This window comes from Apodemus sylvaticus, chromosome 1 (assembly GCF_947179515.1).
Source record: "Apodemus sylvaticus chromosome 1, mApoSyl1.1, whole genome shotgun sequence".
Taxonomy (NCBI): Eukaryota; Metazoa; Chordata; class Mammalia; order Rodentia; family Muridae; genus Apodemus; species Apodemus sylvaticus.
Genome location: NC_067472.1, coordinates 201,374,424 through 201,442,750, shown reverse-complemented (window position 1 = coordinate 201,442,750; position 68,327 = coordinate 201,374,424). Strand labels below are relative to the sequence as shown.

General features: G+C 51.1%; 2 protein-coding genes and 2 long non-coding RNA genes across 4 annotated transcripts; 2 read left to right on the top strand and 2 right to left on the bottom strand.

The window, feature by feature from the left end:
* The first annotated feature begins 9,421 nt into the window (after nucleotides 1-9,421).
* Nucleotides 9,422-13,592, top strand: LOC127683750 (uncharacterized). The gene is made up of 3 exons (XR_007977580.1): nucleotides 9,422-9,564; nucleotides 11,434-11,670; nucleotides 13,216-13,592. It is a non-coding gene; the product is annotated as an uncharacterized LOC127683750 (long non-coding RNA).
* A 1,800-nt stretch (nucleotides 13,593-15,392) lies between these two features.
* Ceacam19 (CEA cell adhesion molecule 19) lies at nucleotides 15,393-25,638 on the bottom strand. The gene is made up of 7 exons (XM_052171261.1): nucleotides 25,389-25,638; nucleotides 23,913-24,281; nucleotides 20,959-21,103; nucleotides 20,757-20,800; nucleotides 20,055-20,140; nucleotides 17,641-17,766; nucleotides 15,393-16,681 (listed from the first exon to the last, which is right to left on the bottom strand). Exons 1-7 carry the CDS (start codon nucleotides 25,420-25,422, stop codon nucleotides 16,526-16,528), a joined length of 960 nt encoding a protein of 319 aa, XP_052027221.1. The 5' UTR covers nucleotides 25,423-25,638; the 3' UTR covers nucleotides 15,393-16,525.
* On the top strand, nucleotides 20,613-27,569 carry LOC127675246 (uncharacterized). The gene is made up of 3 exons (XR_007975457.1): nucleotides 20,613-20,806; nucleotides 20,910-21,080; nucleotides 27,094-27,569. It is a non-coding gene; the product is annotated as an uncharacterized LOC127675246 (long non-coding RNA).
* A 15,644-nt stretch (nucleotides 27,570-43,213) lies between these two features.
* Nucleotides 43,214-57,385, bottom strand: LOC127675228 (poliovirus receptor-like). Its single transcript, XM_052171251.1, has 8 exons — nucleotides 57,167-57,385; nucleotides 54,605-54,955; nucleotides 52,374-52,670; nucleotides 50,016-50,133; nucleotides 47,998-48,146; nucleotides 46,683-46,787; nucleotides 44,074-44,108; nucleotides 43,214-43,471 (listed from the first exon to the last, which is right to left on the bottom strand). The coding sequence occupies exons 1-8, from the start codon at nucleotides 57,276-57,278 to the stop codon at nucleotides 43,328-43,330; spliced, it is 1,311 nt and encodes a 436-aa protein (XP_052027211.1). The 5' UTR covers nucleotides 57,279-57,385; the 3' UTR covers nucleotides 43,214-43,327.
* Nucleotides 57,386-68,327: the final 10,942 nt, after the last annotated feature.

The following is a 68,327-nucleotide window of genomic DNA, read 5'->3' as shown; positions in this document are numbered from 1 at the left end:
TTGTCAAAGGGAGAGCACAAGATGCCCCTGCCGTAGTGGGTTTGTGGCGGTCCGAGGGCAACTCGCAGGAGCCAGGACTCTCCCTCCATCCTACGGGCTCCAGCGACTGGACTGCAGCCATCGTGCTAAGTGACAAGTGTCTTTGCCCACTGAACCATCCCTTTAGTCGTTTTCTTACTTCTTCTCTCTGTTTTCCAAGTAAAGTTTTATTGCATGTGCATAGCTGTTTTGTCTGCATGTAAAGTACCTACGGCGGTTGGAAGACGGCATCGACCCCCCAGGACATGGGTCAAGGGCATCTGCTGCCATGTGGGTGCTGGGAATCAAAGCCGGGTCCTCTGGAAAAGCAGTCAATGCTTTAACCACTGAGCGATCTCTCCAGCCCCTTCTCTTCTCTTCCACAAGAATTTGCATAGCATTTGCATAACAGCCGTCTGGGTGACTAGAGGCCCAAAGATTCCCAGAATGTTTTTATATGTATTTGATCCACAAATGATGCCATAGATAGAAAGACACTGGCAGAATTCTGGAAGGCAAGGCTGACTAATCCTTGTGAACAACCATTTCTGGATCACCCGAACTCTTCATCCTCCATTGGTAATTCAAAATCAAAACTACGGGGGCTGGAGAGACCGCTCAGCACTTAAGAGCACTGGCTGCTCTTCCAGAGGTCCTGAGTTCAGTTCCCAGCAACCACACGGTGGCTCACAAACATCCGTAATGGGATCTGATGCCCTCTTCTGGCATGTCTGAAGACAGCTACAGTGTACTCACATACATAACATAAATAAATGATTCTTTAAAAATAAATAAATAAAAACTATGAAGCCAGGGACATGGTTCAGTGGTAGAGCCCCACCTAGAATCCCCCAGTGAGGGGCTGGGGGCGTGGCTCAGTGGTAGAGCCCCACCTAGAATCCCCCAGTGAGGGGCTGGGGGCGTGGCTCAGCAGCAGAGCCCTTGTGCTGAGGTTGTTTAAAACCCTCTGCTGTTTTTAGGAAGACCTGGAGCAACTGTGAATGTTGCTGGGCTCTTGGCGCCAGTACCCACCCCAAGTAATGAAGGGCAGTTGCCTTCCCCACACACGTGGGTCCTGTACCATAACCACGCATGGCACTTACAATCACGCCTGACATACAGTAACTGCTCAGTAAAACACAAACTCATTCCTTCCACAAACATCGAATGAGCACCTACTGTGTGCCAGCCTTGTTATAGATGTTGAGAGAGTTTAGTTACCAAAAATCAGTTAAGTCGCTGTGTTTGTTGAGGATCAATGAGGCAAATGCAGCACCAGCTGGGGCTGGGGGGCTCAGTGGGTAGAGTGCTTGCCCGGCATGCATGAAGCACCCGGGCTCAATACCCAGCACTAAGTAAACTAGGTGTGCTGGACCACACCTATCATCTTAGCACTCGGGAGATGGAGGCGGGGCGTCAGAGGCCATCCTCAGCGACCTAGGGAGTTCCAGGTCAGCCTGAGCTATGTGAGACCCTGTCTCAGAACAACAGAAAAACTTAAGAGTTAGGTTCGATGGTGTCCTGATGCAGGAGGATCACTGTGAGTTCCAGGTCAGTCTAGGGTACATAGTGAGACCCTCTCTGAAAACGAAAACAAAACCCTCACTGCAAATGGAAAAGTATATTCAGAAAGGGGGTCTGCCCCTGCACTGGAGTGTAGGGAGGATGTCCAGGCAGCGAGCGACCTTGGAATCTTTGGTCAGCATGTGACAAACGTCATTGTCGATGGCGGAGTTGGTGGCGGAGTTGTGGGTGCTGACTCCTCTGCCACCCTTCTGCCTACTTCTAGGCAGGGCCCCATACCTGCAGCTCTCCTGCCCCAGTTCCCCCTGAGTGCCACTGTGTCCTGGGCTGCCCTCAGAGAGGCCGGGCTAAGTGGAGGGGGCGGAGGGAGGAGGGTGGAGGAGGCTGGGGGTGGCCGAGGTTGGGCCTGCTGCTTCTTGCCCCTCTTCAACTGTGACCTCACCTCACCCTGCTCTCCCTGTCTGGCCCTGCCCCCACACTGTCGCCTAAGAACTGGGACTCCTTCCCACTGCTGTCCAGCATGGCTCCCCGGTGTCCCTGGTCGCCTCTGACTCAGTCACCTTGTCCCAAATCGACCTTAGTATCTTCCCAGACCTGCTCCATCTCCCTGCTCTCAGCCAGGAGGACGCCACTGCCCCCGGGACTGGCAGAAGGACCTGGGTCTCAGTCCTTCCGTCTCCCTTCCTCCATTAGCTGCTGCTGCCGGGCTGCCCGTGCCCTCTGCCAGACACAGAATCCTCAGTGTGTGCATCCAAGCCTCCCGCCTCCTCCAGCATGCCTTCCGAGGATGACCCCTGCTCCCTCCCCACCCCCACTCCCCATGTGCGCCCTGGACATCTGCAGTTCTCACGGTGGAGGGCTGTGTCTCTCTCCTCCCTGCACTGTGCCCCAACAGCGTCCCCAGCACTGTGTAGTGGCTCAGAAAGCGTGTGGAAGCTGACACCAGGTGTGGATGACACAGCCCAGTCTCCAGGGAGGCCCAGGTTTCTGGGCAGGGCTGCCCTTTGTCCCTAATCTGTGTCATGACTTCAAGTCCCCAAAGCATCACATGAGCGTCCTCTGCCCTGCTCCCTCTTCCCTTCCGACATCCTGCTCTTCTGCTGGTGTGAACAGTTTTTGAGATGTTGTCTGTAGCCCGTGCTAGCCTTGAATTCACCGTGTAGCTGAGGGCCTGCTCCTCCTGTCTTCCTCTCCTGGGTGCTGGCATCACAGGGGGTTTTATACAGGGCTGGGAATCACCCTCACTGCTGCAATGCTGGCCAAGCGCCGTATCAACACAGGCCTGTCCCTGGCCCCTGTGTGAACCCTTCCAGGCTAAGCAAAAGCTGCAGTTGATTGTGTACTTGGTGTGTGCTTGGTGTGTGCTTGATGTGTGCTTGGTGTGTGCTTGATGTGTGCTTGGCCCAGGATTGCACATTCAGCTCTCCTGTTGAAGGGGGCGGTGGGTGGCCACAACCTTGACTCCTGACTTTTCTGGGCTTAGAGGGCTTAGAGCTGCTGTACCTGGGCTGCTCCAGGCTGAGCAGGAAGGTGCGAGGGGGGGGGGAGGAGATGGGGGGGAAGAGAGGGGAGTGGGGGGGCCGGCGTACACTGGCCACTCTCTGATTGACACACCGGCTAAGCACTAACTGTGTGTGAGCGCTGTCCATGTGTGAGCGTTGTCCATGTGTGAGCATTGTCTGTTGTGAGCACTGTCCGTGTGTGAGTGCTGTCCGTGTGTGAGCACTGTCTGTGTGTGAGCGCTGTCTGTGTGTGAGCATTGTTTGTTGTGAGTGCTGTCCGTGTGTGAGCACTGTCTGTGTGTGAGCGCTGTCTGTGTGTGAGCATTGTTTGTTGTGAGTGCTGTCCGTGTGTGAGCACTGTCTGTGTGTGAGCGCTGTCTGTGTGAGTGTTGGGGGTCCCAGCCCAGAAAAGAACAAGCACACAGCTGTGCTTCAGGCTGAGAAGTCAACACCCGCGGATTGCCTAGAAGGTTACGTTAGAAGGAGATCGTGGTTTTCTAAATCTGTTTCTGTTTCTGAAATAAAGCATCATGGGACCCAGGCTGCCCGGACTCCCTGTGTGCTGAGGCTGACCTTGAACTGCCTGGCCTCCCACCTCCTGAGTGCTGGGGTTACAGGTGCACAGTGTTTACTCCACACAGAAGCTCACATGCAGGGTTTTGTGCTAGACAATCACTTTACCAAACTGACCAGAGTTCCTGAACCCTATTTGTCAATTTCACTTTTCCTTAGATGGGGTCTCACCGTGGAGCCAGGCTATTGACCAGGCTAGCCGGGAACTCACAGAGATCCATCCGCCTGCCTCTGCTTCTGGAGTGCTGGCATCAAAGACAAGAGATCTGTGCCACCTCGCTGGCCTATTTCCTTTTTGCTATGTGGGAATCTCGCTACAGAGCCTGCGCTGGCCCCGAACGTGAGACTGTTTCTCTGCATCAGTTTCTAAGGTGCTGGAACTGCAGGTTCCCCCCAATGCCCACCCCTGGCCCTGTGGGAGCCATTTGAACTGGAGCTAACAATAGTGATGCATTCACTGTCCCTTTATCCAGCCTCTGGCCCCACAATCCTATGGGGTTCAGTGACCCGCAGAACCATTGCCTTGGGGTGCTGGGGCAGTCTGCTGCTGAAGCACACACTTAGGGAGGCCACAGCAAGAGGATTGCTGCCAGTTCGAAGCCAGCCTGAGTCACACAGACACTCTGCCTCAAAAACAAAAACAATCAAAACCCCCAAACCCCAGAAACGGGGCCAGTGAGCTGGCACATTGGGCACAGGCCCTGGCTGCCAAGTCTGATGACCTCAGCTGTCGTTGGCCCCACATGGTGAAAGGAGAGAACGGTTGTCCTTTGACCGCCACACCTGTGCCAAGGTACGGGCACCCGCCATCCCCCCTCATAGATAAAATGTAACCAAATTTTAAAATGACAAAATCAACAACAAAATACCCTCAAAACCACATAAAAACAAAACGCATACAAACAAGCCAATCTTTGGCTTGCCCGGGCCATTTGAGGACACAGTGTGTGACCTTGTTTTGCGGGGCTCCCTTCCCAAGCCACCTCTTCTGCCACCTCAGTAGCTCTCCGGGGAGCTCAAGGCTGGGAGCAGAGCGGCCATCTCGCTCCCGTCAAGGCTCCGCCCACTCCCAACCTCTCAGGACTCTGGGACCCTGCGTTGGGTTGGGGAGGCTCTGCAGCCGGACCCTTGTTTCAGTAAAGTGGGAGAAGAGTCCCCTCCCCAATTCCCAGTCATGGGAGATCTGAGGACACAGAGCAGAGCAGTTATGGAAAACCTGGCCTGTGGGGGGCATCTCTCCAAAAAGGGGTAGAAGGCAAAATCCCAGTTTCCAGCTGGGCCGTGGAGGCTGTTAGACTGTTCAAAAGGCCCCGCGTGCCCTTCATTCCCTCCCGTACACAGAGCATCGAGCGAGCAGTCAGGCCTGGTGGCACAGGCCTGTCATCCCAGTTATTTGGGAGACTGAGGCATATATCATACATTCCAGGCCAGTTCGGACAATTAAGTAAAATCCTGTCTCAAAATAAAAAGTAAAAAAGAGGTGTGGAAAAATACCTGTGCTATTTCTAGAGCCCCTGCCTAGAATCCCCCAGTGAGGGGCTGGGGGCGTGGCTCAGTGGTAGAGCCCCGCCTAGAATCCCCCAGTGAGGGGCTGGGGGCGTGGCTCAGTGGTAGAGTCCCTGCCTAGAATCCCCCAGTGAGGGGCTGGGGGCGTGGCTCAGTGGTAGAGCCCCGCCTAGAATCCCCCAGTGAGGGGCTGGGGGCGTGGCTCAGTGGTAGAGCCCCGCCTAGAATCCCCCAGTGAGGGGCTGGGGGCATGGCTCAGTGGTAGAGCCCCGCCTAGAATCCCCCAGTGAGGGGCTGGGGGCGTGGCTCAGTGGTAGAGCCCCGCCTAGAATCCCCCAGTGAGGGGCTGGGGGCGTGGCTCAGTGGTAGAGCCCCTGCCTAGAATCCCCCAGGGAGGGGCTGGGAGCATGGCTCAGTGGTAGAGCCCCGCCTAGAATCCCCCAGGGAGGGGCTGGGGGCGTGACTCAGTGGTAGAGCCCCGCCTAGAATCCCCCAGTGAGGGGCTGGGGGCATGGCTCAGTGGTAGAGCCCCTGCCTAGAATCCCCCAGTGAGGGGCTGGGGGCGTGGCTCAGTGGTAGAGTCCCTGCCTAGAATCCCCCAGTGAGGGGCTGGGGGCGTGGCTCAGTGGTAGAGCCCCGCCTAGAATCCCCCAGTGAGGGGCTGGGGCGTGGCTCAGTGGTAGGCTACTTGGTTATCATGTGCAAAACCTTCGATTTGTTCCACATCAAATTACACACGCGCGCGCGCACACACACACACACGCACACACACACATGCACGCACACACACACACACACGCACACATGCACACACACACATGCACGCATGCACACACACACACACACGCATGCACACACATGAACGCATGCACACACGCACACACGCACGCGCGCGCACACACGCGCGCGCACACACACACGCATGCACACACACAAACACACACACACACACATACACACACACACCCTGCTCTCAGCTAGCTGAGCAGGTGGGTTGGAGAAGCCGGCCTCTGGTCCCCACCCCGTTGGCAGCACTTTCCCGCTCTTCTCCTGGCTCGGGGGTTTCCAAGTCATTTAATCACTTGGCAAATATTTACTGAGCGCTGACTCCACACCAAACTGCCGGGGACACAGACAACAGACAGATTTGTCCCCTTATGTGGCTAAATCTTATTGGAGGACACGAGCGATATTTTTTTAAAAAAACCCACAAACAAACCGTACTCAGCCTGTATGTAGCTCAGAGAAAGATTAGTGTCGTAATGCCTCGAGACGGAAGATAAGCCGGGTGAGGAGAGGGAGGACACAGGTCACTCTCTCAGCTAGGGAGGACAGCGGGTCCCTGAGGACGTAAGCCAGGCTCGACTGAGGTGACCGGGAGCCTGTGGGTATGGGGGGAAGCACTTTCCCGCACAGTACGGTAGACGCAAAGGCCCTGGGTCGGGAAGGGTCTGTGGGGTTCTTCGTCATTATTTTTAGCCATAGTCTTCAGCCCCCGCCCCCCCCCCCCCACCAATGCTGGGCTTACAGCTGTGCACCAGCACCCGAACTCCTGCTCTCACAGAGGACCTGAGTTCAGTTCCCAGCACCCCAGCTCATCAACCGTCTGTCCTCCAGCTCCAGGGGCTCTGACCTGATGCCCTCTTCTGGCCTCCAACGGCACACAAATACATACATCTTAGAAGATGTCATTGGGCTGGAGAGATGGCTCAGCGGTTAAAAGCACTGGCTGCCCTTCCAGAGGTCCCGAGTTCAATTCCCAGCAACCACATGGTAGCTCACAGCCATATGTAATGAGATCTGACGTCCTCTGCGGCCCGCAGGCGTACATGCAGATACTCATGCATTAAATAAAACCCTTTTTTTTTTTCAAAAGAGGGCCGGGCAGTGGTGGCACACGCCTGTAACCCCAGCACTCTGGGAGGTAGGGAGGCAGAGGCAAGAGGATTTCTGAGTTCAAGGCCAGCCTGGTGTACGGAGTGAGCTCCAGGACAGCCAGGGCTACACAGAGAAACCCTGTCTCAAAAAAAAAAAATAAATAAAATAAAAAAAAGAAAGAAAGAAAGAAAGAAAGAACAAAAGAAAGAAAAGAAAAGAAAAAAAGATGTTATTACGAAAATCGAATGTATTTATCCCAAATAGAAGGTGGCATCACTGTGTCCCTATACTCTTGTGCCTGTCGCACTCACAGCCAATCATAGTCCCCACCTGTCCCCATCTGCTGGCAGAAGGTTCTGGGTAGGATCTGGAATCAATTCCTTGGTTACCCAAGCCCAAGATGCTGACAATGTTGATCCATAGTAGCATTGGCCCAAGACCTACCATAGCCTCCTGGGTGCATCCAGACGTCTCTGTACACCCAGCGCACCATAGGCTGTCCGTAAGTTCAGGTGCCTGTCATACTGCCGCTGTAGGCAGCCACACAAGAGAGGCCTGCACATGGCCCTCAGAGACACGGGATTTCATGTGTGTGTGTGTGTGTGTGTGTGTGGGGTCTGTCTGTCTGTCTGTACATAAGTACTTGAGAAGCTAGAGGTGGATGATCTCTGTCCAGTGTCTTCCACAACTGATCTCATCATTATCATTACTGTTATTATTAGCCTTTATTTTTTAGTGTGTGTGTGTGTGTGTGTGTGTGTGTGATATTTAGCTTCCGTGTGTATGTGCTCCACACATATGTAGTGCCTGAACTAGCCCAGAGGGGAGGCTAGAACCCCTAGAACTGGAGTTCCACCTTGCGGGCACGGTCTCCCCGGCCGCACACAGCTGTCGTTGGTTTTGTATGTAGGCGGTAGGAGTTGGACTCAGGCCCCCTGCAGGCTAGGGAAGCCTCGTGCCACAGCTCCATGTTCTGAGGCCCTTTCCCTTTTCTTTTCTTTAAAAAAATTTTTTTTTGAGGCGGGGTTTCACTATGCACCTCCAGATGGCCTGGAACTCTATGTAGATCAGGCTGGCCCCAAACTCACCGAGATCAACCTGTCTCTGTCTCCGAAGGGCTAGAGTCAAAGGTGTGAGTCATCATACCCAGCCTGCTTCCTCTCTGTCTCTCTCTGTGTGTTTGTTTTTCTGAGACAGTGTTTCTCTGTGTAGCCCTGGCTGTCCTGGAACTCACTCTGTAGACCAGGCTGGCCTCGAACTCAGAAATCCGCCTGCCTCTCTGCTTCACAAGTGCTGGGATTACAGGCGTGCACCACCACTGCCAGGCGCTCTCTCTCTCTCTCTCTCTCTCTCTCTCTCTCTCTCTTTCTCTCCCCCCCCCCCCCCGGGGTCTTTCACGGAGCCTGTAGCCCACCATTTCCATGAGGTGGCTGGCTGGTAAACTCCGTTGTCGCCCTGTCACCCTCTCCAGCACCACCACCCCGTCCGCCCCAGTGCTAGGGTTCTTACCTTTTTACCTTGATGCCGCCGGGCTTCTGCATTCAGGCCCTCATTCCTCACAGAGCAAGCGCTTTCTCCACAGTGTGAGTCTCTGTGTGTGTTGTGTGCTGGGTGCGTGTGTGTTTCCTCCCTCCCCCAGTCCCGAAGGAAACGTGGGGTGCCCACATCTCCACCTGTTCCCTGAGGCGGGCTTTCTCTCGGAACCTGGAGCTAGGCCCGCTACCAGCCAGTTGCAGTGATCCTCCTGTCTGTGCCCTTCTCGGCTAGGGTTCTAGGTGCACAGAGGGCCAAGCCAGCTTTTAAGATGCTGTGGAGATCCCAGTTCATCCCCCGTCTCCCAGTCCCTCGTGAATAGATTGGGTATAGTTGGCAGAACTCATGACTTGGGACCTGGGAGTATGGCGGACTCGCTTCAAACAGAGAAGGCCGAGTGTGGCGGTAGAGAGCCACCTAGAATCCTCCTGTGTGACGATTAGTTCTAATTCTCAACCTCACACGCCCTGAAAATCACCTGGGAAGAGTCTCGGTGAGTTGAGGGCAGCTTGGCCTCTGATGTGTCTGTGGGGGATTGTCTGACTGTGTTAACGGCTGTGGGAGGACCCACCTCGCAGTGAGAGGCACCGTTCCCTGGCCTGGGGCCCTGACGACTTTGGTGGTCCATGCCTCTGACCCCCGCACCGGGAGAGAGGCAGGGACAGGAGGATCTCTGTGAGTTCGAGGCCAGTTTGATCTACAGAGTGAGTTCCAGGACAGCCAGGGCTACACAGTGAGCCACTGTAGAGACTGAAGAGCCTGAGATAGAGACAGGCAGACAGACAGACAGGCAGACAGACAGGCAGACAGATAGCAGAAAGTCCCTGAATGCTAACTCTGCGCTAGGTTTTCTCTTCCTGACTGGCGTGCTGTGGACAGCTGCTTTCCCGCTGGCTGCAACACCTTCACTTCCTGCCACCTGCGGCCCCTGCCCTGGCATTGGAAGCTGTGAGCGGATTAGCACTTTCTCCTCAAAGATGCGGTGGCTCAGCGGTGGAGCCCGTAGCCTCTGACAGATGAAGTCTAGCAGGTGGGTTATGGTGGCGCCATGCGCTCCCGCCCAGAGCCACCTCCATCTCAGCTCTTCCCCTCCCACAGAGGCAGGATGAGGTCACCCCTGTGACCCTTCAAAGACCTGCACACTGTCCCTGGTGCCCTTGGGAGTTAGTTCATCGAGATCTGCTGGGAGGTGTTGGGAGCTGGGAGAGGCGTCTACACTTCTGGTCACCGTCGACGCTGGGTAATCCCGTGACCCTGCTGAGCGGTCACAGAACCTTTCGCCCACAGAGGTGGCTTCCGAACAGAAGGTTTTCCCCATGAATCATTTCGACTCTGGGCCAGAGGCCAGCCAGCCCGCTTCCTTCCCCAGACCCACTTCCTCATTTATCAAACAAGGAGCCACTATCTCTTAAAAGCTGGCTGTATCCTGGGAGTGGCAGGGGTCAGTGACAGGGACCCCTGCTGGGAAGACCCTGCTGCTGCCCAGTTCCAACCGAGGATGCCCAGCTCAGGCTAACCGGGCTGAGCCGCGCTGCCCAGAAGCCGGTCCTCACCGAGACCTTTCTGTATTTGTTTGCATTCTTCCCGGGAGGGGGAGAGGAGAACCCCAGGTTGAGTTTTGGAGTGCAGAAGGCATTTCAGTCCTGTGGATCCGAAAGTAGGGATAAGGGGTGCAGAATACTAAAGGGGGGCGAGCAGTCCCCGCTGGGATCACATGTGCGCACCATCATACTGCTACTATGGTTTTTGGGGGTTTTGTTTGCTTGTTTGATTTGGTTTTGGTTTTTGAGACAGGGTCTCTCCATGGAATCTTGGCTGGCACGGAACTCGCTATGTAGATCAGATCGTCTTTGACCTCGGAGAGATCCATCTGCCCCCCTCACCCCCCACCCCGTGCCGGGATTAAAGGGGTGCACGTCACATCCAGCCTGGGTGCAAAGGCTGGTTCTAGACAGGGAGGGGAAGGGTTGATCTCGGAGCGTTCGAAGCCCCTTGGGCTGCTTTGTCGGGGGAGAAAGGCGGACCACGGAGAGGCCGAGGTGGGGAGGAGGGGAGCCGGGTCCAGGTTGGGCTGAGGGACAGGGAAAGCTAAGTTCGGGGTTGATAGCGTTTGTTCTTGCTGCAGGCAGAGGCCGATCAAAGTTCGGTGTTTTGGCCTGAGGCAGTAGAGTGGACTCTGAGTACTGACAAAGTGGGGAAAGTGGGGTGGAGGATGGGCGGGGGTGGGGTGGGGGGATGGGCATCAGGTGGTGGCCGAGTTCGCGCTAGGCGGCCTGCCCTGCGGGTTAGCCTTTGCTGCCCCCTGCTGGCTCAGCGTGCACACCTATTTAAATGAACCGTGTGGGATCTGCAAGGTTCCTGGATTCAAGAAGGACTGCTTTTCACACTGCGCCCCGCCGCTTTTTACATAAAACAAAACAAAACAAAACAAAACAAAAAACCTCCGCAACCCCCCCAAAAAAACCACTTATTTATTATTATGTGTATGTCGGAGCTCACACGGTGGTCTGTGGGAGTCAGTTCCCTCCTTCCACTGTGTGAGCACCAGAGATCAAAGTCAGGCGTGGCAGCAAGGTCCTTTACCCACGGGGCCATCTTGCTGGCTTGGCTTTAGTTTACGGATACTCAAGCACAAATCTTTGAGTGGTCCGAACATCGCTCCCCTTCGCAGTAATGTCGTCTCTGCGGTTTTGTCGGCACCTCTTCCATTGTCTGGTAGGCTCCCTGCAGGGAGCTCAGCTCCGCAGCGGAGAGGTCTCTGCTTCCGTTATAGAGATGCCTCTTGGGACCTAAAACAGTGCTGTATCCAGCAGGTGCTCAATAAATACGCGTGGACTCGTGAATGGATGGGTTTCTCGTCGCCCTTCTTGCTTTCTAACCCTACCTTTTCAATCTACAGCCAGCCCCTCGCTGCATCTATCGGCACTTGCGGGTTGTCGCTGCCTCGATGCTACGGTCCCGCGTGCCTGGAGAAAACAGACGAAGCTGTTTCTGTCCAGGGAGCTGGATCCGGGTCAGTTCCCAGGATGCTCTCTGCGGACGGGGCTCCTGCGCTCCCTCTTTCGGTCAGAGGAGAATTGCACGTCTGCCGTCCTTAGAGACCTCTTACCACGTGACTTGATCCAGCCAATGGAAAGTGAGTGGAAGCCTTATTGCCAGCTTTTTTTTGGGGGTTGCAGGTGGGGCGGGGAGGATGGGGTATAAAAGCCGTTGGGTACACACCCACGTGCCCCGCTTTTCCCTGCTACCACGAGTAGCCTTGTCAGCCTTGTTTCTGAAGATGTCCACATGCAGCCGAGTTCTTCTGACCCCAGTCACACCTATCCACCTGAGAGAAACTTGTAGGAGGGGAAAATATATCTTACAAGCTTTTCAAGCTGGGGGCAACACAGGGCCAGTTGTTCCTGCTGCAAAATCCAGCTCATCTTGACTACAACACCACCCTTTCCAGCATGTTGCCTTGAGACAGCCACATCAACTCTCAAACCCTGGTGTCTCCAGTCACAAGGTGGCAATGTAATAATAGACTAAGACCCTTGAAAATCTGAGGTCAGAGGTCACAGCCTACCCACAAAATATATAATATAGCATACGATAGTATATGATACAGTATATTGTATACATAATATTTAATAAGTTATACAGGATTTCCTCACTGATTTTGTTGATTTTTAAACTGATTTTAAAATTTTATTTCAGTCTATTTGAGACAGGGTTTCTCCATCTCCCAAGTGCTGGGATTAAAAGCGTGTGTCACCAGGCCTGGCTTAGAGATTTATTTTTATGTATAGGTGTGTTCCTTTGGGGTTGGGGGTGGGGGTAGGTTGTACACGAGCGTAGGACCTAAGGCAGACAGAAGAGGGCGCTGGATCATCTGGAGCCGGGGTCACGGGCAGGTGTGAGCTGCCCAGTGTAGGTGCTGGGAATTGAACTAGGCTCCTCGGCAACAGCAGCCGCATACTTAACTACAGAGCCATCCCTCCGGTCCCCCGAAACTCCAAATTTTGTCGTATTTGGTGTAGGACTTTGGTATACCATGGGGAAGCGACACCATTCTGTCAGTAAGGAGGCCAGAGCAGTGTGGTGTTTTCCTAGCATTGTGGGATTGGGGACGGGAGGATCCTGAGTTCAAGGAAATCCCAGACATATATCTAGTTTGAGGCCAGCCTGGGCTATATAAAACCCCTGTCTCAAAGTGGAGTGGGGACAGTGAGGTGACAAGATGTATTGCTCATTAGATTGGCAAATAATCACAAGCTGCTTAAGTTCCCCTCCCCCTCCCCCCTCCCCCCCACAGACCCCAGCATGTTTGTCTCAGTGTCCCCCAAGTCTAGGGAAAGGCTAAACATTTCCACCTCAGTGGCAGGGAGGAAAAGACAGCAAAACAGCCTAGGAGTAAAAAGAAGTATTATGTCTTTGAGAACAGCAGAAGACAAGCCTTTTCCACGGTCATTGTCTTTGTCATCGTCGTTGTCTTCTCCTCCTCCTCTTCTCCTCCTCTCCCCCTCCTCTCCTCCTCTCCTCCTCCCCTCCTCCTCGTGTGAATGTGTCTGTGACTTCAGGAGTTACAGGCAGGTGTGCTGGGAGGGGAACTCCGGTCCTCTAGGAGAAGAAGCACGAGCTATCAGTAGCTGAGACATCTCCAGCCTGAGGCTGTTATCCTTTGTCCTCTGATATAAAGGTGTCTGCAGTGAGAGTGGAGAGAAGCCGAGAGGGGCTGCTGCCGCCTGTCCGTCCGTCTGTCCGTCCGCCCATCTGTCCGTCCGTCCCCAGTAGGTAGTTTCCTGCTGGGCAGTGTAAGCACAGGCTTTGATGATGTTTTGCTATCTACCTTTCACTTGCTATTTATTATTTTTAATTTATTTTAATTTTTACTTTATTTTTGGGGTTTCAAGACATGTTTTTTCTGGGTAACTCTGGCTGTCCTAGAACAGGACAGCTCTGTAGACCAGGCTGGCCTTGAACTCACAGAGATCTGCTTGTCTCTCTTGCCTCCTGAGTATTGGGATTGAAGGCATAAGCCACCGTGCCTGACTTGCTGTTTATTGTTTTTTACTTTGGCTTAATAAATGCATTCATTCAAAAAGGACAGTATGGCTAGTGCAGTTCGTTCTCCAGACCTCCTCGTGAATGTGGAACGGGCTCAGAGGCCTTATCTGGAAAATGCTGCTTGGAAGTGGGTTGAAGGTGTGTTTAGAAAGAGCTGGGAATAATGGACTCCCCAAAGAAGTTGCTTAAGTTAGGGGGCTTTTCTTGCTCGGGTAACTATCTAATTGGCACGGTGAATCTGTCCTCAGCATCCCCAGGACCCCAGCTCTCTCACTTGCTCTGTTTCTTGCAGGGAAGAAGACCTCTCTGTGAACTATTTATAAAACTTCTGTCCATTTTTGATTACACTGAACTTAACCATGTGATAACCAGATAGTTGCAAGGGCATGTGGGAAATGTAGTCTTCTGAAGAGCTGGGTCTCCTCAGACCTGTGGTCAGACCGAGCGGGGCTATGCTATTGTAGTAAGAAGCCCCATTTTACCCACAGCACGGTTCGTCTACTACTCACTCCTGCGACACTTCTGTCTCAGTTAGACAGCTATGAAAAGGGTGAGGAAAAAACCGCTTTACGTGGGCTCATTCAGGAATCATACTGCCAGAGCTAGTCACTGTGACTGGGGTAGGGAGGGAAAGTGTTGATGCACCTGGGCTACTGGGTGCTACGTGATTTCATCTCTGGGTACCATGATTTCATTAATCAGAGCAAGTCACTTTTTGCATTCTAATTAGGGGCTGAAGAAGTGCAATTCCACCTGTGGCCAGAAGAGGGGGGAAAAGCAGTGTGAACATCATCTGACCAAACCCAACCACAAACACACACAAACACACAAACACACACACACCACACACACACACCACACACACACCACACACGCACACACACACCCCACACACACCCCACACACATACACCCCCCACCTCCCCACACACACACACCCACACACCACACATACACACACACACCACACCCCCACACACACATCCCCCCCACACACACCACACACACCACACACACCACACCACACATACACACACACACCACACCCCCCCCCACACACTCCACACACATACACCCCACACCACACACACACTCATACACCCCCACACACACACCACACACACCACACCACACATACACACACACACACACACACCACCACCCCCACACACACCCCACACACATACACACCACACCACACCCACACATACACACACACCCCACACATACACACCACACCCCCCCCCACACACATACACCCCCCACACACACCCCACACACATACACCCCACACCACACACACACTCATACACCCCCACACACACACCACACACACCACACCACACATACACACACACACCACCACCCCCACACACACCCCACACACATACACACCACACCACACCCACACATACACACACACCCCACACATACACACCACACCCCACACACACACATACACCCCACACACACACCCCACACACATACACACCACAGCACACACACACACATATACACACACCACACATACACCCCACACACATACACACCACACCGCACACACATACACACCACACCATACACACCACACCACACACACACACCCCACACACACATACACACCACACCCCCCCACACACATACACCCCACACACACACCCCACACACATACACACCACAGCACACACACACACATATACATACACCACACATACACCCCACACACATACACACCACACCGCACACACATACACACCACACACACACACACACACACGCTCAAATAAAAATAATTTTTTAAAAGACGTAATTAAGCCCTGCTTCATTTATTCATCCCGACTCCTCTGGCCCTTGGGTCACCGGGTGATGTGGGTGGACAGCTTAGTCACGCACGGGTCGCCGGAGATCAAGGCCTGGGGAAGTCCCGCCCCCGCCGAGGGAGGGGCTCATTTGCATACTGCCAATCAGCTGCGGCTGTAACTTCCCCCACCTGAGATCCTTCAGCACCCCCATTTCCTGTTTCCTGGAACCCGCTATTGAAGGAATGGCTTAAAACAACAGGTGTTTATCATCTTACAATCAAATGTCGGAGTCCAAAGTGGACGTCGCTGATCCTGGAGCCCGAGGCCACGGGGCTTCCGCAGACTTCCTCCAGGAGGCTTGTCTGTCTTCCCAGTGGGTGAGGATTGAACCCAGGCCTCTCCGGCTTGGTAGACAGAGCCGTGCCCTGTCCCTCGGGCGACGTCGCATTGAGCCATGTCCCCAGCCCCTGACTGGTGGGTTGGGGCAGGCTCTCTACGTCTGTGCCACAGCCCAGGCCCCTCTCTGCGAGGCTGTTGCTGAAGCCAGGGCGCGGGCAGTTAATTTGCCCAGGGCTGTCACCCTCCGACAGGTGCTGCGTTCCAAGAGCGCATCGTTCTCCACCTTCCTATACCTGAGACCCTTTAATACAGTTGTTGCTCCCGTCGTGGTGACCTCCAACGGTAAAATCATTTCGTTGCTACTTCACAACTGTAATTTTGCTACTGTTAGGAATTGTAGTGAACATATCTGACATCTCTGGTGGTCTTAGCTGGGCCCTATGAAGACACTGACTTCCCAAAGGGGTTGTGGCCCACGGGTCGAGAACTCCTGGCGGCTGCGGGTCTTCCTGGGTGCTTTCTTCCCAAGGAAAGGGCTTCTGGGTAACTGGCTGAGGCAGGATGGAATTTTATGGCCGGGTTCAAGGCCTTCTTCCCATCCCTCAAATACCTGGATGGGCCCCCAGTCCTTGGGTGGGGCAGGGGCCTGGCTTCTTAGAGGCAGGTGGCCCAAGAGGCACAGACTGAAGGTTGTTGGGACATTGGGATCTGGGGCTGTCAGTCTCCTGGCCCGCAGGGCGCTGGCCCCATGTCATGTGGGGTCTGGGGCAGAGCCCATCTTGCCAGTTTTTCCAAATCGTTGTTATGTGGGTGTCACCTGTGTCCTTTCTGTGGGTGTGAAGCCCTCAGGGATGGCGTCTGGAAGTTGAGATTTTGTGCTCTGTGCAGGCAGGGCCCAGGGTCCATCAGGGAGTTGGACTAGCTGGCAGTATGGGGCTGGGTCAGGGTTCAGTAGGTCCTAGGAGGAGGGGAACAGGAGCCGTGAGGGGCAGGAGAGGCGGACGTGGGAGAGAGACAGGGGTGGTGGCAGGAGTGGGGATGGGGATAGGGGTGGGGATACGACAGGCGGAGAATGGAACCAGGAGACTGAAAGGGGGTGAGCCCCAGAGTTGGGGGGTACTAGGGAGTGGGAGAGATGGACCCAAAATAACAGGTCAAAGCCAGACAGGAAAAAGGAGAGGACGAGATGCTAATAAACCAAGAGAGACAAAAGGAAGGGGGAAGAGGGGGAGACGGGGGAGCGGGAGCGGAGTGAGGGAGAGAGAGAAAATGAATAATGAGGGAATGGAGATGGGGAGGAGGAGATGCAGAGAGGAGGAGGTGAGGGATGAAGAGAGAGGGGGGGAGAGAGAGGGAAGACCAGAGGAGCAGGGAAGCACACGTGGATGACGGCAGACCGAGGAGGAGACAGGGGGCGCACAGGAGACGACTGGAGAGATTTGACACCCAATCCAGAAATGGCTCCCTTCATGCAGTGGGATTCGTAAAGGCCTGGCATGCTCTGCCCTGTGACCCGGAGCCATTTCCTTTCCTTCTCTGGGCCTTGATCCTCCGGTGCAGATTCGAGGCTTTCCATTAGCGGAGGGGCCCAGGGAGGCAAGGGGCGTGGCCAGCGGGTCGGGCTCAGGGAGGCAAGGGGCGTGGCCAGCGGGTCGAGCTCAGGGAGGCAAGGGGCGTGGCCAGCGGGTCGAGCTCAGGGAGGCAAGGGGCGTGGCCAGCGGGTCGAGCTCAGGGAGGCAAGGGGCGTGGCCAGCGGTCGGGCTCAGGGAGGCAAGGGGCGTGGCCAGCGGATCGGGCTCAGGGAGGCCGAGGCCGGCTTCTCTGCGGAGAGGCGAGGATGGCCCGGTCCCTGCCCATCTGACCTCGCAGACCGCGGTCCCCCGGGGCTCTCGTGGCGGGGGTGGGGGCGACCCATACCTGATAGTGCTGGCTCTCGGGCTGCGGCTCCGGGGGCGCTGGCGGGGGTGGGGGAGGCAGGCTCTGCAGGGGAGGGGCACAGGTGAGGGGCTCCTCATGCCGTGCAGTCTTGGATCCTGGTGTTACCTATGATGTACGGGTCCAGATTCAGAGTCCCCGTCGGCCCTCTGGCTATGACACCCTCGTGTGGGTCAACACATCTTAGGCAACAGGCCCAACAGTGAGGGCTTTTGGGGCGCTCAGGCGCTTAGCTTCACCCCAACACGGGGTTTAAGCAATTTGCCTTTGATTTTTTTAAAAAAAGATTTATTTATTTACTTATATCTAAGCACACTGTCGCTGTCTTCAGACACCCACTACAGATGGTTGTGAGCCACCGTGTGGTTGCTGGGAATTGAACTCAGGTCCTTCAGAAGCGCAGTCGGTGCTTTTAACCGCTGACCATTTCCCTGGCTCCTTGTTTGCCCGATCCTTTATAGACTGTTTTTAATCTTTATTGGTGTGTGCGTGTGTCTCTCTCTGTGTATCTGTATTCTGTGTGTATCTGTATGTCTGTGTGTATGCGTCTGTGCTATCTGTGTGCATACATGTGTGTCTGCATTTGCATCTGTGCTGTGTGTGTGATTGTATAAATGTGCATGTCTGTGTGTGTCTGTTTGTCTGTGTCTGGTATATGTGTGTCCTTGTTGTGTGTGTGTGACTGTGTATGTGTGTATGTATCTGTTTATATGGATGCTTATATGTCTGTATGTGTTTGTATGTCTGTGTGTGGTGTGTGCTTGTGGGTGTGCATATCTACATGTGTATGTGTATATGTGCTATGTCTGTATGTTTGTGTATATGTGTGGTATTGTCTGTCTGTGTGTGGTGTCTGTGTGTCTGTGCTGTGTATGTGTGAGTGTGGGAGTATATGTATGTGTGTCTGTGCTGTGTGCATATCTATGCTGTGTATGTATGAGTGTGTGTATGTGTGTGTGAGAATGTGCACATGATTGTGTGTGAGTGTGAGTGTGTATGTGTGTGAGCATGTGCACATGATTGTGTGTGTGTCTGTGTGTGTATGTGTGAGTGTGTGTATGTGAGCATGTGCACATGATTGTGTCTGTGTGTCTGTGAGTGTGTGTGTGTATGTGTGTGTGAGCATGAGCACCTGGCTGCCCACTGAGGCCTGGTACAGGGCATCAGGTCCTCTGGAGTTAGAGTTATAGGTAGTTGTGCTGCCCAATGCGGGTGCTGGGATCCAAATTTGGGTCCTTAAAAGTAGCGAGAACGTGCGAGTCCCGACTCCAGTCCGCTCCGTGCACCTTTTTTGTTGTTTCTCTGAGGCGGGTCTCAGTCTAGCCCAGGCTGTGGGGCACTCGGACCGCGTTACCAGATGGGCGCAGGCACTGCTGAGTGGGGATCTGAGGTCTGAGCCGGGTGGCCGGAGGGGAGCTGCCTCAGTCCGGCCTGGAATGCCTGCTGACGGGGCCACGGGCACAGCGCAGCAGCTGCAGTTCTCACGCCCTTCCCCCAAACCATAGACTTCCTGGTTCACCCCGAATAAAGCATGTGCATCTACATCTGCCCCTAATACACACTCGTGAACAAGGGGCTGCAGAGATGGCTCAGTGGTTAAGAGCACCGAGGTCCTGAGACTGGCTGCTCTTCCAGAGGTCCTGAGTTCAAATCCCAGCAACCACACGGTGGCTCTCTAAGGGGATCTGGTGCCCTCTTCTGGTGCGCGGGTGTCCATTCAGAGAAAGAAACTTACAGAGCCGCTTCCTCAAAGACCCTGAAAGGAGCCCGAGATTACTGAACGGAGCCTTCCCCGCCCCCTGCCCCTCCTCCCTCCCCTTCCCCCTGCTGGTTTGGCTTCAAGCTTGGAAGCTGACTTTAAACTCCCGATTCTCCGGCCTCCAGTGCCCACGTTCTGGGGTAACAGTTGATGCGGGAAATCGTGATTCTCTGGCGGCTCTGCCTGCATGAGCCCTCACCAGCACTGGCGAGGCGGCCCACGGTCCTGTGAGTAGCCCTAGAAAACTCACTGGTTCACCCTGGACTTGGATGCAATCCTCTCTTTAGCTGTCACTGGGCTATCTTAGGTGAAGAGACACAAGAACTGGAGAGAGGGCCGGCGAGATGGCTCAGTGGGGCAAGGTGCTTGCCACTAACCCTGATGATCTGAGTTTGAATCCAAGCACTCACATGGTAGAAGGAAAGAACTGACTCCCACAAGTTGTCCTCCGACATCCGCATGCACGCCATGGCGTGTGCGCCTCCCTCCACCCCCACAGACACAAAGGAAGGAGAGGAAGACAGAATACGTTGACTGGAGAGAAAAAGGAAGATTCATGGCTTCCAGCTGCCCAGGCGCCATGGTTAACTGGGGGTAGGGGGTAACGAGAAGCAGGAGCTAAGGGGACAGGACTCACCATGGGTGGGCTTCCTGGCTCCACACCACTGACAGGAGACACCAGGAGGCCTGGGGATGGCATCACTTCGTAGATGTTGCTGTCACCTGGAGCAGAGGAGGAAGGAGGCCCCTGGGCAGATGACGCACCCCTGCAGACCGGCTCTGCCCGCCTGCCCATTTCACTCACGCAGTCGCTCAACTAACATTTGTGCAAATTGCTCCTCCCGCCACGTGTGTGCAGGGGGCGCAGTGGTGGCCCAGACAATCCAGGCCCCACCCTTCTAGAACTCAGCGTCCCCTGGGAGAAGAGAGACCCATCCCCAGAGAGTGGCGATCCAGAGAGTCTAAGGCTGGGGGCGCGGGCGGGATGTCCAGGGGATCCATCCAGCCTGGATGTCAGGGAGGACGGCCTGGAGGACGGCTCATCTGAGGCAGTGGGACCTGGGCAGAGGCAGGAGGGAAGCCTGCGGGAGTCTGGCAAGGGAGCTCGCTGTCTGCAGACAGTGAGGGTCGTGACGTCACGCTAGGGAGGCGGAAGGCGGTCCCTGCCCCGCCCCCCACCGTGGGAGGAGCGGGGACTCTAGAGGTTTAGGAGGGGCCTTAAATCTCTCTGACCCCCTCAGTGTGCCCCAGAGTCCCGAGGGCTCTGACTGCGTGTGGCCGGGAGCCTCTAACGGGAGACACAGAAAGGTGGGTGCAGAGGCACTTTCTCCCGGCTTACCAGATTCGGGGGTCCCGTTCACCGCTGGCTTCTCCGCTCTATTCCTAGGGGTACGCAGAAGAACCCTGAGGTGCTAGGGTGGGGGAAAGGGGCCCCAACATCCTGAAGACGCTGTCTCCCAGACTCCCACCTCTTGACTTGATGCTCACCCAGCCTGGGAAAGACAGGGGATGTGGGACAGAGGAGGTTCTGGGAACCGTACCTGCGGCTCCGGCCCTTCCGGCTTCGAGTGACCAGGAGATAGGCAACGCCACATACAAGCAGTGACCCGATAGCGAGACTCCCAACGCTGATGGCTGCCGTGATCCCAGCATTGACGGAGAGGTATGAGGAGGACGCCAGTGCATCTGGGAGTGAGGGTTGTCTCAGGGAAGACATGTCTGCCCTACCTGATTCCTTTTCCTTTCAGGGCCTTGCTAAGCAGTCCAGGCATCCATTCTATCCCCGAGCCACGCCCCAGCCCCTCCCTGGGGGATTCTAGGCAGGGACTCTTTTATTGAGCTAAATCTCAGCCCACTGTTATATAACTTATTTTTTTTTTTAAATTGCTATTTTTCCGGGCAGTGGTGGCCTATGCCTTTAATCCCAGCACTTGGGAGGCAGAGGCAGGTGAATTTCTGAGTTCGAGGCCAGCCTGGTCTACAGAGTGAGTTCCAGGACAGCCAGGGCTACACAGAGAAACCCTTTCTCGAAAAATAAAAAAAATATATATTGCTATTTTGAGATAGGGTCTCCTATGTAGCTAAGGATGACCGCGAGGATGACCTTGAGCTATGTAGCATATATGTAGGATGCATATATTCCTGCACATGAGTGTGTCCGTGTATGCATGTTTGTGCAGGTGTAGACCGGAAGCGGATACTAGTGTATTCCTCAATCAGTGTCTACCTCGGTGTTTGAGGCAGGGTCTCTCACTGAGTCTGGAGTCATCCCTTGGCTAGGCTGGGTGGCCAGCAAATCCCAGGGATCCTCCTGCCTCTGAGACTGACACACGCCCGGGATTACAGCTGTTCACCACCACGTGCAGTTTATATGTTGCTGAGGCTATAACCCAGGGCGTCACGTATGCCGGGCAGGAACTCTGCTGACTCGGCCACATGTCCGACCGTGTGAATTGTTTTTTTTAATTTTATTGTATGCACATGAGTGTTTTGCCTGCACGTATGTCTGCACATCATGCACACACCACGTGCTTGAAGAGTCAAGAAGAGGCTCTGGAACGCTAGGGGGCTGTGATCCCCCGTGTGGGTGCCGGGAACCAAACCCGGGTCTTCTGGAAGGGCAGCCAGCGCTCATGTCTGTGAGCAGTCTCTCCGAGAGCCTTGTAAATCATTTTTAAAAAATCTATCCTTCGGGGCTGGAGAGATGGCTCAGTGGTTAAGAGTGCCGACTGCTCTTCCAAAGGTCCTGAGTTCAAATCCCAGCAACCACATGGTGGCTCCCAACCATCTGTAATGAGATCTGATGCCCTCTTCTGGTGTGTCTGAAGACAGCTACAGTGTACTTATGTATAATAAATAAATCTTTAAAAAAAATCGATCCTTCTTTTCCCCATTTTCGCTTCCTCTCCTCCCTCTTTTCTGTAGTTTTGAGGCAGGATTTCACTAAGCTGCCTGGACCGGCTTTGGACTTTTCATCCCCAGCCTCCACCATCAGGCTGGGCTTGCATCTCAGACCAGGCTCAGGGCCCTGGGTGGACGGTGCTTAAAGCTTTCCAAGAGCCGGGCGGTGGTGGCGCACGCCTGTAATCCCAGCACTCTGGGAGGCAGAGGCAGACGGATTTCTGAGTTCGAGGCCAGCCTGGTCTACAGAGTGAGTTCCAGGACAGCCAGGGCTGCACAGAGAAACCCTGTCTCAAAAGAGCCAAATCCAAAAATTCCAAAAACTCCTAAAGTGTTCTAAGTCCCTCCTCACCCCCTCACCGCTTGTCCCTCAGGCAGAAGCCGTCTCCTCTGGTAACATGTTACTATTTCTTCTTGAGCACACACACAGTGAGGCCACCAGCTGTGTAGGTGAACATTCTGATTTCCAGAGCTCAAAAGGAAACAGTGTTTCCCACCCCCTATCCTGGGCTGGGTTGTTATTCTAACAAGCTTGAGCGTCTGAGCCCTCTTCTCTGATTTCTGTTAGTTTGTTTTTGTTTTTCCAGATAGGGTTTCTCTGTGTAGCCCTGGCTGTCCTGGAACTCACTCTGTAGACCAGGCTGGCCTCGAACTCAGAAATCTGCCTGCCTCTGCCTCCCAAGTGCTGGGATTAAAGGCGTGCAACACCACCAGTTGCAACGGCCCCTGTTGACATTTTAGAAATGCGGCCCTGTTCAGTTGCCCAGTCTGACCTGGAACTGATCCTGTGGCTTAGGCTGCCTGAGACTTGCCACCGCCCTTCCTCAGTCTACCCAGTGGTTGGTGACATTTATACCTCACTACACCTAACTGAAGGTCATCTTCTTCAGTGAGACCTCTCTGACTTCCCCTCCTGTGTCATGTTAGCCTGTGTAATTTTCTGAGCCAGGCAAATTATAGGTCCAGTATGCCTCAGTTTCCCCATCTGTAAAATGGAGATAACACTCGCGACCACCTCAGGAAGCTTCTTTAAGAGCAAAGTAGTTACTATACTGTAGGGCTCCTCATTCAGGGGTGACCCTGGTCCTGGGGGACACTTGCCAAAATCTAGCACGTGATTCTTGTGAGTAGCAAGTACTAGAACTGTCTTGTAAGACCAGAGAGGCTGTAAAACTCCTATGAGATTGCTTCTACCCTAAGCGATTAGCCCGTTCTAAAGGTCAGCATGGTCTCAGGAAAGTATTTAGATTCATACTTGGCCTGGCAAGATTCCCAAGAAGTGTTAGATATCACTACTGTTTCCTACCCTGTCCCCCAGCCCTGCATCTGGAGTGGCTATGTCAATAAATACTTGAGTTGTGATCAAGAAAATTGAGCAATTCATCAGGGCCAGGCGTACAAAAGATGCTCGACAAATATGGGAATAGTCAATGGACGGGGAGAACTAATGAAACAGGGTATATCTTAGGGTCTGGGAGATCCACGGTGTGGTACTCAGCAGGTGCTCAATCAGTGCACACTGCACACAGTGAACGAGGAGGCCACAGGACACTGTTTGCCCTGGGCCTCCCTGCACTGCAGCTGTCCCGCTTACCAGCCACCTGGACGTCAATCTTGGCCTTCATCGTCCAGGCCGGGTTCATGGTGGCAGCCACCTGGTAGGTGCCACTGTCTGAGGGCTGGGCAGCTCGGAGCAGCATGGAGCCGTTCGGGAAGCCCACAATGTCTCGCTGTCCCATGGCGCTGCCGTCCCTCTGGGGCCGTGGCAGCCCAGGGATGTAGGAGAACAGCCTTGTGCCTCCAGAAGTCTCCTCCCCCAGGTACCAGACGAAGTCCTGGGCAGTGCTGGGGACGCCATGAAGGGACAGGAGAAGGTCCTGGTTCTTCTGGGGCTGCTCTGGAATCATCTGGATGTGGAGGGCTGCCTGTGCGCCTTGGGGCAGCCTAAGGGCCAGGAACAAGGCTGTGGGGAAGCATGGAGGAGGCCTGATGGAGGAGGCCTGGTGGAGGAGGCCTGATGGCGGAGGCCTGATGGAGGAGGCCTGATGGAGGAGGCCTGGTGGAGGAGGCCTGATGGAGGAGGCCTGGTGGAGGAGGCCTGATGGAGGAGGCCTGATGGTGGAGGCCTGATGGAGGAGGCCTGATGGAGGAGGCAACAAAAGCCTCCCCTCTACAGACTCGCAACCTCAAGTAAAGAACATAAGGGCTGCACATTGGAAACGACAGTGAGATCGATTAGTGATGTCTGCCCTGGGCGTAGCAATACAGGCACAGACGCCACAGATCTGCCACCCCACTGGCAGAAGGCTTTTCTGCCTGAGATGCTGTGTGGTCTGTCCCTCAACACTTGGACGCTCTGAATTTACTTATTCAACCAATATTTAAAGGTATACCTATTATATTTCATCACAGGCCAATTACATCATCTAGGTTGTCTCCTCCTCCTCCCCTTCCTCCTCCTCCTTCTTCATGACAGGGTTTCTCTGTGTAGCCCTGGCTGTTCTGGAACTCACACTGTAGACCACACTGGCCTTAGAGATTTATCTGCCTCTTCCTCCTGAATGCTGGGATCAAAGTCAGGCACCACCATCTCCTGGTTTTTCCTCCTCATCCTCCTCCTCCTCCTCCTCCTCTTCTGAGTCAAGGTTGCCTGGAGCTCATTATGCAGTGCAGCTCCAGTTTGTGATCCTCCTGCCTCAGCCTCCACAGTACTGCCTTTACAGATAGGCGCCACCAATGCCTGGCTTGTTCCTAGATTTTTTTCTTTTTATTGAAACGAGGTCTCAAGTAGACCAGGCTAGCCTCGAACTGGCAATGTAGCTCAGGATGACCTTCTACCTTCCGAACTCTGGGAGTCTCACCAGAGTTGAGTGACTCACACCCCCAGACTCAGTCTCTAGTCCCCTCCCTCCCTCCTCCCTCCCCAGAACCCAGTCGGAAAGCAAACCTAATTTCTACCCTCGTAGTTCTGACATTCCAGAAGACGCCATAGATGAAATAGGGATGGTGCTGTGATGTCACTGCCCTGCCCCATCCTTTCCCTCGGCCTCTGAGGCCGTTTCCTCCTTACCTGAGAACAGGAGGCCCGGGGTCCTGGTGTCCATCTTGGTTCCCGTAGAGATGGCAAAGGCACTGACAGCCACAGGCTGGGGTCTTGCTCTCCGAAGGGTGAAGTTCAGTGGAGCATCCAGCCGGGTGGCTCGCGACACTGCCAGGCGCGGAGGCTGCCCAGCCCTGGCATCCCTTCCACTGTGTGCCAGCCTCTCAGGCTCCACCCACGCCCCAGATGACGCGCGCGTGCGCACACACAGGTTGGACCAGTTTTCCCAGGCCTCCTCCCCAGCCCCTCCATTTCCTTCCCACTCAGCGTGGCGGGCAGGGGAACAGCGAGGCAGCCTCCGCACCCCACCAACTCCCTCCAACACCGCACCCCACCCCACTCCCTCCCCCAGAAGCCAGGGAGAGGAACTGAAGTTCAGGGAAGGGTGAAAGGCAGTGACAGCAGAGGGGCTTTTTAAAATCTGGCGCAAATTCACTCTAACGCACGCAGCTTTTTCTTCTAACATTTATTTATTGATCTGCGCGTGTGTTGGGGGCGGAGCGTCCCTCTCCCACGTGGCTCTCAGGAACCTCGCGGCCACTGCCTCCACCCTCTGGGACATCTTGCCACGTTTTGTTGCTGTTTTTTGGGTTTTTCAAGACAGGACTTTTCTGTGTAGCCCTGGCTGTCCTGGAACTCACTCTGTAGACCAGGCTGGCCTCGAACTCAGAAATCCGCCTGCCTCTGCCTCCCAAGTGCTGGGGTTACAGGCCTGCGCCACCACTGCCTGTCCACATTTTGTTGTTGTTTTAAAGTATTCATCTACTAAATCTTGTGACCCTGGCCCAGTCTGTGATTTAAGAATTGTTTCCCCCGGGGCTGGTGAGATGGCTCAGCAGTTAAAAGCACCGACTTCTCTTCCGAAGGTCCTGAGTTCAAATCCCAGCAACCACATTGTGGCTCACAACCATCCATAACAATACACCTTCTTCTGGACTGTCTGAAAACAACTACAGTGTGCTTACATATAAATAATAAATAAATCTTTGAGCAGGGCAGTGGTAGCACACGCCTTTAATCCCAGCACTTGGGAGGCAGAGGCAGGCAGATTTCTGAGTTTGAGGCCAGCCTGGTTTACAGAGTGAGTTCCAGGACAGCCAGGGCTACACAGAGAAACCCTGTCTCGAAAAAAACAAATCCAAAATACCAAAAAAAAAAAAAAGTGTTCCCCCTGCCTACCGCCTTCCGTGAATCACAGCCCCCCTTTCAGACCTAAGGGGAGGGGAGGGCTCCCCGGAGGAAGGGGCCTATTGTGAGAGACTTGAAATCAGGAAAGAAGTGATGGGCAGACCTGTGCCCCAGGCTGCCCATCTCATGCAAAGGAAGGGGGTGGGTGAGTGGGGCTAGGCACCCAAGTGCATCATGGGAACTATTAAATCTGGGTCACTGAGGCACTGGGAAGGGCTGTGTGAGGCCTGTTGGTAGGCGAGGCAGGAACTCCAGTTCTGCCGGGTTTTGAGCTTGTCCTGGTTGGAACTTGGGTTTGGGGCTGTCTTGATACCATGGTACGCCATGTTGGCTGTTTATATAAAATTAGAAATAACTAATAATGTGTTTAACTGGTAGGAGGAGGACAGGAAGGTGAATGTGATCAAAATGTCTGCTGGAACCACTAGAGGGCTCAGCAGGTGAAGGGGCTTGCCCCCAAGGCCGAAGACCTGAGTTCTATTCTTAGGGCCGGCGCTGTGGAAGGAGAGAACCTAGTCCCACAAGCTGTCGTCTTCTGACCTTCATATACGGGCTGTGGCACGATGGCACAGACCTTTAACTCGAGGCTCAGGAGGCAGAGGCAGGTGGATGTCTGTGAGTTCTAGGCCAGCCTGGTCTATGGAGTGAGTTCTGGGCAAGCCAGGGCTGTCTCAAACAAACAAACAAAACAAAAACAACAACAAAACCACCACTAACAAACCCTAACCAGTTCTTTAAGCCACAGACTTTCAAGTACTCGCTGGTCACATTCATTTAATGGCAATCACATTAGACAACGCAAATGTAAATTTTCCAGGCTTGTTCCAGAAGGTTCTACGGAAAAGAGAGCATCTCCTGACCAGAGGAGGCTGGTGCCAGGCAGTTCTGCTCTAGGGACGTTTCTGGCCCAGCAGGGAAGGCGCACCCTCAGCAGCGGGACAGCCAGTCATGTCATGAGGTGGCGGGCAGAACTCTTCAGACCCCACTTTGGGGCAATCAGGAATTGTGGCTTCAGATGCAGGACTGCAGTCGCCACGCCCCACGGGGTGGGGCGGACTTGCCTGGAGCCCGGGCACATTTCCTTACTCACACAGCTGCAAATGGCCCCATTCTGCCTCTCCAGCTGGTCCTCTGAGAAAGCCAGGTCGCGCCCTCCTGCGCATGCCTACAGTAGCCGCAATCGCCAACCCTACAGCCCCTGCCTTTAACTTTGGAACAGCCCTCTCCCCACGGCCCAGCCCTCCGATAGAGCCAGAGACCACCACTTTCTCTGTACCCGGAAGGACTCATGGTGATGTCTGCAGTCACCCCCCACCAATCCTCCCTGCCACAGTTCTGTCATTTTTCTGCCTGTCACCAAGTGGGTGTAGACAATATAGCAATTTAATTGTGTATCCAGAGCCGTGGTTCTCAGCCTTCGTTTTGCCTGGGACCGTTTAATAGTGTTTCTCACGCTGTGGCTATGCCCCCAACCATAAAACCACTTTCGTTGCTGCAATAACTGTTAATTTTGCTACTGTTGTGAACTACAGTGTACATATCTGGTACGCAGGAGATCTGATATTTGGCTCCCTAGGGGGTCTCAGCCCACAGGTTGAGAACCACTGATCTAGAAGCTGTTTGCAGAAAGGATGGAAAGGTGGTTTAGCACCCGAGAGCACTAGCTGCTCTTTTAGAGAGCCACGGTTCAGTCCAGAGGACACGGCTGGAGTTCCCAGAACCTATGGGCAGCTAACAGCTGTCTGTCACTCATTCCAGCTCCGGGGATCCGGCGCCCTCTGGCGGCCTCTTTGGGAACTGCACGCCTCTGCAGCGTTTACCTGGGCTGGGGAGCGGAAATGGGCTTCCTTTAGAATAAGAGGCAATGCCAGGAAAGTTGCGGGCTCAGGGCTGGGGCAGCTGTTACTGCCGTCTCTTTGTTTTGCAGTAACAAATTGGATCTATCACCTGTCACCATAATTGGCTGCTGCTTACATCCATACAACACCAGAACTTTAGGACAAATGGGACTGATGTCATCTTGAGCTTTTATTTTGACTGATTTATTTGGAGTGGTGGCATTGTTTTTTTTTTTTTTTTTTTTTTTAAGAAAAAAACATGTCGTGTGGGTTGTCTAAAAATAAAGTGCATTTAAATTAAAAAAAAAAAGAATAAGAGGCAAACTAACGAGCCCTGAAAGCTAACGTTGCCTGGAAGAGTCCCCTGTCTTCAAAGGCTCGTGGAAGAAAGGGTTGGCTTCTTCCCTGGGTCTGAATCCTGAAGATGGTTGGAATGCAGCAGCCATCTCGGCATCTACCGGAGGTGGTTCCCGGTGTGTGGAGGGAGAAGACCGGCAGCTGAGCTACATGTGGCGCCTTAGCCACACCAGACAGCCCAGCATCCTGCCGGCCCGGCCTGCCGGACCACCAGGCTTTCATTTGGAAACCACAGTGCCTTTTTTTTTTAAACATGTATTTATTTTGTGTGTGCCCATACTTGCCACAACACATGTGTGGTGGTCACAGACCAACTGGTGGGGAGTCGGTTCTCTCCTTCCAGAATTTGGGTCTCAGGAGTTGAACCCAGGTCCTTAGTTATGCTTAGGGGCAAGCACCTTTACCTCCTAGCCATCTCGATGGCCCCCAACATGACATCTTATATACAGTTGTCTCTCAGGCCGGTCAGTGGTGGCGCACGCCTTTAATCCCAGCACTTGGGAGACAGCGGCAGGTGGATTTCTGAGTTCGAGGCCAGCCTGGTCTACAGAGTGAGTTCCAGGACAGCCAAGGCTACAGAGAAAACCAAACCACCAAGCCAAACCAAACGAAAACCACACACACACAAAGACTAAAGAAAAAAAAAACCCACAAAAAAGCCCCGAAACAAAACAACCCAAAAACAAAACAAAACAAAACAAAAACAAAAACAAAAACCAATGAAGCAGAAAGTAGACATGTGCTCGACCTCCTTCCTAGACGCCCACGCACGGCCAGCGCAGTCTGCGAGGGCTTGAGGGGATCGTTGGCCTACCTGCCTTTCTAAGGCCAGACTCTCAAGTCCATACATAACTCTTCTCTTCTCATATGTACATGTCCATATGTGTGATGGTTTGTATGTGAGTGGCACAATTAGAGGGTGTGGCCTTGTTGGAGTAGGTGTGTCACTGTGGGCATGGGCTCTAAGACCCTTGTCCTAGCTGCCTGGAAGTCAGTCTGCTCCTAGCACCTTCAGATGAGGATGCAGAACCCTCAGCTCCTCCTGCACCATGCCTGCCCGGACACTGCCATGCTCCCACCTTGACGATATGGACTGAACCTCTGAACCTGTAGGCTAGCCCCGATTAAATGCTGTCCTTATAGGAGTTGGATTGGTCATGGTGTCTGCTCACATCAGTGAAACCCTAAGACCATATACACATACACATATATACACATACACACACATACACATATACATACATATACATACACATGCACACACATACACATGCACACACATACACCCACACATACACACACATACACACACATACACATACATACACATACACATACACACAATACACATACACATACAAACATATACATACACATGCACATACACACATACACACATACACATGTGTACACACACATGTCTGTACGTGTAAACATGCAGACATAGATGTAGATAAGCACATGGATGCGATTCTTCTGCTGGTGTGTATCTGGCTTGCTGTCGTGATTGACATGTGATCCTGTCCCACCCTGCATTGTCCTTGAGTCCTGCCAACAACCTCACCACACACGACTTTTCAAGCTACAGCAGTTTAATAAAGTGGCCTTGTTGGAGTAGGTGTGTCACTGTGGGCATGGGCTCTAAGACCCTTGTCCTAGCTGCCTGGAAGTCAGTCTGCTCCTCATTCACCTGAGCTACCAACACCCCTTCCCCTAGTCTGACGCCCGCTAGTCTGCCTGGTAGGTTAGCTCATCTGGAGAACAGCGACGTTACCGAGCCCCGAGATTACTCTGTGGGCAAGTCCTGATGTTTTGACTAAATGTGCATCTTCTGACGCTGTACAGACCGGGAGACATCTTTTATGCCCCGGGTGTGCCTCTACAACAGAGAAGACGGGAAAACACACGTTTGCTTGCACCCTGGACCGCCGAGGAAAAAGGCCTACCCTGTCCTCTTCCCTCTTCCTGTTGGAGCAGGAGAGGCCAGTCCAGCTATCACGGCTTATTGGCTTTTACCGTGGGAGATAGCTTTAAGAAAGAGCCTGGTAGTTGTGGCACACACCTTTAATCTCAGCACTTGGGAGGCAGAGGCAGGTGGATTTCTGAGTTCAAGGCCAGCCTGGTCTACAGAGTGAGTTCCAGGACAGCCAGGGATTGAAAAACAAGACAAAATAAAAGTTTCCACTTCTGAAAACAACAGTTAGACTTCCTTACAGATGTGGTCCTATAAAATCCAGAGGTTTAGACTTCTCATGAGATAAGGGGGGTTATGTTTGACTATAGGAGAAACCTGTTGTTTCTATGCTAAATGATTAGAAGTAATTAGAGAAAATCTTGTGGTTGAGGAAAACCTCAAAAAGGGAGAGAGACAAAAATGAAAATCAGATAATTGGTACCAGTCTCTCTCTCTCTCTCTCTCTCTCTCTCTCTCTCTCTCTTTGGTTTTCTGAGACAGGGTTTCTCTGTGTAGCCCTGGCTGTCCTGGAACTCACTCTGTAGACCAGGCTGGCCTCAAACTCAGAACTCCGCCTGCCTCTGCCTCCCAAGTGCTGGGATTACAGGCGAGTGCCACCATCGCCCGGCTTCTCTCTGCTCTCTTGTTCCCCATGACTAACCCCTGGTGGGGGCTTTAATTCTCATTCTGATTGGCTTAACAATGGGCCCTGCGGTCTTAAACTATATATTCAATTATGTATCAGTTGAGTAAAATTAATGGTCCTCAAGATCACCTATACCTCTTTAGAAGAGGATGAGTCTATGATTTGACTCCTTCACTAAGACCTGTGGGGAATATAACAGGGCCCCAGACCTTAGCACAACTGTCATCATGATGGAAATACCATTCAGGCTGCAAAACTCAGTCCATAGACAGAACCACTGGCAAAACCAAAACCAATGTCCTAACCCAACAAAGTCCACAGGGTTCTGGAAAGTCCCTAAAAGGTACTAACCTTGCTTGTTGTCTTCTGTAGTTCTGCTTCTGGCTAACTGTTCTTGTTAACTGAAGGATGTCAGACAAGGATATGGGTTTTGTGATTAAAAGATCTTCCCCTGAAAGGCTTGTGGCCACACCAGGATGCAGAGCGCTTCGTAAAGTGCCCAACCAGCTTAGAAAGACGTTCTGTACACTTAATCTACGAATGGTGGTTTGCATATGCTCGGCCTATGGGAAGTGGCGCTATTAGGAGGTGCGGCAGTGGGTGTGGCCTCGTTTGAGGAGGTGTGTCGCTGTTTTGGGGGGCTTTGAGCTCTTCCTAGTGTGGAAGAGTTGCTCTTCTTGGCTGACTTCTGAAGACAGCCTCCTCCTCTTGGCTGCCTTGGGATCAAGGAACAGAGCTCTCAGCCCCTTCTCCAGCACCATGCCTGCCTGGATACAGCCACGCTTCCTGCTGCAATGATAACAGACTGAATCTCTGAACCTGTAAGCCAGCCCTAACTAAATGTTGTCTTAATAACAGTTGCTTGGGTCATGGTGTCTCTTCACATGTAAAACACTAACTAAGACGCCACTAAGATGCCTTCTCTTGTGGGTAGCCCACAACACCTATCTATAGAACCCATGCCTTTTATTTTTAAAGAATTATTTATTTAATATGTGTGACTACACTGTGTCTGTCTTCAAACACACCTGAAGAGGGCATCAGTTCCCATTACAGATGGTTGTGAGCCACCATGTGGTTGCTGGGAATCGAACTCAGGACCTCTGGAAGAGCAGTCAGTGCTCTTAACCGCTGAGCCATCTCTAACCTGAACCCATCTTCACGGAAGAAATGACTTGTACTTTGAGAAGAGTTTTGATGTAATTATGCCTCCCTGTATACACAGGATTGTGTTATATCAGAAAACTTTTTTCCCCCAAATTGTACTGTACTTAAACATGCTTAAATAAACTGCCCAGGGCCAGACTCTAGAGGTTTGATCCAGCACAGGCTACTGAGTACTGCTGAACAGGGTTTCCTTCCTGCCTCACACTCATCTTCATTTTGTCAGCCGCGGTGTTTGTAGAGACCTTCCTACTGCCCAACTTGAGGGGCTCCACCCTCAGAGAAGCAAAAAACAAATTTTTTTTGTTTATTTTCTGCAACTCTGTAGACCAGGCTAGCCTTGAACTCAGAGACCTGCCTGCCTCTGTCTGACAAGTGGCTACAGGGCACCTGACTGAACAAAACACTCAGCGCCACAGTTCTGCCACTGTGGACAAATAACTGTAAAATTCCATCCGTGGTTTCTGACCGAGTGAGATGGGAATCCCATCTCATGAAGGGATTCCCAAGGGCACCGACGTGCTAAAAGTATCTTGGATAAAACTGGCCTCTGGTCATTTGAATCAGCCATAAATTTCAATACAATGTGACCCTAACCCCGGTTAATTACCTGATCATTTAACTGCTGTCTTTCCGCTTCTGTAAACAAAACCTGATTGCTGCAGATGTCCAGAGCTACCTCTCTGTATATGTCACAATTGTGGGGGGTTGCCCTTAAAAATCAAACATACTGGAGGCTGAGGGTGATTCCTGCTAAATCTACTTGGAACAATAATGGAACAATAACCCCAGTGGTTAAAGGTAACACAATCTCTGCTTGAGGTCTCTCAGGGCTTTGTCTTTAGGAACCCATAACATTTGGAGGTCCTACCAACATCCCTGGGAAGATCCCTGAACCCTGAGGTGGGGTTCCTCCTAGGTAAGGGTCCTAGGGGAAGCCACCAAGGTGATGTTTCTCAGCCCCAGTGATTGACTGCCCCTCACGAATTTGTCTCCTAAAACTAAGTCTACCTGAGTGTCTGTATTTGGGGTCTCTGGAGCTAAGACAATCCTAAGTTTTGGGTTTAAAGAATTTAGTCTGGCAGTGGTGGTGCATGCCTTTAATCCCAGCACTCAGAAAGCAGGCAGGCAGATCTCTGAGTTCGAGGCCAGTCTGGACTGCAGAACAGGTTCCAGGATAGTCAGGGCTATACACAGAGAGACCAAATTAAATCTAGGTTTCAGGTTTCTGATTGATGGTCTAGAGCACCAATCAGAGGACTTTCTCCAAATTCTACTGTACTTACATATGCTTAAGATAATCTGCCCAGGGCCAGACTCTGGAATTTGAAACAGCACCAGCTTTCCAGTCCTGCTAAAGAGGATTTCCTTCCTGCCTCACAGGAATGAGTACTCTGTCTGCCCTGGCATTTGCAGAGACCCGTCACATGGAGAGTGGTATACAGGCACACACACTTTTATGGAAGTGTTGTTTTACTTGTGTGTGGGACCTGAACCAAGTCCTCATGCCAAAATGTCTTTTAAAGAGTACCTTGCAGCCACATTTGAGCTACTGTGCCTCACGATACTCTGTGAGCTCCTTCCTGGGTGAGTTAAAATGATTCCAGCTAACCCACAGCAGGCAGGGCCTCTCTCAGGACACAGGCTTGTCAAAAACTGACTGTTGTGGATGGGCCTAGTGCTGTTTTTGTGAACCAATCCCCTAATGAATAAAGGAGCTAATCACTGGGCGAGTAGGCGGGACTTCCTGGTTGGATGGAAGAAGAGAAGAAGCAGGAGAGAGTTAGGTCCTTTTGGACAGGGACAGCAGAGGGGTAAGATGTAGCTGCTAGAGTTTTCTGGTATCATGGCGGACCAGCAAGGATTCGCCACTGGAGGGATCAGATATTTTTTTGTTTTTCTTTTTTATTTTCTATATTCTTTGTTTACATTCCAAATGATTTCCCCTTTCCCTGTTCTCCCCTCCCCATAAGTCCGATAAGCCTTCTTCTTTCCACCCATTCTCCAATCACCTCCCTCCTTTTTTCTCTGTCCTGATACTCCCCTCCAATGCTAGATCAATCCTTTCCAGGATCAGGACCCTCTCCTTACTTCTTCATGGGAGTCATTTGTTATGCTAATTGTGCCTTGGGTATTCAGAGCTTCTGGGCTAATTAATATCCACTTTTCAGAGATTGAATTCCATGTTTATTCTTTTGTGATTTGGTCACCTCACTTAGGATGATATTTTCCAGATCCAACCATTTGCCTACAAATTTCATGAATTCATTGGTTTTAATTGCTGAGTAGTATTCCATTGTGTAAATATACCACAATTTCTGTATCCATTCCTCTATTGAGGGACATCTGGGTTCTTTCCAGCTTCTGGCTATTATAAATAAGGCTGCAATGAACATAGTGAGGCATGTGTCCTTATTACATGGTGGGCAATCCTCTGGGTAGATGCCCAGGAGATGTATAGCAGAGTCTTCCGGAAGTGCCATGTCCAATTTTCTGAGGAACCGCCAGACTGATTTCTATAGTGGTTGTACCATTTTACAATTCCATCAGCAGTGGAGGAAATGTTCCTTTTTCTCCACATCCTCACCAACACCTGCTATCCCCTGAGTTTTTGATCTTAGCCATTCTGACTGGTGTGAGGTGAAATCTCAGGGTTGTTTTGATTTGCATTTCCCTAATGACTAATGATGTTGAGCATTTCTTAAGGTGCTTCTCAGTCATCCGATTTTCTTCAGGTGAAAATTTTTTGTTTAGATCTGTACCCCATTTTTTAATAGGGTTATTTGGTTCCCTGGGGTCTAACTTCTTGTGTTCTTTGTATACATTGGATATTAGCCCTCTATCAGATGTAGAGTTGGTGAAGATCTTTTTCCAATTTGTTGGTTGCCATTTTGTCCTTTTGACGGTGTCCTTTGCCTTACAGAAACTTCGTAATTTTATGAGGTCCCATTTGTCAATTCTTGATCTTAGAGCATAAGCTATTGGTGTTCTGTTCAGGAACTTTTCCCCTGTGCCCATGTCCTCAAGGGTTTTCCCAGTTTCTTTTCTATTAGTTTCAGTGTGTCTGGTTTTACATGGAGGTCCTTGATCCACTTGGAGTTGAGCTTAGTACAAAGAGACAAGAATGGATCAATTCGCAATCTTCTGCACGCTGACCTCCAGTTGAATCAGCACCATTTGCTGAAAAGGCTTTTTTCCACTGGATGTTTTCCGCTCCTTTGTCGAAGATCAAGTGACCATAGGTGTGTGGGTTCATTTCTGGGTCTTCAATCCTATTCCATTGTTCCACTTGCCTGTCACTGTGCCAATACCATGCAGTTTTTAAGACTATTGCTCTGTAGTTTTGCTTAAGGTCTGCTAAGAACTTCCCCCAGAAGTTCTTTTACTGTTGAGAATAGTTTTAGCTATCCTGAGTTTTTTGTTATTCCAGATGAATTTGAGATTTGCTTTTTCTAACTCTGTGAAGAACTGATTTGGGATTTTGATGGGGATTGCGTTGAATCTGTAGATTGCTTTTGGCAAAAATGGCCATTTTAACTATATTAATCCTGCCAATCCAGGAGCATGGAAGATTTTTCCATTTTCTGAGGTCTTCTTCGATTTCCTTCTTCACAGACCTGAAGTTCTTGTCATATAGATCTTTCACTTGTTTGGTTAGAGTCACACCAAGATACTTTATATTGTTTGTGGCTATTGTGAAGGGTGTCATTTCCCTAACTTCTTTCTCAGCCTGCTTATCCTTTGAGTATGGGAAGGCAACTGATTTGCTTGAGTTGATTTTGTAACCAGCCACTTTGCTGAAGTTGTTTATCAGCTGTAGGAGTTCTCTAGTAGAGCTTTTTTTTTTTTTTTTTGGGTCACTTAAGTATACTATCATGTCATCTGCAAATAGTGATAATTTGACTTCTTCCTTTTCAATTTGTATCCCTTTGACCTCCTTATGTTGTCTAATTGCTCTAGCTAGAACTTCAAATACTATATTGAAAAGATATGGGGAGAGAGGACAGCCTTGTCTAGTCCCTGATTTTAGTGGGATTGCTTCAAGTTTCTCTCCATTTAGTTTGATGTTGGCTACTGGTTTGCTGTATATTGCTTTAACTAAGTTTAGGTATGGGCCTTGAATTCCTGTTCTTTCCAAGACTTTTAGCATGAAAGGATGCTGGATTTTGTCAAATGCTTTTTTGGCATCTAATGAAATGATCATATGTTTTTTTTTCTTTGAGTTTGTTTATGTAGTGGATTGCATTGATGGATTTCCGTATATTGAACCAACCCTGCATTCCTGGGATAAAGCCTACTTGATCATGGTGGATGATCGTTTTGATGTGTTCTTGGACTCGGTTGGCAAGAATTTTATTTAATATTTTGCATCGATATTCATAAGGGAAATTGGCCTGAAGTTCTCTTTCTTTGTTGGATCTTTGTATGGTTTTGATATCAGCGTAATTGTGGCTACGTAGAACGAGTTGGGTGGTGTTCCTTCTGTTTCTATTTTGTGGACTAGTTTGAAGAGTATTGGAGTTAGGTCTTCTATGAAGGTGTGATAGAACTCTGCACTGAAGCCATCTGGTTCCATGCTTTTTTTGGTTAGGAGACTTTCTATGACCCCTTTTATTTCTTTAGGGGTTATGGGCCTGTTTAAATGATCTATTTGATCCTGATTTAATTTTGGTGTCTGATATCTGTCTAGGAAACTGTCTATTTCCTCCAGATTCTTCAGTTGTGTTAAGTATAGGCTTTTGTAGTAGGATCCGATGATTTTTTGAATTTCCTCAGTTTCATCTCCCTTTTCATTTCTAATTTTGTTAATCTGGATACTGTCTCTGTGCCCTTTGGTTAGTCTGGCTAAGGGTTTATCTATCTTGTTGATTTTCTCAAAGAACCAGCTCCTGGTTTTGTTGATTCTTTGTATGGTTCTCTTTGTTTCTACTTGATTGATTTCAGCCCTGAGTTTGATGATTTCCTGCCTTCTACTCCTCCTGGATGAATTAGTTTCTTTTTGTTCCAGGGCTTTCAGGTGTGTCGTTAAGTTGTTAGTGTATGCTCTCTCCATTTTCTTTTTGGAGGCACTCAGGGCTATGAGTTTTCCTCTTAGCACTGCTTTCATTGTGTCCCATAGATTTGGGTATGTTGTGCCTTCATTTTCATTAAATTCTAAAAAGTCTTTGATTTCTTTCTTTATTTCTTCCTTGACCAAGGTATCATTGAATAGAATATTGTTCAGTTTCCATGTGTATGTTGGCTTTCTGTTTTTGTTGCTATTGAAGACCACTTTTACTCCATAGTGATCTGATAGGAGGCATAGGATTATTTCGATCTTTTTATATTTGTGGAGGTCTGTCTTGTGACCAATTATATGATCGATTTTGGAGAAGGTACGATGAGGTGCTGAGAAAAAGGTATATTCTTTTGCTTTAGGATAAAATGTTCTATATATATTTGTTAAATCTAATTGGTCCAAAGCTTCAATTAGTTTCATTGTGTCCCTGTTTAGTTTCTGTTTTCCTGATCCGTCCATTGAGGAAAGTGCAGTGTTGAAGTCACCCACAATTATTGTGTTAGGTGCAATGTGTGCTTTGAGCTTTAGTAAAGTTTCTTTTATGAATGAGGGTGACCTTGCATTTGGAGCATAGATGTTCAGGACTGAGAGTTCTTCTTGGTGTATTTTTCCTTTGACCAGCAAGAAGTGTCCCTCAGAGTCTCTTTTGATGACTTTGGACTGAAAGTCAATTTTATCTGATATTAGAATGGCTACTCCTGCTTGTTTCCTGAGAACACTTGCTTGTAAAATTGTCTTCCAGCCTTTTACTCTAAGGTAGTGTTTGTTTTTGACACTGAGGTGTTTCCTGTAAGCAGCAAAATGTAGGGTCCTGTTTCCTTATCCATTCAGTTAGTCTGTGTCTTTTTTTTTTTTTTTTATTTGATATAATTTATTTACATTTCAAATGATTTCCCCTTTTCTAGCCCCCCCCCACTCCCCGAAAGTCCCGTAAGCCCCCTTCTCTTCCCCTGTCCTCCCTCCCACCCCTTCCCAGTTCCCCGTTCTGGTTTTGCCAAATACTGTTTCACTGAGTCTTTCCAGAACCAGGGAGTCTGTGTCTTTTTATTGTCAATTTAGTCCATTGATGTTAAGAGATATTAAGGAATAGTGATTATTACTTCCTGTCATTTTTGATGTTATTTTTTAAATTTGATTGTTTAACTTCTTTTGCATTTGATGAGAGGTTACTATCTTGCTTTTTCCAGGGTAAAGTTTCCTTCCTTGTATTGGTGTTTTCTTCCTATTATTCTTTGTAGGACTGGGTTTGTGGAAAGATATTGGGTAAACTTGGTTTTGTCATGGAATATCTTAGTTCCTCCCTCTATGGTGATTGAGAGTTTTGCTGGGTATAGTAGTTTTGGCTGGCATTTGTGTTCTCTTAGAGTCTGCATGAGATCTGCCCAGGATCTTCTAGCTTTCATGGTCTCTGGTGAGATGTCTGGTGTGATTCTGATAGGTCTTCCTTTATATGTTACTTGGCCTTTTTCTCTTGCTGCCTTTAATATTCTTTCTTTGTTTAGTACATTTGGGGTTTTGATTATTATGTGATGGGAGGTATTTCTATTCTGGTCCAGTCTGTTTGGAGTTCTGTAGGCTTCTTGTATATTCATGGGCATCTCTCTCTTTAGGTTAGGGAAGTTTTTCTTCCATAAAATTTTTGAAGATATTTGCTGACCCTTTAAGTTGTAAATCTTCACTCTCATTAATGCCTATAATCCTTAGGTTTGGTCTTCTCGTTGTGTCCGGGAGTTCCTGGATGTTTTGGGTTACAAGCTTTTTTCATTTTGCATTTTCTTTAACTGGATCCTCTGCTCTGCAGGGCTGGACTCACCAGTGCAGGCTGCCTCTTCCTAGCTGGCCTCTGGGTGCACAGCTGGCTTCCTGCACTGCTTGGAGATGGGGCGCTGTGGCTGAGGCTGTTCCTGATCCAGAGGCAGAGACCGGAAGGCCCTTGCGGAGGGATCAGATTTTAACGAGGTTTATGCAGTTAGGTTTTAGTTGTTGCGCCCAGATATTGAGTCACCATTGTTTCTGAACTGTTTGTGGCTCGTCCGGGTTCAAGAGAGAAAGGTATGGCAGCAAAGTGTGGGTTTGCCAGATGTGCACCATAAAGGCCGTGGGGGATTTAAAGCATGGGGCTGGCATGGTAGCAATTCACCAGTGGGAACCTAGTGAGCTGGGTGGAGAGATGGTGGTGTTCAGAGTCAGAATCTCCATGAGATAAAAACAGATTGGCCGTTGTTTGCCAATGCATGGTGTGCCAGTCTGTTGGGGCAGAGGCGCAAGTCGGGGAACGTATCTATTCTTTTCTTTTTCTTTTTTTTTAATATTTCCCACAACAGCTAACAGCCCCCACGAGTTTAAGTATATACTCTCTAAGTCTGGTACTTGAAGGGTAGAGACAGGAGGGTTGAGTTCAAGGCTAGCCTCAGCTATATATACAGCGACTTTAGGACAACCTAAGCTAAACAAGGCAAGAAAATAGTAATAATTCATGCAGTTATAGCCAGGTGATTTCTTGTTTTTGTTTGTTTGTTTGTTGGTTTGGGGATAGGGTTTCTTTGTGTAGCCCTGACTGTTCTGGAACTTACTCTGTAGACCAGGCTGGCCTCAAACTCAAGAGATCTGCCTGCCTCTTCCTCCTGAATGCTGGGATTAAAGGCGTGGGTCATTGTTCCCAGATAATGATTTCTTGGTTCTCATAAAGATGCTTAAAAAAATAAAATAACGTACACTTTGGAAAAGAGGCATTGTATATCTTAGGTCCAGGGAGTGGCACTATTTGAAGTTGTGGCCTTGTTGGAGTGGGTGTGTCACTGTGGGCGTGGACTTAAGACCCTCGGCCTAGCAGCCTGGAAGTCAGTATTCTGCTAGCAGCCTTCAGATGAAGATGTAGAACTCTCAGCTCCTCCTGCACTGTGCCTGCCTGGAGGCTGCCACGCCCCCGCCTTGATGATAATGGACTGAACCTTTGAACCTGTAAGCCAGCCCCAATTAAATGTTGTCCTTATAAGACTTGCCTTGGTCATGGTGTCTGCTCACAGCAGTAAAACCCTATTGAAGAAGAAGTCAGACATCTCCTTCAACAAATGGTGCTGAGGAAACTGGGTGTTCACATGGAGAAGAATAAAACTCAGTCCCTTTATCTCACTACGTACAAAATTCAAATCAGAATGCATCCCAGACCTTTCTTTAAGCCCAGGATCTGTTAGAGGAGACTGGAGGGAAGGCAGTGTCTAGTGGTGCGCGGTCAGTCCCAGCACCCACGAGGCAGTGCCGGGAGAATGTGTGAGCTCCAGGGCAGCCAGAACCACACAGAGACCCTGTTTAAGATAAATAAATAGGAAAGCATCAACCCAATCAACAACAATTGGGCTCACAAAATTAATAGCTCTCAAAAACACACAATATAGCTATGAGGAAAAAAAAGTGTGTCTTAGGGCTGCTATTGCTGTGAAGAGACATCATGACCAGGCCATTCTTATAGAGAAAAGCATTGAATTGGGGCTGGTTTGTAGCTTCTGAGGTTCACGCCAGCATCATCACCGCAGGATGCATAGCGGGGCTCAGGCAGATAAGGTGCTGGAGAAGGAGTCAGAGCCCCAGGCAGCAGGAAGAAAGAGCGGTGCCGTATCTGGCTTGATTTTCAAAACTTCAAATCCCAGCCCTCGTGGAACAACAACAAGGCCACACTTCCTAATAGTGCCACTCACTATGAGCCCACAGAGGCCATTTTTATTCAAACTATCACAATGTCCACTCTCATAAGCTATCAGGGAAATGCAAGTTAAAACTATACGGGGGGGGGGGGGGGGGGGGGGAGGGGGCTGGAGAGCTGGCTCAGCAGTTAAGAGCACTTCCAGATTTCTTTTGTTCAATTCCCAGCAACTACCTGGTGGCTTGCAACCATCTGTAATGGGATCCGATGCCCTCTTCTGCTGTGTCTGAAGACAGTGACAGTGTACTCACATATATAACATAAATAAATCTTAAAAAAAAAAAAAAACCAAACCAAACGTATATTGAGTTTGAGGCCAGCCTGGTCTACAGAATGAATTCTAGGACAGCCAGGGCTACACAGAGAAACCTATCTCAAAACAAAAGGCAAAAAACTGATTAGTAATTTCAAAAAGTAAAAAGCTATTGAGGGCTGTAAGGTGTTCACTGGTCAAGGGCGTGCGTTGTTCTGACAGAGGACCTGCGCGGGGCTTAGCACCTGTGAGGGGCGGCTCACGCGTGCCCCAGATTGGTGCTGCCTCTGGCCTCGGCAAGCCCCTCACCCACAAGAGTTCACAGACAGACAGGCAAGATTCCACCTCATTCCAGTCAGAATGGCAGTCATGGAGAAAACACCCTTGCTGAACAGGGGAACCGTCCCACGCCACGACTTCTGGTGCAAGCGTGTACTCACCCTACGCTGTGGACGTGCCCTCGCTAAAAATCTTAATACCCAGAAGTCATTTCTCACCAGTGAAATGAGCTAGTTCGAGCCAGATTTTATAAAAAGCAGGTTTATTGCTGCTCTAGGGTGAGTTCCTAGGGCCCAAGGCCTGAGGCCAGGGAAGTCACCACGGGGGGGAGGGGAGGAAGAAATAAAAGGGAAGGATGGGGGGGGGAGGATGTGAGTGAGAGAGAAGCTGACTGATACAGAGAAGCAGTCCTGCGAAAGCTCAGCGGTGGCCATGAGGTGATGCCAAGTTCACCGAGCCACAGGACCCGGCCATGGCATGCCTGGGAGTTTACTAAATCCACCACAGAGACAACTACAGCACAATAGCTCAGATACAGAACCAATGCAGCCGGCCGCCCACAGAGGAACAGGTAAAGAAAGTGTGCAAGTTTGCACACACACACAACTGGGATTCTGCAGCTGAGGAAAGAAAGTTACACCAGTTACAGGAATGTGGGTACAACTGGAGAGAATGGGGTCAGAGAAGTCAGGTCAGCCTCAGACAGACAACCACAATTTGACAAATACAATTTTTTTCATTTGTGGTTCACACATTTTTATGTAGCTCAATAAAATGCTTGTAATAAAGACATAAATCAGAACAGTGTCTGGGAAGGAGACGACGGAATGGATTCAGAGAAGAGACGGAAGGGGGCAGAGTTGGGTGGGCTGTTTAAACTTGAAGACAAATAAATTAAAATAAATTAGTTGACCATCATTCTTAGCTACATAGTAAGTTTGAGGTTAGTTTGGGCTCTATGAAATAGTCTCAAAAATATATATAACTATATAGCTTTTAATAAATATATATTTTACTTCATTAAAAAGACCTAGAAAAGTGCAGTGGCACACACACACCTTTAACTCCAGCATTGGGGAGGTAGAGGCAGACAGATCTCTGAGTTTGAACCTAGCCTTGGCTACATACTGAGACCTTGTCCAGAGAGGAGAGGGGATAGCCCCAAATGAGTCAACTTACAGAGTCTGCAGTTGAGTCTCGGAAGTCTTTCAAGTCTAGCACATACATGAGGTCGAGGAGTTTCCTTACCCAAAGAAAGACTTCAGTTTCTGTGTCTCAACGCCTGTTAGCTTGTCTGTGTAGAGACAGCTTCGCTCTTTAGCCCAAGCTGGCCTCAACCTTGCTGTATGTCCCCCCCGCCCCCCAGCCTGCAGAGATGACAGGCGTGAGCCAACACGTCGGGCTCCATGAGTCCTTTCGACAATGTGGAACTCGGCAGCGTCCTGGGAGACCCCCAAACGTGCTACACGTATCACACTGAGCTCCCAATCTCTCTGGAGGCTTCTTCATTTGGGAGTAGGGTTCCAGTTGTTCTGTCTTCAGGTTCCTTAGTTCTGTCTGCCCCAGCACCGTTTGCCTCCGTGTTCTGTATGGAACCGTTCACAGTTGAATAGTTCTGTGGGGGACAACAGACATCATCACACGTCAGTCAGGGCCTCTTTCAAATAAAGTCTTCCTAGTGAAGTGAGACGCTCAAGGAGCCGTCCCGCTGTGCCCCTAAGTGGTGGCCATAGGCAGGGATTAGGAAGGAGTTAGGCAAGCCTCGGAACCTTGGCACTCTAGTGTCAGAGGCTAGCCTACGCTACATAGTGAGATGTCCCCCAAAAAACAGAGAGAGAGAGAGAGAGAGAGAGAGAGAGAGAGAGAGAGAGAGAGAGAGAGAGAACTGGATGCGACGGCACACACCTGTAACCCCGTCACCGGGGAGAGATTGGCGGTGAGCCATGAGTTCCCGGCAGGGAGTTCAAAGGATAGCCTGGTCTCAAAATCAGATGCGTGCCCTCAGAATTCCCTAAAGACACACTCGGAAGAGTATTCGAGCCTTCTCCTACTAGGTCCCATCTCCAAAAGTTTCCACTCCCTCCTAGTGGTGCACAGGTTAGGGACCTGGATAAACCCGGTTCATGATGCCACACTGCAGCTATCTGCCCTGCCCCCTTGAGAACGTTCCAGAGACAGGCCTGTGGTCCACCCAGCCCCTTGTGCCTCAGCACTCACCTTCTTGTCTACCGGCCTGGACTGCCGAGAACAACCTGGAGAAACAAGAGAACTCATCAGGAGGAAAGAAACCCTGGAATCACGGGAAGGGGCCGCCTGAGACCCTGGAATCACGGGAAGGGGCCGCCTGAGACCCTGGAATCACGGGAAGGGGCCGCCTGAGACTCTGGAATCATGGGAAGGGGATGCCTGAGACTCTGGAATCATGGGAAGGGGATGTCTGAGACCTTGGAATCATGGGAAGAGAATGCCTGAGACCTTGGAATCATGGGAAGAGAATGCCTGAGACTCTGGAATCATGGGAAGAGGATGCCTGAGACTCTGGAATCATGGGAAGAGGATGCCTGAGACTCTGGAATCATGGGAAGAGGATGCCTGAGACTCTGGAATCATGGGAAGAGGATGCCTGAGGATGTCTGGGCTTCTTTGGCCTTTGCATTGACACAGCACAGGGAAGTCCCACGCATGGTGGTACACACATTTTAGAAGTAGACCAGTGCTTTAAGGTCATTTCTGGCTACACATAGAATTTGAGACCAGCTTAGATTTCACAAGACTCAGTCTCAATAAAAGGAAATGGGGGTAGGGTGGGGTTGGGGGAAGACAGCTTGGTGGTTAAGAGCACTAGCCATTCTGGCAGAGGACCTGGATTCAGGTCCCAGCACCCACAGGGTGTCTCACAACCACCTGTAACCTCACCTCCAGGGGATCTGACGCCCTCTTCTGATTTCTGTGGGCACGGCATGCATGCACTGCACAGACAGAAATGCAGACAAAGCACCCATGCACATTAGAACAAAACAAAATATAAAGCCAGGCATGGTGGTGCACACCTTCAATCCCAGAATTCAGGAGGCAGAGGCAGGTGGATCTCTGTGAGTTCAAGGGTACCCTGGTCTACAGACTGGATTCCAGGTCAGCCTGGGCTAAGGAATGAGAACCTGTCTCCAGAGCAAAAGAATTTGTTCAAGGGCCAAAATACCATCGCTGTCCTTAGGGGCTGGTGTGACATTGGTCCAGCGAGCTAACCTCTGTGTGCCAGGGTTCCCTCAACTATCCAGCAGGGGCGAGCCAGTGAGTGGAAGATGCCTCCTTTGTGACAAAGGAATTGAAGACATTGGAGACACAGCTGAGAATACGAAAAAAACCACTCCCCACCATTCTGGAGTTTTAATAGGAATGACAATCAGTATTAAAGTCAATAATGATCGTAGCTAGTGTATCCCCAGCATGTGGCTTCCCATGCGGCAAGGGCTGTGCTCACCATGTCGTCCCGCATGGTCATGTCAATCCACGGAGACGAAGCCACTCTTACCCCGAGGATATAACCACTAACATGGGGGCTACGGTTTAGCTTTATCTTGGAGGAAAAGGCCCTGACATGTAGCCCAGGCTGGCTTCTAACTCATGATCTTCCCATCTCTGCCTCCTAGGTGCTGGGATGACAGAGGCCTGGGTCACCATGCCCCAGAATAGAGCTCTTGCGTGTCATGTATTAGGTCAAGTTTCAATGCAAGTTGTCAGGCACCATTTAACTGTCCCAGACAGAGCCTGGTGTGGGGGGAAGGTTGGTCATGGGTATGTGGTACCAATACCCCAATAATTGCAGGAATTATTGGGACCCTGGTATATTCATTCTCTCCCCATCTCTCCACTTTCTATTTATTTATTTTCTCCTCAAGACAGGGGTTCGCTGTGTAGATTTTAGCTGTCCTAGAACTCACCAGGCTAGCCTTGAGCTCACAGAGATCCGACTCTCTGCCTCCCCAAGTGCTGAGATTAAAGGTGTGTGTCACCATTGCCTGGCATGTTTTGTTTTGTTTTTTGAGGCAAGGTCCCATGCAGCCCAAGCTGACCTGTGTAGCTGAAGATACCCTTGACCCTGACAGTTCCTGCCAAACCCTCTGTGCTCTCAGCCCATTGGAAGAGACACACATGCTCCCAAACAGTGACCTCTAGGGCTGAGCCAGGCTGGTCTGGGAGAGACTGAAGGTGGCTCTTGTCCTGGTCTGAGAGGTCAGAGAGGATTCTGTAGAGGAGGAGGCAGAACCCAGGTGACTTGGGGGAGCGCAGGTTTATTTCACGTTTTAAGAAAAAAGTCTGTCACTAAGGACGGCTATCTGTGACCAGTCAGTCACTCTGTACCCTGTGGCTGCAGCAGGCAGGTTGGTCAGTTAAAGCAGACGTCCCTTTCTCCACACAGCATAGGTCGCTGTGCAGACTACAGTGGCATTCAGAGCTAGTGCTCAGAGTGTGGTCTATGGAAAGTGAGGGGCTGGGGGCGTGGCTCAGTGGTAGAGCCCCGCCTAGAATCACCCAGTGAGGGGCTGGGGGTGTGGCTCTGCCTAGAATCCCCCAGTGAGGAGCTGGGGGCGTGACTCAGTGGTAGAGCCCCGCCTAGAATCTCCCAGGGCGGGGCTGGGGGCGTGGCTCGGTGCCCCTGCCTAACATACACAAAGCCCAACATTCCATCTCCAGTACTTCAAAACCAAATCCAAAACACCAAGACTGTACCGTGGACGCTTGGGACCGAGGCTGCAGGGCGGGGACTCCTTTGCAGTGGCTCTGGCAAGAGGGTGGCGGAATGTACTAAGGACGAAGAGACTTACCATGCTTCCATATGCAGAATACGATGAGTGCTATTAGGATGGCAAAGACAACACCGCCGACGATGGCGCCTGTGTGTGTATTTTGCTGCCCAGTCTCAGGTGTCTCTGGAAAACGAGCGAGCAGGTGAGGAACGTCACCCAGCTCTCATGTGACCCCCGCATCTGTGAAACAAGGCCCCGTGGGAAATCCCGTGTCCCCCAGTCTACAGTGTCCAGGTGTTGACCACATTGTATGGTTATTACAGTGAGACCGTTTTAGTTTTCTGTCTTAAGAAAAGGGCCCAGGCTGACCACAGACTTGTTATGTAGCCAAGGATAACCCAGAATACCCAATTCTCTTCCCGTAGACAATGTGCTGGGGTTTGAACCAGAGCCTCATGCCTGTTAGGCAAGCACTCTACCAGATAAACCTTGGCCCTCGCCATTCAGGCTTTAGAACCTTCTGCATCAACCCTCTGAGGTGTTGAGAGGTGAGCGCCCCTAGACCTGGCTTCAGAGATAAAAGGTGCCCAGAAAATTCCTGGACTAGCACCCGGAGCTGACCATAGCCGAAGACGCACTTTCAACAACTTATTTTTCCGCGTGCGAATTACAATTATTCATGTGCGTGTGTGTTTGTAGATGTGTGCGCGCATGCCTTGCCATGGTGGATAAGGGGAGGTTGGAAGACACCTTGTAGAAGTTGGGTCTCTCCTGCTGAAGGCGCCAGGGATCGAACTCAGATCATCGGGCTTGGCAGCAAGCTCCTTTACCCACTGAGGCCTCCCCTTTCGGTCTTTGTTTCCTTAGTCTGCCCAATGCCCTTGGAAAGAGATTTCTGAGTCCCTCTGTAGAGACAATCCCTTATAAGCATCCCCTGTCAATAAACAAGCTTACGGCCAGTGAGCTGAGGCAGGAAATAGGAGGTGGGACATCCGGCAGGGAGAGAGGCCAGTGCGGGAGGATGGGGCCCCAGACGGAGAAAGATGGTCGAATATAACTACGGACCAAGTAAACAGCCACGCGGCAGAATTTAGGGTAGACTAATGGGGTTATTAAATTATAAACCAGCTGGGGAGCATGCCTAGCTATATGCACAGCCTAGGTATTTGTAAATATATTCGAGTCTCAGAGCCGTTATTTCCAGGTGTGTGGGGTGAGAGGACAGACGCGCTTACAGAAAACTCCTCGGGCAGAGGTGTCGCACACCTGTCCCAGCCTGGGCTGGTGAAGTCTGCGACCTATGACTTGCCGTCACTCTCGGCCACCCCACCCAGACCCCACTGCTAAGGGCCGCCGTCCCGCGCCCTCCCCTCCTGGTCCGAGGTCTGCTCACCTTTAAGAAGGACGGTCACCTGGCCCTGCCCAGACCCTAGGGCGTTGGTGGCCTTGCACACAAAGATGGTGTTATTGAGACCGGTCAAGGTGGAGATTAGAAGCTGATCGTGCTGGGGCTTAGCGGAGTGGGGAAAGACACCCGTGGTCCTGGGGAAGACAGGAGAGTGAGCAGGCGGCCGATGGGATGGGGCACAAATGGTGTGGCAGCAACACTGACCTGCGCTGGCCACGTTATTGGTTTGGCTTTGGTTTCAAGTCCTCGCCTCCGGCTGTTCCCCATCCGGCCACCAGAGGGCGCACGGACACAGATCCGTTTCCTGAGCTCTCAGGGCCGGGCCTCATCCAGACAGAGTCAGCCCCAGGCTCCACGGATCCGCCCCCTCCTCTACCCGTGCACATTAGCGCCAACCTTCCGCTCGGTGCATCACCACCTCACCTAGGCCTTGGCAGAAGCAGGGGCTGATGCGGGCAGAAAAGCATTTGCAAATGCCGTTCTCTCTACCCACAATGCCCTTGCTTCGGTGCTGAGCCCTGCCCCGCTTCCTCTAGGCTTCTGCTACTGCAGAGCAGCCCTGTTCCCTGTGCCCCGCCCCTGTTTTATCTACGCCTGACTTTTATCTTTCCCAGATATTCTTTACAACTGTATCGCTCAGTGGGGCAGAAAGCTCAGAAACCGAGACTTTGGCCAACCTTATGCCAGGGTGGGTTGGAGGAGGAAGGAGAGCAGGCAGGAAGGAGGGAGGGAGCAGGCGTGGACATTTGGAGCTCTGAGCCCTGAAGTGATTCAGAGGTGCTCCACCAGCGAGCCAGGCTCCCGGTCCTTAGATGCCAAGTGCTGATGTCATGTCCTTCCATGTGACCACTCACCATCATGACACGCATGGGTATGTTTGAACCTTCTAGAATGGCTCGTCCGAAGGATTTTTTTTTTAAATTCCCTTTTAATTTTAAAATCAGAGGCAGTGAAATATTGGTCAGAAACTCCTCGGTCTGGATTTTTGTTTTCTTTTGAGCGTTCATTTGGAAAACTCCTATGACTGTGCATATTTGGAAATTTCCCTACCAAGACGTTAGAGGAAACGGGGTTGTGAAACTATGAGCTTGATATGTTTATAAGGTGAGAGAGAAGATGTGCAAACTGCCCGGGGACAAGATTACAGCTGTCGGGGACCAGAAAAATAGGGAGCGGTGGTGCGTGTGCGTATGTGTGTGAGTGTGTGTGTCTATGTGCGTGAGCATGTGCATGCGTGTGTGTCTCTGTGTGGCTCAGTGGTAGAGCCCCGCCTAGAATCCCCAGTGAGGGGCTGGGGGCGTGGCTCAGCAGGAGAACCCTTCCCAGAATCCCCCAGTGAGGGGCTGGGGGCGTGGCTCAGTGGGAGAGCCCCGCCTAGAATCCCCCAGTGAGGGGCTGGGGGCGTGGCTCAGCAGGAGAACCCTTCCCAGAATCCCCCAGTGAGGGGCTGGGGGCGTGGCTCAGTGGTAGAGCCCCGCCTAGAATCCCCAGTGAGGAACAGAGGAGGCTGACAATCAAATGGATCTGGATGAAGGCAGACATCGTTGGTTTGCTCCTACCCTGGGTGACTCGCCTAAGGACTAAACTGCTGTCCCAGCTCCTTGTGACCTGCACAGAGAAGGGGATTCCCGAGGGGTGTGGAGGGAAAAAAAAAATCCCTGGACAGTTGGTGTGGCCACGACCGGAATCCAACCACCCTGAAAACCCCAGTCACAGTCACAAGATTACAATTTTACTAGGACTATGATTCTACCGATTTTGATTTTGGGGGGAAGGAGGGGCAGTGTAGCCCTGGCTGTCCTGAAACTCACTCTGTAGACCAGGCTAGCCTCTACCTCAGAGTTCTGTCTGCCACTGCTTACCGCATGTTGGGATTTAAGGTGTGTGCCACCAGGCCCAATTCTATTTTACTTGCTCCCGTGTTTGCCTTTCTTCTCTCGGACCTCTGGGTCCTGAGCCCAGCTCCCCTCCCACAGACTCTGTTCCAGGTCCCCGCCACTCACGTGTTCCATTCATAGAGGGTGGGCGCTGGTTTGCTGTGAGCGTCACAGGTCAGGACCACGTTAGTGAGGCCATCATGCCAGTTGCCGTCATAGCCAGAGATGGACACTTCAGGTGGATCTGGAAAGGACAGATATGAGGCTGAGATCTGGGCCTCTCCTGAGCGGGAGGCGGCTTGGCAGCTTTGGGGACCAGCCCGTGATGGTTAGTGCTGGGCTTCCGTAGTCAGGGGGACACATCGGGGACTTCTCATGCTCTTTCCTGCGACAGGCCCTGGCTTGTCCTGGGTGTCGTGCGAGCAAAGGCCTTTCTGGACACTCCCGACACAGGGAGCGCATTCCCAGCTCCGACAGGAGAGCCCAGCGCGGGCAGTGACGGGAGGGAAGGTAAGCAGGGCGTCTCAGGAGCTTGTACAGGTGCCAGGCATGGATCACACAATTGATCACGTGGGAGGTGGAGGCAGGAGGACCATGAGTTTGAGGGCAGCCTGGGCTACATTGAGGGATTCTATCTAAACTCAGTCCCTGAAAAGCAAGATTGTGGGGCACTGTCAACGAGCTAGGTGTGGACAGGGTGTGGGAGAGCAGGGTAGACGGACAGGAAAGCTCACTGCTAGGGGTGCAAGCACGGAAGACATCAGAAGGCAATATTAAGGTAAAGCTAGCAAGACAGTGTGTGGTGCGCGCGTGCGTGCGTGAGCATGTGTGTGTGCGTGCATTGTGCACGTGTGTGCATGTGTGCACACACGTGTGCCTGTGTGTGTGCGTGAGCATGTGTGTGTATGTGTGTGAGCATGTGTGTGCACGTGCATGTGTGTATGTGTGTGTGCATGTGCATGTGTGCGTGTGTATGTGTGTGCACGTGCATGTGTGTATGTGTGTGTGCATGTGCATGTGTATGTGTGTGTGGGTGTGCATGTGTGTGTACGTGTGTGCATATGTGAGTGGGTGTGCATGTGTGCATGTCGCGCGCACGCATGCTGGATGGGCAGTATAGACTCCATAGGAACATAATCCCTATAGTCCAGTATGGTAGCCCCCAGCCACAGAGACTCACAGCTGCAGAGACAGCTGGTCTGAGAGACACAAACTTGAAGATTTATTCTGGCAAGATGAAAGAAAAAGGTCTCGCCAAAACTGAGAAATCCATCTTGTGTCAAAACGATAATCTTGGGCGGGCAAGATGGCCCAGTGGGCGCCTGCCGCTGTCACCAGGCCCGAGGCACCCAGGCAAGCCTTGCGGCTCACCCGCTGGGAGTGTGATATCACACGGTGGGGGCTCTGATCTCCACACACGCACAACACGTCTTCCCTGGACACACAACTAATAAATACTTAGATGTAATAAACTTTTTAAAAATTAATCTTTTTGATATTTTGGGTTGGGTAAAATCCATTATGAACGTTAGTTGCGTTTGTAGTCCAGGCCGGCCTCAAACCCAGATGCTCTGACTTTAGCCTCCTGCGTGTTGGGATTCCAGATGTGCGCTACCACACCAGACTTACAGGGTCTTATGTAGCCCAGGCTGGACTTGAACATGTTTCCACGAAGCCCTGAGAGCAGTGACCCTCAACCTTCCTAACGCTGTGATCTTTACACAGTTCTTCATGCGGGGGTCACCCCCCAAGCATAAAATCTTTTTTTGCTACCTCCTAACTGTAATGTACATATCTGTGTTTTCCGGTGGCTTTAGGTGACTCCCATGAAGAGTTATTCGATCCCCAAGGGGGTCAGGACCCACAGGTTGAGAATCACTGCCCTAGGATGGCCTCGAACTTCCTGCCTCCACTTCTGGAATGCTGGGGTTCGAACCCATGGGTCTGTGCAAGCTGGACAAGCAAACATTATCTGCTGTGTCTTACTTCTGTTGAGTGGTGCTGGCTAGACTCTGGCTCTGTCTGCGTCGGCAAATCTGCAGGTGTCGCATTCAATCAGGCGTCTAGGGGAGGTGGCCCTGGCCCCACAGAGTGCGAGCACCGTCCACAGAACACAGCTAATTACATGTGCTGACGGCGGGGAGACATGCAGCCCAGAGATGAGCCGGTGTAGACAGCGCCTGGTGGTTTGGACTGTGGGGGGCACGGGATTCAGTGTCAAACCATGGGGCGGGGTCCACATAGCCTGGCAAGGTTGGGACAGTGGAACGTAGATCGGCTGATCACATAGACAATAAGAGATGTGGTACCATATTCGGGAAACAGTGGGTGCCTTAGAGAACCAGGTAGGAGAAGTGTGGGGGGCGCGTCTACGTAGCGCAGACAGTGACAGCGCCCCACGGTCGGCCTAAGGAGAGAGTGTGCGGTTAGCTGTGCCCTCCCCACCCGGGGAGGGGTCGTACGCATGCGCAGATACACACTCACAGGGTAGGGAGAGGGTAACCGTCAGCTGGTCCGGCTCCTGGGTGCTTTCATGTTCCACCCTGCAGGTGATGTTCTTGCCGTCCGCCTGGTGAGACGGCATCATGGAGAAGTAGCTGGTCACCGTGATGGTCCCCGGCTGGGAACCCCGCTCCTTTATTTCACGGTGGCTTCCATTTACATTCGCGGGCCAAAAGATTCGTCCGGGAGGGTGACCGTCAGCAGAGGTGCACTTAGCTACGTCCTGTGTCACCAAGGCGGGAGAGGGCTTCAGGGCCTCTGCCTTGTTGTTCGGTCGGGCTGCATGAACCATGAAAGACACAGGCCACAGGCCGGTCAACAGCAGAAAAGAACTCACTGTGTGGCCCAGCCTGGCCTCCAGCTCACGAGCCTCTAGCTTCAGCCTCCCTGGTGGTGGTCGACAGGCATGGGCCGCTACACTTGGTCTCAGAGGGACAGTTTAAGGGTATGAGATGGCCGATTTGAAATCCTAGCACTGGGCCGGCGAGGTGGCTCAGTGGATATAGGTGTTTGCCGCCAAGCGCGATAGATACCTTGAGGTCCATCCCCGGGACTCACATGGTAGAAGGTCAGTTGCTCTACCTTTGTCCTTTGACTGCCTCGTATACAGGCACACAAATAAATCAAATATAATGAAAAGCGGTAAATAAAATCTCAACTCTATTCCCGAAGAGCCAGGTAGACAGATTCAGGTTAAGTCTATCAGTCAGCGGGGAGAGGGGAAGATGAGTGTCGTTCGTGTTTGGATGTTTATGATCACCTGATTTCCTCATCACACATTCTGCATTTGCTAAATGAATTAATACATTAATCTGCAGCTACCAAAAGTGAGGGGAAGGGTCGGGCTGTTAACAGTCCCATGCAGCATTTAAACCCACTCTGCAGAGTCTACGCCCTCTCCCCCTTTCCTTACTTCATTTCGGGCAAGGTTCAAAGCGGGGAATTTGTGCTACTGCAAACGCAGCTGCTGTGTGTGCTGAGCCACTGTCGTTGTCGTGTTAGTCAGGTGCAGCGGCAGCGGCAGCGGAGCGACTGCGGTGCCGGATGCTCTGAGGACACGCCGGACACCAGCCCACGCCAGACACCAGCCCACGCCCGTTTTCAGGCGCACGTGCTTTTGCTTTTTGTTGAATGATTCCAATCGTAAATAAAGCTTTTAATAATCTTGTGAAAAAAATACACAGGTCAGGCGGCCAGAATGGGTTTTAGGAGGGAACTGGAGAAGTGGCTGAACAGTTATGAGTACAGGCTGATCTTATAGAGGCCCCAGGTTCAAGTCCCAGCACTGCTGTGGCGGCTCACAACTGTTTATACCTCCAGTTCCAGGGGATCCGATCTGACAGCCTCTTCTGGACCTCATGAATATGCAACATATATTATCATATGTATATATATATATTTCTGTTATCTCTCTGTTTGTGTGTGTGTGTATAATGCTCTTTGGTACATATCACTGTATGGTTGTATGGTTTTTTATTTGTTTGTTTGTTTGTTTATTTTTCGAGACAGAGTTTCTCTGTGTAGCCCTGGCTGTCCTGGAACTCACTCTGTAGACCAGGATGGCCTCAAACTCAGAAATCCGCCTGCCTCTGCCTCCCAAGTGCTGGGATTACAGGCGTGCGCCACCACTGCCCAGCTGTATTTTTTGATTAAAGAAGGAAGGAGGAATACTGTCTGGTCTCTCTCGCCTTCCCTCTCTCCCTCTCCCTGTCCTCCGTGTGTCCCCAGTTGGCCTCCTTCTGTGTCCCCGGTTCTTTCTCTGCCTCTACTCCCCTCCCCAGACCCCCTTCCCATGCCCCTAAATAGACTCATTTTGTATTTAAAAAAAAAAGCCACATATAATGATGTACCCATTTATTCTCAGTACCCAGAAGGCAGAGGCAGGAGAATCACGGTGAGTTTGAGGCCAGCCTGGTTTACGTCGTGAGTTCCAGGTCAGCTAGGGTTAGAGAGGACCACCTATCAGAAAGGTCAGACAGGGAACCGGGGCGCAATGTCTGTAAGCTCAAGAGGACAAGGCCATCTTTAGCTACACCGCAGCAAGTTGGAAGCTAGCCTGGGCTACATGAGATCCTGCCTGGATCTTCTGACTTCCCCCACATTCGGTCTGGATGAACGGAGGACGTGCCACGCCCCAAGGGCACCTTGCCGTCTCGCTTTGGCTCGCCCCTGGGCCTCTGGCACGGCGTCCCTTCTCCTCACCCCACACTTACCGAGCACCCTCAGCCAGACGTTGGCGCTCCTGCTTCCCGTGGGGAACGTGGCGATCTGACACTCGTAGATGCCTTCATCTTCTACAGTCAAGTTCTCGATGCCCAGAGACGCGTTCTTCAGGTCCCCGTCCTGCTTGGCAGCCAAGAATCTCACCCTCTGCGGCTCGGCAACGCTGGGCCCCTTCTTGGGGTGGAAGACAGCCACGACAAGGTGGGTTCCGTCTGGATTCCTCTTCATCCAGGTTATTTGAGTGATCATATTCCCGCTAGAAACCAAGCTACAGTACAAGACGGCAGACCCTCCCAAGAGGCCTGTCGAATTGAAGGGCACCAGCACAGCTATATCCCCACCTGCGAAACCAGAGGCGTCAATGAATTCCTTGAAATTAAATTATTTTTAAGATGTATTTAATTTTAGCTTATGTGTGTTAGTGTTTGTTAGCATATATGTACATATAAAAATAAATTTTAAAATACATTTTTCCTTCCGGCCCCTTCCCATCAATAATGACTCTAAGACTAATTAGCTATTATTGAATGCCTAGGCCATAAGCTTTGGCCCATTCCCCCGAGTAGCTCGTAACTTATTTCGCCCGCTCAGACTATTGTGTCTGCTATGTGGTTAGCTGCCTCTCCCTCAGTGCCGGCCTGCTTCTTCCTTAGCATCTCCTCAGTGTCTCCCTGCTGGCTCGCAACTGTCTTCCCCTCTCCATCTCTCTATTATTTCTTACTATTTCCCAGAATCCTCTCTTCCTGTCAGTGCCCCACTCCCTATTTCCTGCCCCAGCTCATTGGCCATTGGCTTTTTTATTGACGGGTGATGTTTATAAGAGATTGTACTTGGGGTTGGACATATGGCTTAGACCTTAAGAGGTCTGCTCTTGCAGAGGTCCTGAGTTCACTTCCCAGCAAACACATGGTGGCTCACAGCCGTCGGTAATGAGATCTGGCGCCCTCTTCTGGCCTGCAGGGGTATATGCAGGTAGAAAGCTGTGTACATAATAAATAAACCTTTTTTTAAAAAAAGAGAGAAATTCTTTTCTACACATGTGTGCAGTACCCCCAGAGGCCAAAGGGAGGCATGACAGTCCCTTGAATTTGAGGCACAGAGGGCTGTGAATCACCTTGTGGGAACTGAGAACTGAACCCAGGTCCTCTCTACAAGAGCAGCCAGTGCATTCTACAGCCCCTGATCTTACAATAATAATATGTATTATTGTTATAGTTAAATATTTCTACATTATAACTAAGCATATTATATTTAAATATTATTAATGTAATTAAATATGTTTATATTACAAAATATATTCTAATGTACAATAGTAATTTTGCCTTATAATAATTACATAGCATTTATAATGTATTACTATTAATTATTATTATTACTATCATTATTATTGACAGGGTCTCAGTACATCCCCCGGGCTGGTCTGGAACTCAGAGACCTGCTTGCCTCTGCCTCCTAAATTCTGGGATCAAAGGCGTGCACTATCACTGGGCTGCAGGTACCACTTACAAATGCAGAAATGGAGGCATGGAAAAGTTTGCTAGGGGATCACACAGGCATAAGACCGTAAGGTGGGGCTTGAATCCGGGCCATTTATAGCCACTCCGCTTGGCCTTATGCGAGATTCTCTGTCTTTAGCCCAACACACAGTAGGCCCTCAACATTAGGGAATACAGTGTCAGGCATTTCTGATTACTTCAGAAGTCTAATGATGTCTTCAGAGTCAAGTTCTGGGAACGCAGATCCCGCCATGGTGACCCTAGGGTACCCCCGTTTGGGGTTCCACCTGCCTCTACCTCCCCGTATTGGGATTAAAGGCATGAGCCACCATCTCTCTGCTTTGCTCTGTTTTGCTTTTGGTTTTCTGTTTTGGTTGCAGCCGTGAAGTCGGCGGCATGCGGTTCCCCTCACTCTGAGTTTACTCTGAGCGCTCATCCTGACTTTGCTGCTGGTCTATCACTGAAACAGTGGGACTTAGCACAGAGTTCCTAATGAGGTTGTGAGAGGACCAAGGGTCTGTCCTCAGCACCCTGGGTGGTCAGGGCTAGACGCCCGCGCTAGAATCCCCCAGCGAGGGCCTGGCTTCAGTCTCCAACTCGGCAAAAGGAAAATGAATGGACAAATCAACGGAGTCGTCAAGGGCTTGCTGGAGAGGGTGTGACAGCCAGGGCTAAAGTTTCCGGCATGAGTCATACCCAGATCTTTTCCTCACGAAGCGTATGTCATTTATTTTACAATTAAAAAAAACAAAAAACAAAAAACAAAAAAAAAAAACAAAAACAAAAACAAAAAAAACCAAAAACTTTTTACGCGCGTGCGCGCGAAGCAAAGTAAGTCGGTCTCATTCCAGAGCTACGTGGGAACTCATGGTAACCCTCCTACCTCATCCTCCCCCGTACTAGGGTGGCCGGTGTGAGCCACCAAGCCAGATTTTTCTGGAATCCCTGCTCCGGAATCCAGACCTAGGACTTTGGGCCGGGAAGAAGGGACGGGGCGGCCGGGAGGGCCTCTCGGGGTGCGCGCAGGCCGGGGAGCCCGGGCGCGGGGCTACTTACCCGCTTCCCCGAGCGCATAGCGGAGCAGCGGCGGCAGCAGCAGCCACGACACCGGCCACAGCGGCCACAGCGGCCACAGCGGGCAGCGGGAGGCTCGGGCGAGTGGGGCCATGTGGTTCCAGTCCGATCCAGCTCTCGGTCGCCCCAGCCCTGCGAAGCGCCTTATCTCTCCAAGGCGCCCGCGTAAACTGCTGGAATCTCAGCTGTGCCGCGCCGCCTAGGGACTGTCCCGCAAGGGCGGTCCTCTGCGCACGCGCACACTTAGTCTGCAGAGCTGGTGGACAAGAGGGCTGTCCCTGACAATCAGTGCTAAGTAAATATGTCATCCCAGCGAGGGAGTCGGGTGGGGAGGATGGAAGCAATAGGATCAGAAGTTCAAAGCGGGTTCGAGGCCGGCCTGGGTCATAGAAGATCATCTCGGATTTTTTTTCCTAATTAAAAATAATTGGGGGCGGGAAAGGGGGGGGGGACGCTAGGCTTGAAATGCCTTTAATCACAGCACTCTGGAAGGCAGGCAGATCTGTGAGTCTGTGTCAGCCTGGTCAGACAAGTCCAGCCTCCACTGGGTTACGCCGTAAAACTCTGTTTCAAAAAGAAATAGGGTCTCATGAAGCACAGGCTGGCCTCAGACTGACTAGCGCGATTCTTTATTTTTATTTATTTATTGGTTTTTCGAGACAGGGTACTAAAGGTGTGTGCCGCCACTGTCCAACCAAATGTGTGGTTCTTTAATACTTCACGCTATGGTGATCCCTAACTATAAAATCACTTTCATTGCTACTTATAACTGTAATTTTGCTACTGTTACGAATCATAACGTGGGATATCTGATATGCTTCTCCAAAGGGCTTGAAACTCACAGGTTGAGGACAACTGTTGCAGGCTGTCTTTGAACTCCTGATCTTCCTCCCAACACCTCGGAGTGCAGGAACAACAGGCCTGTGCTCCTCCCCCAAGCCCCCATTCCTGATCTTGGTTAAGTTCTGAGTGGGAATCTGAGGGGCAAGTCTTCTGGAAATCTCTGGATTTTCTGAGTCCCGCGGCATTTCCACACCAAGAGCCTGTGGCCACTCTGTTTGCTCTCTCACCATGTTGTCATGACTGTGGGGTTCCCCTTCTCCCAGATCTCCCCATTGCTGTGGCATAGACTGGCAGGTCACTAAACCACCTCCCCCACTCACCCGAAAAAGGAAAAAGTTCCTTTCCTTTCTCCCTTCCCCTTTCTGCCCTGTAAATACGGTGTCTCTAGTCCTTTCCCACACAAAGGCTGTTCTGACACTGAGTCTCTGGTCCTGTGTCTATCTTTCTGTGCGCAGGCTCCAGTGCCCCTACACACACACACACACACACACACAAACACATACACACACACACAGAGAATGGTGGAAAAGTCAGATTTCTGGGAAAGTTTTACATTTTTTATTAACTTTTTTTATTGTTGTTCTTTAATGTCTGTTTCCAATTTTGATAGATTCTAAACTGCTTTTCTATGTATGTATGTATGTATGTATGTATGTGTGTATGTATTAGTGTGTGTATGCCTGGGTGTGTATGTATGAGTTTGTGTAATTATGTAGTGTGTGTTTGTAGTCTGTGTGAGTGCACATATGTGCGTAGTGTGCATATGTAGTGTGTGAGTACCCAAATGTATGTAGTGTGTATATGACTGTATATCAGCACACATATATATGTAGTGTGTGTGCCTGAATGTATGTGTTTGTGTAGTGTGTGTATCTATGTCGTATGTGTGAGTGTATATACATGCAGTGTATATGAAGTGTATGTGAGGATGTATGAGTGTGTGTATGTATGTAGTGTGTGCTTGATGGGTATGTATGTGAATGAAGTTCGGCTGTATGAATGTGTGTATATGTGTGTAGTGTGTGAGTGAGTGTGCACACGGTGCCCATGCATGCCTTGACACATGTGTGAAGGCCAGGGGACAGTCTTTGGGAGTCTGTTCTTCCCGCCACAATGAGGGCTCTGAGCATCTGTCTCAAGTTAGGAAGCTTGCGAGCAAAATGTCTGAGGCTCCGCGAAGCCCAGCTTCCCTGGTTCGTAGCGTTACTTTCTAAAGGAGGAATTCCAACAAGTCCTTCTTCAGATATCCTTTCGCTGAAGAGTCCACCGCTCCTCAGTGACTGCCGAGGCCGTGGTGGGGGTGGGGCTTGGCCAACCAAATGGCGGCGTTGGGGGAGGGGGAAGAGCGCGGGTGGGTATCGAGCACACAAAAGAATGAGCAGGCGCGCAGCAGTGGGCACACAAATGAGTGAGAAGACCGAGCGGCCGTAGTAACTGTTTCCTGCAGGGGGAGCAAAGCCACGGTGGGTTTGATTCCCCATCTCCCTCAAATACTTCTAAATCAAATTAATGCACCACAAGACACAAAACCATCTGAGGTGCCAAATGCTGCGTCTCCCCCTCCCCCTCTCATTTCTTTTCCTGAGTCTCTAGATCCGTTTCCTCCTGAGCCACGCCGGCCAGTCGGGCTGTGGTTAGGTGTCTGCCGCTGGTGGCAGCCAGTCTCCTCCCACTATGTGAGAGTGTTATAATCGGTGAGGGGTACCTGGCGGGCCCATGCCAGGGTGTCCCCTGCGTAATTACACCAAGCAACAGATCTGGTATGAAACCTAACAGATCTGGTATAAAGGGGGCTTACTGGGGGAAGGGAGGGGTGAGAACCTGAGCAGGGGTAAAGGCAGATGAGCGGGTGTGTAGACAGAAAGACAGACAGCAGCAGAGCCTTGAGGGCAAAGAAGCCCAGGAGCACAGACGGGGGTGGTGGGGGTAGGGTTGTGGGGGAGGGGAGGGTGGGGCAGGTAGCAGGAGGGCTTCCTTGGCTGCAGTCCTTTTAGCCCACAGCTGGCGCACCTGGCGGCAGACGTGATGTAAGCAGTTGTTAGGTGCCCAAGGGCAGGTCAGGAGGATCGCCTGTAGGCTCCTTGGGGAATGAGAGCTTAACATGTCACCTGTGCTTATCTGGCCGAGTTAGTCAGGCCCATCCAGCCCAGTGGTCAGGCTTATGTCTAGACCTTCCTAGTGCAAGCACCTTGGTTCTCTCGCAGAAGTCTTCAGCCTGCTGGGGTGGACGAAAGTTCTTCTTCAAAAGTAAATAACTATAACATAAGATGCATTTTCTGTATTGTGCAGATAGTTTATGTGAGTGTGCATATGGCCGTGCCTCGGTTGAACAGCTGGAGAACAGAGACTAATATATAGGGAGAGGTAAAGAAATAGCCAGAAGTAGCCACTCTGTGGGTGAGAAAGAAAAGTTAGCTTCAATCTGCCCAGCTGTCTCTTGGGAAAGCAAGGAGAAGGGAAAGAGGGAAATTCTTCAGGGTTGTCAGGGGATGGGAACCGACGGGATGGAGCCTGAGGGCTGCAGTGTGTGGATTTGGAGTACTTTGAGAGGAGGGACTCGGGGGCCTGCGGGCCAGCACAGCCTGCCCTCGAGGTGCTGATAAGCCGCCACAGGAGTGTATCAATGGGAGAGCCAGATGTCCCCTCTTCAGAGATAAAGAGAATGATTGCTACTGACAAGTGGGAGCTTGTAGCAGAATTTTAGCAGAATGGTTGTATCAGGCGGTTGTATCAGGCTGAGTCAGAAGTGTCAGCACCCAAGTGATAAAATAGCCTTTGGTCAGACTCCGAGGGGCCTTTGTGTGACTTACTCTCCAGGTGTGGCTGGCAAACCAGGGGGCCTGTGTGGCTGAGAACTGCTTGGGGGGGGTGTCTTTCAAGACATTCCCTAGATCAGATAAGAAGCTTTGGTATTTAGAAATTGGCTTCCTAAAAGTCCTTGAGACATTGATCGTGGCCGTCCCCAATCCACCATCCTCCCAACTCCCACCCCAGTCCCCCACCGATTGAGAAAATATAAATTTATCCTGGAGTGTCTCTCTTTTCTTCCAGGGATCCCTGGAGCATCCCGAACCCAGATCACAGGAACTGGCTTCCTAAGTCCCCAAAGGAATGCTGGCCTTTAGATGCATAATTGTCAGATTTGGGCGAAAGCGAATTTCTTCGGACTTACAGTTAATTTGCCAGAGTTGGTCCTTTCCATCCTGCGGGCCCTCGGAATTGAACTCAGGTCATTGGACTTGGTTGGAAGCGTCTTTACACGCTGTGCCACCTCTCCAGCCAGAAAGTGCCTCAAACCATCCATCCGTCTTTAGGGCTGGATGCCCAGAACAAGAATGGAGGTTTCAATAAACAGAGGAGCTGGAGGAGGAAAAGGCCACATGGCAGGAAGTATATTTGAAGTATTTTTGAACAAAGCGGGAAGCCAGGGGTTGGAGAGGCGGCTCACCGGCTGAGAGAGTCTCTTACTCCTCCAGAGGACTCCAGTTCCCAGAATTCTCATTGACCTGCTCAAAACCGCCTGTTTATCCAAGTCTTGGGGTTCCAATACCTTCTTCCAGCCTCCATAAGCACCCCCACACTATCTGCAACACTAGTGCAGATAAGTAAATTAAAAATAGAAAAAAATTGGCCAAACAACCAGCTGAGAGGAAAGCAGTCGACCGTCCACCAAACCAAAGCGGGTCTGGGCTTCAGAAGTGACTCACTGTCGTCACCCACCCAGGAAGGCAATGCCGAGTGTCTGGACAGGGCCGTACCTGCTGTCACTCTGGGAGACTCCGTCACTGAACATGGGTCATGCTTGGAGCCTGCCAGTGGATGCCACTGTTACCAATGAAAAACACAACCCTGGCCTCATAGAGAACAGAGAGGAGCTGACTGTGAGTGACCTGGCCTGGGGTCACGAACTCTGCCTGTGTGTTCCCACAAAAGGGTTCAGGCCTTGTGGTGGTGGTGCAAGTCTTTAATCCCAGCACGTGGGAGACAGAGGCAGAGGGATCCCTATATGTTCCAGGCCAACCTTGTCCACACAGTGAATTCCAGGGCTGACGGGGCTATATGGTGGTGGAAACACCAGGTTCATGGGTGATGGATAATCTTGTCTGCGTGATTCACCTCCCTAAAGTGAACTTTAGTTAAGGTACTGCCTCATTAGATTGGCCTTTAACCATGACTTGGAGGCATTTCTTTCTTTTTTTTTTCTTTTTTTTTTTCTTTCTTTCTTTTTTTTTTTTTTGAGACAGGGTTTCTCTGTGTATCCCTGGCTGTCCTGGAACTCACTCTGTAGACCAGGCTGGCCTCGAACTCCGAAATCTGCCTGCCTCTGCCTCCCAGGATGGAGGCATTTCTTGATTGCTAATGGATGGTCTCAGTCCAGCGTGGGCGGTGCTAGCCCCAGGCAGGACCATGAGCCAGGGAATGGTTTCCGCTTTGAGCTCCTGTCTAGAATTCCTACCTTGCTTTCCTTCAATGATGGACTGTAACCTGTTGACTGGAATAAACCTTTTCTTTCCCAAGTCGGTTTTGATTTTGGTGTTTATCACAGCAGCAGTAAGCAAACAAAACAGGAAGATCTCCGGGGCTGTCTGATGACATTCTTGGCTTTGGAGTTGGTGCAAATGGGTGATTTGTGACGATGACATGCCCCCAGAGGTTTCATGTAACGGTCAAAAGGACATTAGACCAGACACAGACTTGGGGAGGCAGTGACTGCTACAGGGGGCTAAAGATTGCTTGGGGTGATCTGCGCCATCCTAACTCTCTACAATCGTGCAGTCAGTCAGTCCATCAGCCTTGTGAAATCCTCAACATAAGTGTGGCTTTTTAGTGTTGGGGAACTTCAGTCCACAGAGCGATTTCAGAAGGAACAGATTCGGTTTGTGGCGTTGCTGTGACTTTGATGTGGCCTTTGTCAGTGGTGCTACAGCGGGGAAACACACCCCAGCATCGATGCCAGCAGCTTGAGGAAATCTCTTACTCTTGACTTCACAGCAGAAAAGGATTTTAGGGCCTGCCAGCATGGAGCAGAGGCAGTGCTGAGGAGAAATGGTGGGAAGGGCTGGCGAGATGGCTCAGTGGCAAAGGCACTTGCGACCAAGCCTGAAGACCCGGGTTTGCTTCCTCAGCACCCAGATAAAACCGAGTACAGTGGTAAAGTGTGCTGGCCTGACCGACACGTCCCACAGATGTGTGGTCTCTGCTCTGTGGCTTCCGGAGTGGGTGAAAGGGCATGTGTGTCTGTTTTTAGAAGATGCTGCCACACTTCTGTCAGGAGCAGCCTGTCTTAGCAAAGCAGGCAAGGGCATGGCTTCTATTTGGTGCTCAGAGTTGGCACAATTCTTAAAAATTTCAGATGGAAGCCAGACATGGTGGTGCACGCCTTTGATCCCAGCATTTGGGAGGCAGAGTCGGGAGGATCTCTGAGTTCGAGGCCAGCCTGGTCTACAGAGTGAGTTCCAGGACACAGTGTGACAAAGAAAGTGTGGCATCCTGAGTCCTGTCATTTTGAAGGCAGAAGGCAGAGGAGCAAGAGTTCAAAGTCATCCTTAGCCATCTAGCAAGTTTGTGCCCAGCCGTGAGACCCTACCTCAGAAACCACAAGTAGTAAATTTTAAAAGGGAGGAGAAAGATTAAAATAAAATAGCCATGGAGCCCACTGAAGACACAAGTGTGTGAGATCTTAGCTTTAATTTTCCTTTGCTTTAATTTTTTTTTTAAAATTTTGCTTATGCAAATGTGTGTGAGTATACGTGTGTGTGTGTGTGTGTGTGTGTGTGTGTGTGTGTGTGTGCGCGCGCGCGCGCGCGCGCTAAAGAAGCCAAAAGAAGCCGTTTAATCCCCAGGAGCTGAAGTTACAGATGACTGTGAGCTGCTCTATATGAGCGCAGGGACCGACCTAAGTCCCCCCAAGCGCCAGCAGTGCCTGCTGCCGCTCACCCATGAGCTATCTCTGAACCCAAAGGCCTTTGCTTTCACCTTTGCACTCTCAGCTCGAACCTGTGAGATTCCCCAGCTCACAAAGGAGATCTCGAACCAGGATAACAGTCTATCGCCGCCTACGCTGAGAACGGTTTCTTTGACAATTATGACTCAGGGTTGTTTCTCGAGAGTCTTCTTTCCTAACACAGGAACAACCCTGTGAACTCAAAAAAAAAAAAACAAAAAAAAACAAAAACAACTTCTGAACTTGGAGCTTGGAGGAGAGGCCACGTGACCCCAGCTCTGGGTGGGGAGGAAGTCAGATTCAAGGTGACTGTCTTAGTGTTACTTTTGTGAAGAGTCTTCCAGACACGGCAGCTCTTGTAAAAGAAAGCGATTTAACCGAGGACGACTGAGGTTTGCACTTGCTGTCCATTGTGATGCTAAGGGAGGGGAGGCCCCGCCTGCAGTGACCCATGACGCACCCTCAAATGATTTCTGATTGGCTAATAGAGATGACCGCAGCCAATAGCTGGGTAGAAGAGCGGGTGTGGTTTAGGATTCCTGGGGATCTGAGACGAACCACCAGGGAGAAGACGAAGGAGGAGAAGCCGCCATAGTTTAGGTGAGGTCAAGGAAGAGGCTGGCCAATCAGAGGGAAGGGCGGCCCAGATGAAGCGCAGTAACAACTTAGAGGAAAGGAGATTCTAATAGGAGAGGGTCGATATCTGCCCAGCTCCCATTTAAAGTTTATTCTAAATATAAAGATTGTGTGTGTCTTTTATCCAGTAACTACAAGTTCCAAGGTGGAGTGGAGACCTGGGTCAGGATTAAAAGTTTCTACAACAGGGGATTTGCTTACAGTTACAGAGTATTTTCCAATAATCACCATGGTGCGAGTAGACAGGCAGCAACTGAGAGCTATATACCCAATCCAGAGGCAGCACAGAGAGAGAGGGAGAGAGGAGAGAGAGAGAGAGAGAGAGAGAGAGAGAGAGAGACAGGCAGACAGGGTCGGGGTGGATTTTTAGCCTACCCTCAGTGACACACCTCCCCCAACACCTCCTAATCTTTCCCAAACAGTTCATCAACTGTGGTCCAAGCATTCAAACATGTTAACCTACACGCACGCACATGCGTGCATGTGCGTGCATGCATGTGTGTGTGTGTGTGTGTGTGTGTGTGTGTGTATGGGTGGGGTGGGACAATTCTCATTCAAGCACCTGCAGCCAGCCAGTGCTTTGCGGTTAGTTCTAGGCCAGCTGGACCCACGTGAGACCCTGACTCAACAACCAAGATGGAGGCTGGAGAGACGACTAAGTGGATAAAGGCGTTTGCCACCGTGCCTGACGACCTGAGTTCGGTCCCTGAGACCCACTTAGTGGGAGGAGATAGTGGGGCTGGGGAGATGGCCCAGCAGAGCCTCCTGTTCACCCACAAAACCCCAGCCCGGATCCCAGCCCCTGTGTCAGGCGGCTCACACTGCCTGTGACGCCAGCTCCAGGGATCTGCCCTCTGCCCTCTGCAGGCACCTGCTACATCTGCACAAACATAATAAAGCATAAAAATGTCTTAGGTGGCCGGGCGGTGGTGGCGCAGGCCTGTAATCCCAGCACTTGGGAGGCAGAGGCAGGCGGATTTCTGAGTTCGAGGCCAGCCTGGTCTACAGAGTGAGTTCCAGGACAGCCAGGGCTACCCAGAGAAACCCTGTCTTGGAAAAAACCAAATCCAAAATACCAAAAAAACCAAAACAAAAGTCTTAGGTGTGTAAATGGCTGTGCGCGGTGCATGTTCCTCTATGCATCCATACTTGTTCCATGTGTACACGTGTACCTGTGCATGTGTATGGCATGTGTGTGAACTCTCCTCTCTCCTGAGCCTGCTCCTCTTCCTTGGCCATGTGCCATCTTTTTCCTAATGCCTGCCTCTTCTTAATGCTCATGTTTAAACCTGTTAAACATATTTCCTAGCGCTGGCAAGATGACACTGGGATTGGAGTTTGGAGTCGCAGCACACAGAACACACCTAGGTCCCTGGAGCAAGATGAACTCAGCTGGGCTGCTGAGTTCAAGTGAGATAACTTGTTTCAAAAATAAGGTGTATGACTTTGATGCCAGCACTCAGGAGGCAGAGGCAGGTGGGTTTCCGTGGGTTCTAGGTCAGCCTGGTCTACAGAGTGAGTTAGGACAGCCAGGGCTACACAGAGAAACCCTGTTTTGAAAAACCAAAACCAACCAAACAAACAAATCATAAAAATAAAACCAAAAGCCAAAGGAGGTGGGGGGAGAGCAGGGAAGACTGGGTGTCAGTGAGGAGCCTTCACACACAGCACTCACATGCACAGGTACATGTGTGCACACACATGCTAACATGCATACATACGGACACATGCACACACGCTAACACATGCTAATTCAAACTTCATTACTCAGGTGTGGTTCCTAGGGAGTTCACGTTAGCACTAGACTCTCTGAGATCTCTTCTCAAACAAGCAAGTGAAGAAAGACCTCCTGCTGCCCTCAGTGGGAGTCTGGGAGAGTTTCTCAGGCCGGGGCGGGCTGCAGGGTAAATCTCCCGTCCTGCTGGGCCGGGCACTCACCCTGCCGCCTTGCTGGGCGTTCTTTGTTAGGCTCTGCTTCCGCTGTTAGCAGGGAGCTGTAGAGCGGAAGGCCCTGAATTCCATTCCCAGTATCACACGGATAGAGGGTGGGGATCCTAGCACTTGGGAAATGGAAGCAGGGGGTTGGGGGTTCAACGCCAGCCCCTACCAGGTCTACCAGAAAACCAGTCACAAAATAAAACAATGGACGGAAGGAAGGAGACCACCGTGGCTGCGAGGGAAGACCTCATTCCAGCTCACTAACTCATTTTCTCCAGCGCTGACCCTGCCAGCACAGTCCCCAGTCCCTCAGGTGGAGAAGGGGGCGGAGCTTTCTCTTCTGTTCTCAGACTTGTAGGAAAGTGCTAGAATCAGCCCCAGCCCCATGGCATCCTCCGCAGACGTGCTAGCTCCGACATCCTCGGGTCCACATTCCCTTCCAGTGACAATGCTCTCTCTCTTTTCTTCTCCCTTTTCTTTTGAAAGCCCAGAGAATGAGCTGGAGAGATGGCTCAGCGGTTAAGAGCACTGCTCTTCCTGAGTTCAAATCCCGGCAACCACATGGTGGCTCACAGCTTTCTGTAATGATATCTGATATCTGACGCGCTCTTCTGGGATGTCTGAAGACAGCTACAGTGTACTTAGATATATTAATAAATATTCTTTAAAAACAAAAAAAGAAAGCTCAGAGAAGAAGAAATATGCGGAGAACTGTGGTTCATCTCCAGTTTGTTTCCTCCCTAACAGATTGAGTGAGGCAGGGTGACGTCAGCCTCCTGCCCTTCCCCCCACCTCCCTGACACCTGCCCGCCGCTCCCGCCGCCCCTCCCTCGCCCCAGAAACTAGAGGTGGTGACTCATGCCTTCAATCCCAGTACTTGGTGGTGAGGGTGGTGGAGGCAGGAGGTTCAAGAATTCTATCTAGATCAGCCTTTGGCTACACAGCAAGTTCAAGGTGGTTGGGGCTGCCTGAGACCCTGACTCCCCCCCCTTCCCTTCCCCTCCCCGCACGGGTGGCCTGGAGAGCTCAAGCCCTTCCAGGGACACCTTCAGGAGTTCCCAGCATTATTAAGTCCAGGGGCTCGCAGGCCCGGGAAACGAACTTCAGGATGATCTGGCGCCCTCTGCTGGCCTTCCGAGGCAAGGCACTCAGGTGCCATGCAGACGCACATTGGTACAAATAACGAGTAATTTAAAGTACACATAAATAAATAATAAATAAAGACTACAATTTATACAATTTAAGTAAGTGAGACGAGGAGGTGGAACGTGTAGCTAGGGCGGGGCTGGCAGGACGCCACGCCCGACTGAGTCATGCGTCTGTAATGTGGATCCCGTTATGTAGAAGGTGCTCTGAGTCACTGCTGGGCTGACTCCCGCTTGTGAGAGCAGGGTATAAATGTTTCTGTGCCCCGTTAAGTGCGTCACAGTGGGCCGTCGCAGGCCCAGAAAAGCCATCGCACCCGGCATTCGCTCACACTGCTGAGGATTAGGGAACAGACGCAATGGAGAGTCTTCCGGTTTAGATCTCCAGCAGACTTCACTAACAATAAAAGCGCTCCCGGCAGACACCACTGCCTGATGATGTCAGCTCGCCCAGGAGAGTAGCCAATTTCCCAGATTTTTAAAAGAGATTTATTTATTATTATATGTAAGTACACTGTAGCTGTCTTTAGACACTGCAGAAGAGGGCGTCAGATCTCGTTACGGATGGTCGTGAGCCACCATGTGGTTGCTGGGATTTGAACTCAGGACCTTTGGAAGAACAGTCTGTGCTCTTACC

Excerpts from the sequence above, each read along its gene's own strand:
- Ceacam19 (XM_052171261.1), bottom strand. The coding sequence starts at position 25,422 with ATGGACACCAGGACCCCGGGCCTCCTGTTCTCAG. Across the intron at positions 20,801-20,958 it reads CGGAAGGGCCGGAGCCGCAG|GAATAGAGCGGAGAAGCCAG; the intron begins GTACGGTTCCCA and ends GCGTACCCCTAG. Across the intron at positions 20,141-20,756 it reads GAACGGGACCCCCGAATCTG|GTGACAGCAACATCTACGAA; the intron begins GTAAGCCGGGAG and ends CCTCTGCTCCAG.
- LOC127675228 (XM_052171251.1), bottom strand. The coding sequence starts at position 57,278 with ATGGCCCCACTCGCCCGAGCCTCCCGCTGCCCGCTGTGGCCGCTGTGG. Across the intron at positions 48,147-50,015 it reads ACCCTCTATGAATGGAACAC|GACCACGGGTGTCTTTCCCC; the intron begins GTGAGTGGCGGG and ends TGTCTTCCCCAG. Across the intron at positions 43,472-44,073 it reads CCAGGCCGGTAGACAAGAAG|AACTATTCAACTGTGAACGG; the intron begins GTGAGTGCTGAG and ends TGTCCCCCACAG.